At 36.6% G+C, this 69,414-nt stretch overlaps 9 protein-coding genes across 13 annotated transcripts; 3 read left to right on the top strand and 6 right to left on the bottom strand.

Moving 5' to 3' along the window:
• Positions 1-4,014: 4,014 nt before the first annotated feature.
• LOC137739593 (beta-fructofuranosidase, insoluble isoenzyme CWINV1-like) lies at positions 4,015-8,681 on the top strand. The gene is made up of 7 exons (XM_068479216.1): positions 4,015-4,229; positions 4,421-4,429; positions 5,071-5,933; positions 6,533-6,691; positions 6,864-7,102; positions 7,306-7,396; positions 8,207-8,681. Exons 1-7 carry the CDS (start codon positions 4,043-4,045, stop codon positions 8,381-8,383), a joined length of 1,725 nt encoding a protein of 574 aa, XP_068335317.1. The 5' UTR covers positions 4,015-4,042; the 3' UTR covers positions 8,384-8,681.
• Positions 8,682-16,403: 7,722 nt separating this feature from the next.
• Positions 16,404-19,719, bottom strand: LOC137740823 (nucleosome assembly protein 1;1). 2 transcript variants are annotated; one of them, XM_068480629.1, is made up of 11 exons: positions 19,450-19,719; positions 19,171-19,214; positions 18,757-18,852; positions 18,457-18,549; positions 18,197-18,284; positions 18,046-18,107; positions 17,772-17,956; positions 17,508-17,685; positions 17,385-17,428; positions 17,005-17,191; positions 16,404-16,727 (listed from the first exon to the last, which is right to left on the bottom strand). In XM_068480629.1, the coding sequence occupies exons 1-11, from the start codon at positions 19,514-19,516 to the stop codon at positions 16,659-16,661; spliced, it is 1,113 nt and encodes a 370-aa protein (XP_068336730.1). In that variant the 5' UTR covers positions 19,517-19,719; the 3' UTR covers positions 16,404-16,658. The 2 variants fall into 2 exon arrangements, with proteins under 2 accessions (XP_068336730.1, XP_068336731.1); XM_068480630.1 differs by lacking the exons at positions 19,171-19,214; positions 19,450-19,719 and adding an exon at positions 18,965-19,037.
• Positions 19,720-21,166: 1,447 nt separating this feature from the next.
• Positions 21,167-25,543, bottom strand: LOC137739877 (glyoxylate/succinic semialdehyde reductase 2, chloroplastic). Its single transcript, XM_068479607.1, has 12 exons — positions 25,200-25,543; positions 24,733-24,811; positions 23,993-24,058; positions 23,592-23,667; positions 23,457-23,512; positions 23,153-23,237; positions 22,983-23,043; positions 22,818-22,870; positions 22,667-22,737; positions 22,495-22,567; positions 21,585-21,689; positions 21,167-21,500 (listed from the first exon to the last, which is right to left on the bottom strand). The coding sequence occupies exons 1-12, from the start codon at positions 25,372-25,374 to the stop codon at positions 21,342-21,344; spliced, it is 1,059 nt and encodes a 352-aa protein (XP_068335708.1). The 5' UTR covers positions 25,375-25,543; the 3' UTR covers positions 21,167-21,341.
• A 763-nt stretch (positions 25,544-26,306) lies between these two features.
• On the bottom strand, positions 26,307-29,491 carry LOC137739663 (uncharacterized). Of its 2 annotated transcripts, XM_068479317.1 has the most exons (7): positions 29,347-29,491; positions 28,990-29,221; positions 28,827-28,867; positions 27,755-27,918; positions 27,535-27,637; positions 27,277-27,446; positions 26,307-27,185 (listed from the first exon to the last, which is right to left on the bottom strand). In XM_068479317.1, the coding sequence occupies exons 2-7, from the start codon at positions 29,181-29,183 to the stop codon at positions 26,667-26,669; spliced, it is 1,191 nt and encodes a 396-aa protein (XP_068335418.1). In that variant the 5' UTR covers positions 29,184-29,221; positions 29,347-29,491; the 3' UTR covers positions 26,307-26,666. The 2 variants fall into 2 exon arrangements, with proteins under 2 accessions (XP_068335418.1, XP_068335419.1); XM_068479318.1 differs by lacking the exon at positions 29,347-29,491 and having other exon boundaries at positions 28,990-29,340.
• A 1,159-nt stretch (positions 29,492-30,650) lies between these two features.
• On the bottom strand, positions 30,651-32,437 carry LOC137741123 (uncharacterized). Its single transcript, XM_068480925.1, has 2 exons — positions 32,006-32,437; positions 30,651-31,301 (listed from the first exon to the last, which is right to left on the bottom strand). The coding sequence occupies exons 1-2, from the start codon at positions 32,430-32,432 to the stop codon at positions 30,820-30,822; spliced, it is 909 nt and encodes a 302-aa protein (XP_068337026.1). The 5' UTR covers positions 32,433-32,437; the 3' UTR covers positions 30,651-30,819.
• An 858-nt stretch (positions 32,438-33,295) lies between these two features.
• On the top strand, positions 33,296-36,088 carry LOC137739134 (protein MAIN-LIKE 2-like). The gene is made up of 6 exons (XM_068478635.1): positions 33,296-33,566; positions 33,939-34,053; positions 34,153-34,791; positions 34,895-35,062; positions 35,150-35,563; positions 35,655-36,088. Exons 2-6 carry the CDS (start codon positions 33,964-33,966, stop codon positions 35,838-35,840), a joined length of 1,497 nt encoding a protein of 498 aa, XP_068334736.1. The 5' UTR covers positions 33,296-33,566; positions 33,939-33,963; the 3' UTR covers positions 35,841-36,088.
• Positions 36,089-36,276: 188 nt separating this feature from the next.
• LOC137739133 (serine/threonine-protein phosphatase 7-like) lies at positions 36,277-41,434 on the bottom strand. 3 transcript variants are annotated; one of them, XM_068478633.1, is made up of 11 exons: positions 41,306-41,434; positions 40,995-41,203; positions 40,714-40,878; positions 39,818-40,591; positions 39,029-39,496; positions 38,621-38,761; positions 38,324-38,428; positions 37,780-37,848; positions 37,380-37,593; positions 37,227-37,298; positions 36,277-37,152 (listed from the first exon to the last, which is right to left on the bottom strand). In XM_068478633.1, the coding sequence occupies exons 1-10, from the start codon at positions 41,316-41,318 to the stop codon at positions 37,276-37,278; spliced, it is 2,181 nt and encodes a 726-aa protein (XP_068334734.1). In that variant the 5' UTR covers positions 41,319-41,434; the 3' UTR covers positions 36,277-37,152; positions 37,227-37,275. The 3 variants fall into 3 exon arrangements, with proteins under 3 accessions (XP_068334734.1, XP_068334733.1, XP_068334735.1); XM_068478632.1 differs by having other exon boundaries at positions 37,396-37,593; XM_068478634.1 differs by lacking the exons at positions 36,277-37,152; positions 37,227-37,298; positions 37,380-37,593; positions 37,780-37,848 and adding an exon at positions 37,899-38,005.
• Positions 41,435-48,291: 6,857 nt separating this feature from the next.
• LOC137739558 (uncharacterized) lies at positions 48,292-52,737 on the top strand. The gene is made up of 10 exons (XM_068479168.1): positions 48,292-48,827; positions 49,199-49,293; positions 49,694-49,761; positions 49,851-49,894; positions 50,090-50,167; positions 50,252-50,405; positions 51,024-51,173; positions 51,297-51,404; positions 51,888-51,953; positions 52,325-52,737. Exons 1-10 carry the CDS (start codon positions 48,541-48,543, stop codon positions 52,418-52,420), a joined length of 1,146 nt encoding a protein of 381 aa, XP_068335269.1. The 5' UTR covers positions 48,292-48,540; the 3' UTR covers positions 52,421-52,737.
• A 15,912-nt stretch (positions 52,738-68,649) lies between these two features.
• LOC137740583 (auxin-responsive protein SAUR71-like) lies at positions 68,650-69,030 on the bottom strand. The gene has a single exon (XM_068480422.1). It carries the CDS (start codon positions 69,028-69,030, stop codon positions 68,650-68,652), a length of 381 nt encoding a protein of 126 aa, XP_068336523.1.
• Positions 69,031-69,414: the final 384 nt, after the last annotated feature.

Raw genomic sequence — 69,414 nt, 5'->3', positions numbered from 1 at the left:
CAAGTAAAGGGAGGGTAAGTAAACTAGAAAAGCGATAAGTTGCACAAGATGTTTTTGGCCGAAAAAAACCCACCTCTGGGTTAAAAAACCGAGGACTCTCCATTGAGTCCAATCCACTAGTGAAATCAAGATTCTTACAAAGTAACCACACAAACTCAATTCCTAGATCCTAATCTATGGAGCAGCTTGTACCTTTGTGCAACCTTGCCCTTCACGAGATAGATTCATTCGGTTTTAACGAAGTGGCAGCTTATCCTGAGCTCTTCACCTTGTGGCACCAAAATCAATTCAACTTATGCAAATGATTCTAAGCAAATCAGGATTTGATGTCTAGTCAATTTCACTTGTCGAACACTTGAAAGATGAAACTAATGTGAATTCGAAAAGTGGTCAGCTCGAAGATTAGAAACTAGAAAAGCTTGACCTAAAACAAAGATCAAAATCACAAAAACAATGCTACCTAATATGCATGGGTGTGGGTATTTAGTGCATGAGTGCAATTTTGTGGCTAGGGTTTTCAAGTAAGAACAAAAGGGCAACTCATAGCTGAAAACAACCCTTATTAGAAAATATAAATCTCTTAGCCTATTGAAAATAAAACCCTAGATGAAGCTTTTATAGTGGTCTTTGTTTTAGACAAGAAAGGGGACCGAAAAAGCCACATGTCATATGCAAAAGCAATCTGGAAAGATCTAGGGTTGAAAAAGTTGAAAAACAATTTTCAGGAAAAAGTTGTCAGATGGCCCATATGGGTTGTCTTTAAGTGTGACCAACTTGCGTGAAAGCAACGAGAAGTTTTGACGAGATAGAACCACTAGACATAATGTACTAGAAATAATAGCATGAAATACATATGTATGAACAAACCTTTGATAAAAAAAAGTTAAGCTCTTGAAGTGATATTTCCTGCAGCATGATCCCAAAAGTAGCATTTTAACCCTAAATCTAACTAGAGCTGTGTGAATTTACAACATTTGACAAGGGAGTAAAACTAGACTTCACAGTAGGCCACTGCACCAATCTTCTCTATGATTTTATATGGACCATAGAATCTTAGCTACAATTTCTGATAACTATGACAAGCCAATGACTGTAATTGATCGGGAACCAATCTCAAATCTACCATATCACCCACTTCAAAATACTTCTCAATCCTCTTCTTGTTAGCTTGCAATTTCATCCTATTTTGAGCCAATTCCAGATTGTACTTAAGAACAGCTAAAATTCCATCCATTTTGACCAAGGTTTGTTCCAAATAATCAACTCTTGCATTTCCCATTTCATACACAAGCTCAAAATTAGTGAACCTTGAGGATATGTGGTAAGAAGTACTAAAGCAGCACTCAACCCAAGGTAGCCATTGCACCCATCTCTTAGGTTGTCTTCCCACAAAGCACCTTAGGTATGTTTCCAGAAATTTTTTCATGACTTCAATTTGGCCATCATTGAGGATGGTAACCAGAGCTCATAAACACAGGGTATCTGTCACTCACAAATGAACTTGGCACTCCATGGAGTTTGAAAACCTTCTCGATAAATATTTTAGTCACATTTGCCACAATGTAAGGGTGTGAAAGAGCTATAAATGTGCGTACTTGGACAATCTATTACCACCACGATGACAGTTCTTCCTTTACAATTGGGCAGTTCTACTGTGAAGTCTATACTAATATCAGTCTATACCTTCTTAATAATTGGGCAATCCTTTATGATCTTTTGTCTCCACTATGATAATGGACTCAGTATAATCATTTTCTTATCATACAAAACCCATCATCAACTGAATACTTGGCAAGTGTAGAACTTAAACTCCCTTATTGGTACTATCATAGACTTCTTTAAGTTTTTTTTTGCAACCCACTTATTCACTTCATTGTACCTTCTCAATTCATCCATCCACCCGAAATAGGGGTAAGAAATGGTTGCACATTCCATCGTAGAACAAGAAGTTTTCACTAAGAATGAATGCCTCCTTGTATTCTAGAAAGAGCATCTGCAACTGTTTACGCTCAAAACTTGTAGGTTAAAAAATTAAGGTAATTAGCCCTTGGTGGGCTTGGGATTAAAGCTAGAATGAAATAAATTTAGGATTTAAGTGGTTCACCCCTTAAAACTGGGTTACATCTACAGTAAAGTCAATTTGACTTTAACCTTGCCACAAGTCATCTATAAAAGATGAGGGGAAGAAGGAGATGCAACATCACAATTCGGGTAAAATATTATTGTTTTTCAAATCCGATCGTTACAAGAGAGAATGAGACTTTAGAACACTAGCCAGCATTCCACATGTGTAACTACCACATGGGCACAAACAGGCAAAACACTTAAACAAACTCCTTCAATAAAAGGAAAATTATACATTGACCCTAATTTCATTACAATTTAACCCAAAACCCAATTATTTGTGATCAATGCAATCATAGTACATAACAATTCAAGCTCACATAAGACCTACTTCAACCTTGGGATAAAACTCAAATTTTAGGTTCTAAACTACCCCAACTTACTCCAACCTTTGGGCCAATATGAGTTTTAACTCAAAACTTTTTTTTTGGGGTAAATTTAGGCCAGAAATCTCCCATGGGTTAGGCTCACCATATATGTGTTTTTCTTTTTTTTTGTAAATTCATTGAATCCAATGACTCAAATCTAATATGATTAAATCCAACAGTAAAAAATGTTCAAATTTAAATCTAACGGCTAAAATAATTATAAAAAAAAAAATTATTTCATGTGTTTCATATTCTTTCATAGTGTTCTACGAGTTTCATGGTGTCAGTTTAGTGATTTTTCAATATTTATCGGAATCTAAATATTTTTATGTTAAAATGTTCATAAAATTAAATTATAATAGTCTACATAATTTTTCTTTTTTAAAATGTTATTTTAAGAGAAAAAATTATCCTAAATTCATTCTTTAATAATATCAGGCTAAAAATTTAACCCGAAAAGGTTGGAGCAAAAAAACTGTTTTCAAGTTAGAAATTTTAAGTTTTAACTCAAAGGATTGGAGATAAACAAATGAGGTAGGGAATTTTGGAACTGATTATTTTATATAAATCTGAGGAAACTCTGCCAAGCCTATGAGTTAATTACCAATTTGTTTTTAGTCAAGCACAAAGTTTTAGAGCAGCATCTGGAGTGATGTATAAGGGATAGAACAAGTTGAAGTTAGTGAATGATTATGTTATGCATGGTTGACAGTGTTTGAATATTAAGCTAGAAGCTATATAGGGGACATGAGCTCAAGGCACATGCAAAGCTGACTGGGTCGTCTCAATGTGTTAAAAAATGCGTTCTTTAGATTATCATCATACTGCACTTCTATATATTTATAAGATCTCGAATGCATGAGTACATGATTTTGATCACGTGAATTACAATTTTTTTTTATTCTGTCATTTTTTGTTTGTTTAACATTACTTTTGATTTGATTACCAAAAAGAAGAATGGTAAGTTCAAACTTGTTTATCATAGTGTCATAAATAGTAATTTACAGTATGTTTTCATGGTACATACAATTGAAAGATTCTGAAAATTATTAACAATTTGATTTTGCATATAGAGATCTCATATTTGTTTGCAACTGTTAAATTTTACGTAAAATTCGTACTACTGAATAAATTGTAGCAGAATAATTTTTGAAGATTATTAAACAAAAAATTGAACACGCAGGTAGAATTGTATGGTGTAAAGAAAACCCTTTTCTAATACCATGTAGCCAGAATGATAGAAACAAAATGCAACCCTTTACTTTTGAATTTTTTATATGAAAAGATCAACTAGGCTGCTAATTTTCTGGATCCTTGTCCTAAAGTTTACTTTTCCTCCTTCAGATCTTATGATGAGACATCACTCTGCAATGACTTTTTGTTCTTTATCTCACATCTAACCATCCACCCTTAGCGTTGACTGCTCCTCCGAACAAACAAAAAAGTCGTCGTTTTTATTTACAACTAGTACCGCATGAGTCATGACTTCTCCTATAAATACCCCGGATAACGTTCCCTTAATTTCTCACCCCCGCAGACACAAAGCCACCATGTCCATCTCCTCTCTCTTCCTCTACTGCTTTCTCTTTCTTTGGCTAGGCCATGCTGTTGTTCAGCTTGAAGCTTCCCACCATGTTTACAGAAACCTTCAAACTTCCGAGCTAACTTCCTCACATCAAGATAATGAACCCTACAGAACTGGTTATCATTTCCAACCTCCCAAGAACTGGATCAATGGTATATTTTTCTTTCACCTTTTAATTTTATGCATTAGTTTATTCTATTTTTTGTTCATATATTTTCATTCTTTTTCTATCACCTGTCATTTTTATTGTTTATAACTCTAACATTTGTTTTCTTGCTTCTTGTTTTTGGCATTGACTTGTTCTAATTGTGGAATGGACGAATCGGCTTGTTTGGTTGCACAGATCCTAATGGTTAGTTTGTTTCTCCTTTTGTTCTCTTTTCTTCAGAAAGTATTTTGTGCAATTAGTTAAAATCAACTCTTCTCTTACATTTCTGGGTTCAGTGTATGGGCTTTCAGGATCGAGCATTAGCATATGTGTCGATAATCTTACGATTAGTTCATTTTCTATGAACCTATATACATATATACACATATATACATGTATACATATATACAAATATAACTGGAAGCCAAAGTCACCTTCAAAAGAAAAACAGTCAAAGTCAAGATTGGTGGCTTTGCATTGTCAAAAATGCTGCGATGCATCAATGTATACAAATATAACTGGAAGCCAAAGTCACCTTCAAAAGAAAAACAGTCAAAGTCAAGATTGGTGGTTTTGTATTTGTCAAAAATGCTGCGATGCATCAATGTATATTGCATACATTGCTCTGTAGAGTACTTACAACCGTCAGTATAATGTTTTCATCTAAAACATTTAAATCTAGCCTGTCAGTTTAGCAATGTGTATACAATGATGCACAGTAGAAATACTCTTGTACTCTTGCTTTTTAATTTTAGCCACACTTTATTTGTTCCTTTATGGGTTTAGGCTTTTAGGCACATTCGAATTGTAAAGTGTTAAAGCCTTGTCTATTACTCTTGCTGCAGGACCATTGATTTACAAGGGAATTTACCATCTCTTCTATCAATACAACCCTAAAGGTGTAGTTTGGGGGAACATTGTGTGGGCTCATTCCACATCAACTGATCTTGTTAACTGGACCCCACATGATGCTGCCATCTTCCCATCACAGCCGTCCGATATAAACGGCTGTTGGTCGGGTTCCGCCACCATCCTCCCGAGTGGCAAACCGGTCATTTTGTACACCGGAATCAACCCCCAAAACCAGCAGGTTCAAAATTTGGCCTTCCCCAAAAACCTCTCAGACCCATTTCTTAGGGAGTGGGTCAAGGTCCCACAAAATCCCCTAATGGCACCCACCCAAGCTAACCGTATCAACGCAAGCTCATTTAGGGACCCCACAACTGCTTGGTTGGGCCCAGATAAGAGATGGAGAGTGATCATTGGAAGCAAGCGGAACCAAAGAGGATTAGCTATCCTATACAGGAGTAAAGATTTCCTTCATTGGGTTAAGGCCAAACACCCCCTTCACTCGGCCAAGAAAACTGGAATGTGGGAATGTCCAGATTTTTTCCCAGTTTCAATCCATGGCCAGAATGGTCTTGACACATCAGAAAATGGTCCTGCTGTCAAATATGTGCTCAAGGCTAGCCTGGATAACACTAAACATGAGTACTACACAATTGGGACTTATAACATTGACAAGGATATATATATTCCGGATAAGGGTTCGGTGGAGAGTGACTCAGGCTTGAGATATGATTATGGAAAGTTTTATGCTTCAAAAACTTTCTTTGACAGTTCTAAGAAACGGAGGATATTGTGGGGTTGGATTAATGAATCTTCGAGCGTCGAGGGTGATATCAAGAAGGGATGGTCTGGACTTCAGGTAATGTTCTTTTGCCAAATAAATATTTATGCTGTCAAATTATAAATCTAAATCATACCGTTATAAAAGAATTCAGATCCTCTCCGGATCACCAAAAATTAAGCCTAAGAAGCAAATGATTCGGACGGTTGAAATTTGATCCTTAAGCTTAGTTTTTAAGGATCCGAAGAGGATCCGAGTTCGTTATAAAATTCACAGCATTACAACACAATTTCTGATGTACATAATGTTTGACTAAATTAGGATTTTCCAACATTTGTAAATTGGTCACAGGCAAGCGCTGCCTACTTCTTAATTGTGTGGTCACAATCAATGCTATTTGCTAGTTGCTATTTTATTTTTATTTTTCAAAAAATAGAACAAATAATGACAAATCAAGGTTAGATTATCTTTCTGATCACAAATCTGGTTTCCACATCAACAATGGATTTCGAACCCGACACCTTCAAATTTTTTTTAAGAAAACCCGAGAAATTCGCCCTTTACCACTGATGATTCTATTTCCTATTTGCTATTTGGTATTTAAATAATCTCCAATTAGCAGCTGGCTTTTGTGAACTAAAGTAGAGTAGTGTTTGCATTGACTTTGACTCTCGCAGGCAATTCCAAGAACCGTATGGCTCGCCAAATCCGGGAAACAGTTGATGCAATGGCCGGTACAAGAAATTGAAAAGCTACGTGGAAAAACTGTCAAGTTGCCAAGCACTGTGCTGAAGGGAGGATCAGTGATTGAAGTAGTTGGTGTCACTGCAGCACAGGTGAACATTTTATAGGGATGTGCTATTCACACATTCTATTTTACTTTAAACTATGTGAAAGAAAATTCAAATACATATAGAAAGCACATCGGTTCTAGCCCTACGCCCACGTCTACTACCAACCGTTTTAATTTTGGTGTATTTTCCTTTTGTTTTGTCAACTGTTTTGCAGGCGGATGTGGAGATTACATTCGGAATAAGTGATTTTAAGAAAGCAGAAGTTCTTGACCCTAGTTGGACAGACCCCCAACTTTTGTGTAGCCAAAAGAGTGCCACAGTTAAAGGTAATTTAGGACCATTTGGGCTGTATGTTTTGGCTTCCAAGGGCTTGAAAGAATACACAGCAGTGTTCTATAGAATATTCAAAGCCAATAACAAATATGTGGTGCTCCTCTGCAGTGATCAAAGCAGGTCTCTCTCTCTCTCTCTCTCTCTCTCTCTCTCTCTCTCCGCCAAATGTCTAACCAAACTTCAAATTGTTAACTACTTGTTTTTTTGTCTAACCAAACTTCAAATTATTAACTACTTGTATATATATATATATATATATATATATATATATATATATATATTTTTTTTTTTTTTTTTTTTTTTTGGGTGTTATGGGTCGGTAGCTCTTCCTTAAATAAGGATAATGATAAGACCACTTATGGAGCTTTCGTAAAGATGGATCCTCTTCGTGAACAGCTGTCGCTAAGAAGTTTGGTAAGTTGCTTTAAACTAATCTATATATATATATATATATATATATATATATCATTTTTTATTGAAAACGTGTCTTTCTATATGATCATGGGCCTCCATACATATTGCATTCATGGAAAAGTTTATTTGAATTTAAAAGTCTTCCCCATGAGAAATTTCAATCAAGCACATTTGAGAATCTAGAATCACCTCATGGGTAACAGTTCATAAGAAAAGGTCAAATGCTACAATCAATCTTATCGTATCGCATTAGATGAAAAATTGATTCTGGTCATCGGCTTTGCAGATCTCATTATGAGAGTCATATGTATTTGCATTCATGATCAAAAATTACTCATCCGAATATATGCCAACACTCTTTCTAAAATTGGAGAGATTTTTTAATGTGACCGTGACACAGGATGGTACATCACGTGTCGCTAGATATATGGTGGGATATGTGTGTTAATAACTTAATAACTTAAAAAATAAAAAATTTCACCGCTTACATAAAAACACATAGTATACTATCCGTATTCCTATCACAACTAAAAATTTCTCCTAAAATTGGACTAGTTTACATGCAAAATGGGGATTCTAGCTACTTTGGGCTCGTATGCATGCGCCACAATCTTTGACATGCATTACTCATTCGTTGCACATTTTACACTTGTCGATATGCCACTATACCAGCTTTATCCCATATATGGTTCCTTCTTTTTGGATATGGATGCCTATACTTTTTCACTTCATCCTTTTATTTTTACCCATTTCATGATAAGAAACATTTGACCTAACGTACTTGGAATTTTTCCTCCTTTTTCTGAGCAGATTGATCACTCAATAGTGGAGAGCTTTGGTGGAGAAGGCAAGGCGTGCATAACAGCTAGGGTTTATCCCACATTGGCCATTGACGATGATGCTCACTTGTATGCCTTCAATTATGGAACAGAAGATGTAAAAATCACAGGGAGTGCATGGAGCTTGAAAACAGCAAAAATCAATTGAAATATGAAATCGTAAAGACTACGGGGGAGGAGGAGGAGGAGAAAATTAATCTTCTTCAAAGTATAAAATATTGTTGATTCTGGTGATCTTAGATCATTGATTTCGATTAACTCTTCAGATAAAATAATGGTGTCAATATATATATATATATATATAAATTGGCATCACTTCAATCATGTATTTCGATCGATTGTGTGTCTCTATAAAAGACTAATGGTGAATAAAGATAGAAATATATATTGAAGGCATTTGGTTTTTGCTTCCTACCAATACACAGTTTGGCACGTTGTGCATAAATATTTTCTTTTTGTGTTTTTAACGAGTCATTTTATATACGTGTTAGACTTGCAAGGTAAAACGATAACCATTCCTTACATGTAATGGGCTAAATATAACATATGACATGTACTCTGCTAAGTTCCCACAAAACTATGTTTCATAAGGTGTATGTACGCCTGTAGATCTTGGCACAGTACAGAAGAGTTCGCTAAAGTTTCTCTCTTAAAGATAGGTTTGGGTGCTACGTACTAAATAATTTCTCACAAATTAGGGGATGGCTAGGGTGAACTAGAGAAACAAATTCTACCTAGAATTTTTGTTGCTCTAACCGACCATTATTGCACTCCTCTCTCTACCTTGATGTGGCTTAGCCATCCTAATTTTTTGAGAAATTTTTCAATGCGTCCAGAACACGGCTTGGTATACTAAGTGTCATAATATAATTGGTTGAATTTTTTTTTTAAATTTCCAATCAATTGTAATATTGCATTTAGTATTCCAAACCGTATTCCCGACACAGTAAAAAATTCTCTCCAAACTTTTGTTGCTGGATCCGTGCATTGGGAGAGTAAGTGTTGACTTTGATTACTTTAACCTATATCCTACGTAACGTATGTGTATAATATACTTGGGGTGTACAGGTTCCATGTTCCTATGTACTTATTAATTGGATGATCTGTCATTGGTAGTTGAAAACTTCAAGTGATCTCATCACATCATGATTATAGAAATCTTCAAACCACTCAATTCACAATCTACACATCTAACCTTATGGGCTCGCTAGATGTCTAAGATTAAATTGGATTTAATAATCTATTAATGTGTAAATTATGATATGATGTGGCATTTGTAATTCTAGCTCATATTGCTAGAATAATTAGCTAAGAGTTAGTTCGGTTGTATGCTTTCTTATTTAAGTCTCATAGGTCTTAAGTAAGTAAGTTGTCATGTGACTTCATCTCATAGGGTGTAAGATGGAATACTAGGATTGCCTTGATGTAATTTCAATACTGCCAAAAGTGTATAACGGTTAGAATCAGAGTGATATTCCCTCACTTTCTCTCTAGCGAATGTCATGGTGAATGTGTGAATGAATTGATCAGAGTTAACATTCTATGTTGCTCTCTCTCTCTCTCATCATCTTCCATTGTTGTACTGGAATTTCATCTAAATTCTTTGTGAATCTGTGTAGTTATAGCTCACAGTGCATCATTATTTTCTCACTCTAACATGGCCTCAAAGTCAGATTAGGTCTGAATTTCTGGGCGTCGATTATGTGAGTGGTAGTGAGTTCATTCCGCAACATCTTGTTACAAAGAAACTAGTAAGAGAGGTGTGATCTAAGTCTAACATTGTTGGTTCTGGCGAATGGGAGCTTCGAGCTCTGATATTCAACGAAGAGAATTTTGATTTCTGGCAAATTTGAATGAAGACGATCTTTCAATCACATGAACTATAGAGTATTGTTGAGATGGGTTTTGTTTCTCCGGCGAAGGAAGAGGACGAGCTTACAGAGGTGGAGAAGAAACTGCATCGTGAAAATCTAGTCAAGGATGCAAGGGCTTTTGGAATCATTCAAGGAGTTCTATCAGATCATATTTTTCCACACATCACAAATCAAGAAACTGCAAAGGCAGCATGAGATATTTTGAAGCAAGAATTCGTTGGAGACAAATAGGTACGATCTGTGAAATTACAAGGTCTTCGTCGTGATTTTGAATATACCCGTATGAATGAGGATGAGTCTCTAGTTGCATATCTGGCTAGGTTGTTTGATTTGATCAATCAGATGAAGAGTTATGGAGAAGATCTTAGTAATCAGAGAGTTGTGCAAAAGTTATTGATCAGTTTGCCTAAAACTTATGATAGTATAGCTTATGTTATAGAGAATACTAAAGATATTGAAGTAATTGATGCTCAAGATGTGGTTGCTATATTGAACATGTATGAACTAAGGCTAACTAGACATGGAGAAAGTAGTACTGAGTGTGCATTTGCTAGTATGAATATCTCATCCAAGAATGGTAAATTTGGTAATCAAAATAACAATACTGGTGGAACAAAATTTTAGAAGAATTTCAGGTTTAAAGGAAAACAGTGGAATAATAAGTCCACTGTAGGAACAAGGAATGAACCTGGCAACACTGGAGGTGCTTGCAAATATTGTGATAGAATCCATTATGGAGACTGTTGGCTGAAAAGGAAAATTAAATGTCACAAGTGTGGCAAACTTGGTCATGTAGCCAGGAACTGTAATCTCAACAAGAATGTTCAGCAGGGAAATTTTGCAAATAAAGTGGAAGAACCTGGAAACCTATTTCTTGCCAAGCAAACAAGTAAAGTGAAAGATGTGAGTGATATCTAGTACATAGATAGTGGATGTAGTAATCATATGACATCCAGGGAGGATTTGCTTATGAATATTAACAGGAACATTAAAGCAAAGGTGCAGGTTAGCACATGAGTTCTAGTGGATACCCTGTGAAGAAATTGAGAACTGATAGAGGAGGAGAGTTCAATTCAAATAAGTTTAAGAAGTTCTGTGAATCTTTGGGGTTAGAAAGACAACTCACTATTGCATATTCTCCACAACATAATGGAGTTGCAGAGAGGAAGAACAAAACATAGTGGAGATGGCTAAATGCATGCTTCATGAGAAAGAACTTCCATACAATCTCTGGGGTAGGAAGTAGTGAACACATCTGTGTATCTGCTAAACAGATGTCCCACAAAAGTATTGGAGAATATTACATCTTTTGAGAAGTTCAATGGAAGAAAACCTGGGATTAAACATCTAAGAGTATTTGGCTCAGTGTGGTATTCTCTCATTCCAGGAAATATGAGATACAAATTAGAAGAGACAAGTGTCATTTGTATCTTTATTGGATATAGTGCTTGTGAGAAAGGATATAGAGTGCTTAATCTTGCAACTCAAAAGGTGATACTTTATAGGGATGTAATCTTTGATGAGAATGGCAAATAAGACTGGGAGAAACATAAAGTCAAGGAAGTGTGCATCCCATTATCTGCAATTGAATATCCAGAAATGAGTGAAGTTGATGAAGGTTCTAAATCCATGGAACAAGTAGTATCTGATGGTTCTCAAATTCAAATTGAAAACTCTCCAACTACTGTCACTAGTGAATCAGCAAGTATAATTGCCATATCTCAGTATGATGACACTACACTGAGGTACAGGAACTTGAGTGAGATCTATAAGAGATGTCATTTGTGCATTGTTGAGCCTGAGTACTATGATGAAGCTACACATGATGAAGCATGGAAGAAGGCAATGGAGAATGAAATGAGTATGATTGAGAAAAATCAGGCATGGAATTAGTGAGGAGACTATCTGATAAGCCTGTGATTGGAGTAAAATGGGTATATAAAACAAACCTGAATTTAGATGGCTCAATTCAAAAGAATAAAGTTAGGCTTGTTGCAAAAGGCTATGCACAAAAGTCTGGGATAGATTACAATGAAACCTTTGCACATGTGGTAAGGTTAGACACGACGAATGAATTGATCAGAGTTACATTCTCTCTCTCTCTCTCTCTCTCTCTCTCTCTCTCTCTCTCTCTCTCTCTCTCTCTCTCTCTCATCATCTTCCATTGTTGTAATGGAATTTCATCTAAATTATTTGTGAATCTGTGTAGCCATAGCTCACATTGCATCATTATTTTCTTACTCTAACATAATTCACTAAATGCGAAATGAAAAATCATTCACCTCTAGCTTCAATATATCTCAAACTACGAGTAATCCAATCCAATATGAGACATCAAGTCTCGTTTGGTTTACATGATTGGATTGGAATGGATAAGACACCATTTTCAAGGTATGTTAAAAGAAATGAAAAAATTGTAACCAACGTACAGGTATGATAAGTATTACTTAGAAAGAAAATTTATCATTCCAATAATATCCTCCTCAAAATGGGAGGATTAGATGAGTTTTTTTTTTTTTTTTTTTGTCTAATCCTTTTTTAATCTCCTCAAGATGAAATATAATCCTCATTCACATTCAACATGCATTAAACTTTATAGAGTTATCCTTTCTAATTCAATCAATTCTACCAAACAATTCTCATCAGATTTTCTTCGGTCTACGTGAGAGATTAGCAATATATTCAGGAAATGTAACAGATGATGAGATTATCAATGAGACCAGATCATAAAAACATGTTGCATTCGCTAAATTTAATAAAAACAAACAATAAAAAGGATGTGTCGTCCCAAAAAAAAAATAAATAAATAAAAAGATGTGTTCTTAGGACATAGGCAGCATTGGCCAGCCCAAAGGAAAAAGGATCCTCTCACTGTGTGGATCCTAGAGATCTCCACATCTTAACCGTTCATCGTATATCGTATGATCAGTTTTCGTCAGATACTATTTGTGTTTAATTTTAAACTTATGATACACGATGAATGAGTAAGATTTGAAGATTTCTAAGATCCCTACAATTTAGATTTGGATGGAATCCAATTCCAAACCAAAGCATCCCAACAGAAGAAATACAACCCAACGCACAAATAACAAAGACTATCTTAAACTCGAGAATAATTTCTCACGAATCAGGGGATGGCTAGGGTGAACCGGAGAAACAAATTCTACCTAAAAATTTTGTTGCTCTAACCGACCATTATTGCAGTCCTTTCTCCGACTTGATGTGGGTTAGTCATCCTAATTTTTTGAAAAATTTTTCAATGTGTCTGGAACATGGTTCGGTATATTAAATGTAATAATACAATTTGTTGGAATATTTTTTGAAATTTTCAATCATCGTATTATTACATTTAGTATTTGAAACCATGTTCTCGACATACTAATATATCTCTCCAAATTTCGTTGCTAGATCCGTTCATTGGGAGAGTAAGTGTTGACAATTTAATCAGCATATAAAAACTGTTCGATTACTTTAATCGATATCCTACGTAACGTATGTATATAATATACATCGGGTGTACATGTTCCATGTCCCTATATACTTATTAATTGGATGATATGCTGTTGATAGTTGAACTTCAAGTGATATCATCACACCATGATTATATAAATCTACAAACCGCTCAATTCTTAATCTGCACATCAACTTTATGTGCTGGCTTGTTATCTAAGATTAAATTGGATTTAATAATTCACTAGATTCAAGAGGAAAAATGAAATTTTTGTTCAATTGAAGGTAAAAGAAAAATGAATTACTAATTAAGCAAACTTATATTTTTAAATGGTAGGATTTGAAAGGTTGACTAACTTTTTTGTCTATGATAGGAGCATATTTATGCTACTTAGTTATGTTGTTTCCTTGCATTTAGTGAGTTAATTACTATTTGTTTTAGTCTTTTAAGCTATTTTCGTATGTTTTTAGGTCCTAATGGCAAAATGAGCAAGAAAGAGCATTTTGAAGCTAATTGGAGCATTTTTTGGCATGGATTGGATAGCTTAACCATGGAGTAAAGAAGATGGACGAAATTGAAGTCAAGAAGGGCTAGGAAAGGCCACAAATCGGGTGGATGAAGTCCTAATGCAAAGAAGATAAGGAAATAGCAAGAAATAAGGAACCTTATCCAACCTTATCTTATCCTATCCTAACCAACCTTATCCTTTCCTAACTCTAACATTATCCCACATTATCCTATCCAAATCAGGTTAGGACTTAAATCTAGCTAATTAGAGGGGATTAATTACACATTTAAACACCTATTTCAGTTTCTAGAAGCTTATCCATTTGTTTGCCGCATAAACACCTTTCCTTGTAGGTTTAGGGGTTACAATCCTTCCTCTACACCTATATCATATCTCCTCATCCCTTTAGGACCAAAAATCTGTTCTAAAACATACTTTCTAGAAACCTTATCTCATCCCTACAAAGGTGCCGCACCTACCCTTCTAGAATCCCCTAAATCCTAGTCGTGCACTACCTAGTCCATTCCTCCTTTGGTTTCTGCCTTGAATTAACCATTTTTCTATAGGATTGTGCAATCCTTTTCCTTCACCAATTGAGCATAATCAGCCTATATAAACAGCCCTATGCCGTACCATTCAACCATCCATTCACTCATTCATTCATTCATACTTTCAGCCATCAAACACCACAATTCACCCTACACCACCCTAGTGCTGCAAGCAAGGAAGGAAGGAGAAGAAGACTTGTGCAATCTGCCATCCAAGGAGGGTTTGAAATCTGCCATTGGAGTGTGGAGCATTTATAGGTGTATTCTATCCTTAGTTTTAGTTCAATGTTTATATTAATTTGGTTTTCAATTATAATGAACATGTGGAACTAATTTGTTTTTAGTTAGAGGTGAATTCGAAGCCATGATTATATGTTTTATATGAATTGATTACGTCCGGTTATTATTTCTTAAGGCATGAATGTGATTTGTTTATCTAAATTATTAAAACTGGTTTATGTATGTGGGTTGGGGGTTAACACTTAATTTGCATGCATGAATTTGATGCTAGAGTATAAGGGGGTTTCACGTAATAGTTATTCACTTATATTCACAAGTAGTGGAGGTTGCTAGTCACAATCGCGTTAAGTAAATCCTTGGTATGAGTCTCATGCGTTTCATAGTGATGAATGCCTTATCAATGCTTATAGTTTTCACAAAACTTAATGACTTTTGATATGTATCTTTGTTATGCATCTCATATAAAGAACTTGAAAAAGATAATTTGGTTGTAATGCGTTTTCATTCAATTCAATGAAATAAGGAAAACTTGAGGGTTAGTTGTGTGATGCAACTAATTTGGGGCATTGTCATTCATAGTCTAAAGGAATAATAACTAGAAATTGGTTCATATGCATATATCATGTGTGGAGAATGACCCTCTAACTAGCCTTTCACCCATTTATTTCATCTAAATTCGTTTTTCAAAAGTGTTTTCTACAAAGTTTCTGTTTTAAGTTTAAAATTCGTCAAAAACAATCCCCATTTCACTTAGTCTTCATATTTGAGTCAAAACTTGTTTTCCTTGAGTCTTTTGAGTCAAGTCAAGTCATATTTTCGTCCAAAACACTTATTGAGTCTAAAATTGAGTCTTTTTGGTTGTTGGTTGCTGTTTTAAGTGTTTAAAGTTAGTTTTAAGTCTATAGAGTCTAGTTTAGTGTTTTTGAGTCTTATTTATATAGATTAGCATCCCTAGTTAATCCCCGGTCTAGAACGATCCCTACTTACATATCTACTACAATTGTCACAAATAGGGTTTAATTTGTGTGTCAAGTTAATTTTCACATCAGTCTAATCCCCGCGAAATGAAAAATCATTCACTTCTACTGTCAGCATATCTTAAACTTCGAGTAATCCAATCCAATCTAACCCATCAAGTCTCGTTTTGTATACATGATTGGATTGGATTTGATAAGACATCATTTTCAATGTATGTTAAAAAAAATGAAAAGAATTGTAACTAACTTATAGGTACGAGACTTATTACTCAATAAGAAAACTTAATACTTTGCAATCATATCCTCCTCAAAATGGGAGGATTAGATGAGTTCAGCTTATTTTTGTCCAATCCTCTTTTAATACCCTCTAGATGAAAAATAATCCTCATCCACATTCAATAAGCGTTGAATTTACAAAGATATCCTTTCTAATCCAATCATTTCTACCAAACGATTCTCACGAGATTTTCTTCGGTCTACATGAGAGATGTGATGTCATTAGCAATACATTCAGAAAATGTAAGAGATGATGAGACTATAAATGTGATAAGATCATAAAAACATGTTGCATTCGCTATATTTAATAAAAACAAACAATCAAAAAGATGTGTCGTCCCGAAAAAAAAGAAAAGAAAGAACAAAAAAAAGATGTGTTCATAGGACAAAGACAGCATTGGCCAACCCAAAGCATCCCAACAGAAGAAATAAAACCCAACGCACCCCTGCGGATAATGATCTTCCCCAAACAATAACAAAGACTATCCTAAACTCGACTCTCAAGCACCACAAGCCACCAGCACAAGCCCGTCTATGCAAACTTTGTTACTATTGCTGCTTGCACTCCACAGGGCGCTCGCCTTGCTGACCTTCTGCACGTTGCACATTACCCCTTTTCTGCATTTGGCCAACGTAATTCAAACAATAACTTACTAATCCCGTGTGAAGCTTGCTTGAAAAATCTTAAAATTAAAACGAAAACAAGGGAACTAGAATGGTTAAATCATCGTGCTTTAGATGCAGCAGATGGCTGCAAAAATCCAGTTGAATTTTGAAAACATATATTAGCAGGCCGGACAGCTTAAAATTGTATAAAATTCTAGCAAACATATTGAAAGATACTGCAGATTCAAAATATTATATCCTAATTAAAAAGATTTATATCTACATATACCTTTTTCGTGCCCTTGTCCTCCTCTTCCTCGTCATCATCCTCATCCTCTTCGTCTTCATCATCATCATCATCATATAACTCATCGTCTTCGTCGTCATCATCTGAATCGTCAAACCCATCCCCATGAACAGCCTCTCCAGTGAACCATGATGTTGCATGAGGAATGATTTTGTCTCGAATTGTTGAACTACACAAGGCACCAATATTAACATGTCATTCCAATAACAATAGATACAAGATACCAACTCACCAAATTCTCAACACACCCAATCCGTAATACAATTTTATTGTTTCGCCGTAGTGTACTGCCTTTCAAAAGGTCTCAAAAAATACACTGTATGTGCATTAGAGAATCGAAGCACAAGAAATCATTAACGTACCCAATGTCATAATCCTGTTCCATCTGAGCTTGGAGTTCTTCCGCCTGCCACCGTAAACATCCAAGAAAGTAAGAAACTTGCTTATAGAATCATCAAACATGTCACGAAAGAAGTCAAACTTACAGACTCTTCATCAAGATCCTCGTCCTCCTTAGGGACCTCAGGAGGGCTAAAGAAGTTAAAGAAGCTTGCACAATCTTCAGTTTTGGTCACGGGTTTCGCATTCTTCGATCCCTTTCTTGGCTTCTTCTTCAAAAGCTTCTGTGTCAAGCTTTTACCAGGATACCATTCGATCTCAGTCCTGCACGGCACTCCAACTTAAGAACACGAGGACAAAGGGGAAAAATCAGTAAAACAGGCGTGATGTATTATTGTCATGAGAATTACCCAATAGCCTTCTCCAAAATAGGTTCGTTCTCGTCGACCATGTGATATGTTTTTGTCAGGATGGAATTTTTGAAATATGGATTAGTATCAAAGAAGAACTCCAGCTTGAATCCTTTTGGATCATCCATCCTAGACCACTTGATATCTTTGAGATACTTGAGTGCCCCTTCATCGCGCTCGGTAATCTATTCCAGCAAACAGCTGATCATATTGACATATTTCCAAACTTAATTAAAAAAATGAGCATAGAAAAATGGCTTATGGAATCACCCACCTCCTCAGAAAGTACGTCATTAGTCTTCATTGCAGTAAGCCAAAAGTCAGGCACTCCTTTGTCTACATCAAAAGACATAATCCAACATCAAACTCAAATGTAGTGCATGAAAGTCAAGAAAGCCATTAAAGATTTGACATCTGATAGGTACCTTCGACGTCCTCGTCTCCTTCTTGGTCCATTGCAGCTTCATTTGTCACTCCTTCAACTTCAGTTATACCATTAACAATCTCATATCTCTGCAATCAACCGTCACATTAACCAGAAAGACATTACATCATCCTTGCATATAACAGCACATTTAAAGCCAATTCAGAAACCTCGATTAAGGCTAAATTTCAAATACAAGGATCTCTTAACTATAAGACATCATACTCAAAGTAATTAGAGATGCCTTTTGAAATTTTTTACCTTAGTGTAGAGAGGTCCATAAAGCTTCTGGTATTTTGCTTCCAATGCAGCTTTCTCCTCAAAAAATTTTGTTTCAATCTCATCATGTTGGCTCTGGAAAATATGGATGTGTTAGGGATACTACGGAGCTCCGTAATAATTGAGCACAAAATCACTTCAACTGATTCTCTAGTTTGTTCTCAAAGAAATTGTATGTCACTTATCTGAATCTTAGGTTATACTTATCCATCAAGTTGTAAGGATTGGTACAGAAATTTCAGAATAATACTTATGGAAGGTGAAATTTAAGGGCAGACCAACCTGTATCTCCCTCAGAACCTGAACACGCTTCCTGACGATGGGTGACAAAGTTTCCAAGACGTCGGTCTGCTGTCCAGCCATGCTCTGAATCTTATCCTGCACATGACACCAAAAATAAGTAAACTGAACAAAATATAGCAGCCGAAGTACAAAAGGCATACCACAGTAAAAAGTGAATAGAACTTTTAAAGACACCCAGGAAAAACACCATCTGTTCAAATATTTTCGGTTTCAAGAGCTTAAGTTCAATTCATTCACAATCCAAACCAAATGAAGCCTTTATAAGAACTTGTGTTTATTTTCGCTACCGAAACTTGAACTTTATTAATATGATCATCAATTCATCATCATCAGAACAACAAAAAGAGATTCTATTGAGAAAAAAAAAATGTAAAACTTGCATAGGATACTTGCCTTGAGAGCATTCACAAGGCCATCACGATCCTCTGCACTCGGAGCTGCAGAAGAAAATCAAACAAACTGTTCAAATTCAAGGTAAACATTCACAATTTCACCACAAAACTCAATTCAAATGCTTTCAATTAGTTCCCAAATCACATTCCAATTTCCCAATGGGATTACAAAATCGAATAAAGCATTAGGGTTTTAGCTTCACCAAACAGAATTCAAAATTCAAGCAAACAATTTCCCAGTACATAGAAAATAGGGTTTAACAGTGAGATAAAGGATTACCGCCGGCGGCGGCGGGGAGGGAGGAGTCGAGCTCGGCCATGTCAAAGTTATCCTCGTTGCTGCTCATTGTTTGAAAGAGGTGTTTGGGAGCCGAGAAAATGCAAAACCCTAGAGAAAAAGAGAGGGAAAGTGGACGGGAAAAAGGGAGGGAGATGGCGAAGGTGAGGCGCGTGAGGGTAACGGACCAATGGGGTAGAGGCGTCAGTTGGTTTGAAAAAGCCACGACAAAACTCAAACACAGAAACTAAACCGAAGCCAAATCACTGTGATTATCTGCTAATCAGTGATTAGTGAGGAGGAAGAAGGAAGGGTTAGGCCTAATTTATAGTGGTGGGGAGATAAGATTTGCATCAATCTAAATTGGTAAATGATAATGGGGATAATTGGTATGGTAATTACCAATTGAAGTCGAAATGCATCGAACATGAATTTTGAATTACAGTTAAACAAAATAGCGCGGTAAATATACGTGCGGTGAAGTTATTTGGAATTGTCCAATGTCTAAAACGACAATTTGAAATTATTGTTTTGTATTGAGAAACATTTTGTTTTAAAAAATACGCGTCTTTACTATTACGTAACGGTAACATCACGTGACATGCCGTTATTATGTTTCAGTAAATGAAAATTATAAGACGTAAAATTATTAATATTCAACTTCAAATTTAGAATTTTAAGGAATTTAGAACACCACGTGGAATGCCAACGGGATTTTGCTTGTCAAACAAAATAACATATTTCATTTATGCATAGGATTATAAAAGAAAAATGAGGTGTTACTGTCCAAAAAAGTCATTTCTCGCCTAAAGTTGGAATTTTATCATAAATGATGGATTCATTAGATTGTATTTTACAAAAGTAATAACATATTTCGTACTTAGTATTACGGTTTAGTAGTATTTTTCTTCACTTATAAGTGAGGTTTTAGATTCGATTCTCATCAAAGACGAATTTGAACCACATTATTACTAATTTATTGTGAGGCTTAGTCCACTCCTCCCCCTTTAATGTCGATGATATTATTTGTTCAAAAAAACAAAAGTAATAACATATTCCATCTATGCATGGGATTTTTTATCTAATCTGTGCAGATGATTTTAAGAGAAAATGAGTTGTTTTTCTAAAAAAAGTCAATTCCTTAGCCTAAAGTTAGAAAATATTTTCTCACACATGATAAATTATATTTCTCAGAATAATATGGTAATCTTCGTTTATTAGGTATGCTAGTGAATACCTAAATACCAGTTAAAGTCTATTTTTTTTATTGATGTGATTGAGAATTGGAAATTTACATGTTAAAAAGATTATTTGGTGCTCTCATATCTCAAAAGTTGATGCTTTAAACTTTTTAGATAATTTAGATTGACGTAACTTTAATTTGACATGCTGTTTTAGGTCTACAATACATAGATTCGAAGAGAACAAGAAGATTTACAGAACATTCTCTTGTTCTCAAAAGGGCATGCTTTCACCGTTTACGGAACCTTAACATCCCGCGACATGTCAGTGTTGTGTTTCAAACACACCAAAGTATCATGTGTAGAATGATTAATATCAACTGTAGTCGAACACATTTAAAAAAATTTGGTGAACTCAAAATACCAGGTGAAATGCCAATGCAATTTGTCTGTCAAATATAATACTTCATCATGTATGAAAAATGCTTGAGAGACCAAGGAGTCCAATCATCAACCGCCTCATCCTGTGGTCTGCAAAAGATAGTCTCGCTGCACGCCCTTAATCATTGAAAACAAAATAAAGATGAACAAACCAGTTGCCAAATGTGTAAGATACGATTTCTCTTCAGCAAAAATAGAACGACAAAACGGTTCGGTTCAAATTACACACATCGCTAATTACTTCTCTAAAAGTGACTATATCAAGTACTGTGCCTAGTGCTTCAATTTCGGTTTCAATGCTTCAATGACCGCTGAAAAGTCCTCGTCGCTGAGGCCGTGTGATTTTGCGACCTTGTATAGTTCATTTGCAGCTGCTGCAATCGGCGTAGATTGGGAAACAGATTCTGCTAATCCCAGAGCAAGCCTCATGTCCTGAAACCATTCGGGAACTTGTACGATCAGGTCAAGGTGTTATATAGTTCAACTGTGTAGGGCAATAAAGGCGTCTTAACAAACCTTCTGTTGATGCTTCAAGGGAAATGCGGTAGGATAGACGGATTGAATCATTGATGGGCCTTTCATTGAGTACATTGGTGCACTAATGGCTCCCTGTGAGACGACCTGCAATACCAAAGGAATGCAAAGATTTCAGATTTCTTTGGGACTTTTTTTCCCCTTTCTGGGACTTACAAACAAGTTTAGCACTGAGAAAAGGATGAAGAACAAACAGCTTCCAAGGGCTCTACTCAAAGAAACCTAAATGAAAACATAACTAAAAGAAAAAACATAGAGAAAGAACAGCATCTGTCATAAAGCTTCTCCAATCAATCCTCCATTCTAGGCAAGAAATCTGCATCTCAAATTCTCGATCACAAATCACTATGCATTGAAGAACCGAAATCATTTTTGTCTTGACTAAATTTCTCGTCCCAACTGAGATTCATTGAGATAATGTCAGTGTCAATCATTAAGAACATGAAATGTTTTTGCTTAAACGCTGTCACCATTAGTCCATTCCCAGATAGAAGAATCATACACCACACAAGTCATAGCCATATACTGTAGAAACTGGTATGTTGTGTGGTTCATCGAATGCCTTAATAACCTCGGTTCCTTTCCCAACAGAATTTGAGCTTTTGAACCCAGTTATTTCAATACAAGGCACAGAAATGAATAGGTGAAATTGGAATAAATGTTTGTGTCCTCCCAAGTTTGTGGGTAGAATACTAGAATTTGTTAACCATAACATCACCTAAACTAACAAAGAAAGCAAAAATCTTGAAGACATTAAAAAAAAAACCTTGTATCGCAGAAACTACAAAACCCATTATTTGAATGAAATAAAAGCTATGGGACGGAGATGTAAATACAGAGATATTTATATGATTAAAATCTGGTTTAAGATAGGGCTTATTGTGGAGAATACCTCAACTAATACTTTCGGGTCCAGCCCTATTTTCTCAGTGAGAAGCAAGCCCTCAGAAAAGGATGCCATCATACTGAAAATTGTAGAAACTATTAAAGAACACATAATCTGGATAGCAATCAATAACAAGCACAAACTAAAAGGAATTAACTGGAATGAAACGCTGCATGACCTTCCCATAATCATGTTGACAACAAGTTTCATAGCAGCACCATTTCCGACCTCCCCAAGGTAAAATCTTGACTGGATGGAAGTGTAACGTAAGCATAGAATAGAGACAAGTAACTGGATGGCTATATGACTAGGTTGAGAAGAGCCAATACCTTCCCCATGATATCCAAAAGGGATGCTACTGTTTCATACAGAGATTTGTCACCTGAAAGATCAGCTTTTTCAGTTTCTCAGAGGTTCCCTTCGTATGTCACAAAATGGGAACAAGCATAAATGGTACCGAGAAATGCATTAATGAAAACAAGAAGATTGCATGCCTGCAGTAAGAAATATTAATTGCCCATCTTCAGCTGGCTTTTTTGAACCTGAAACTGGTGCCTACAGGAAAAGAGCCAATATTGGATTAAACATGCTTGAAATGAAATAAAGAAATTGTATAGATGCCTTGCATATATATATAAGAAATTAACTAACAAAAGCAGCTTGCCTCTAAAAACGATGCCCCAGTAGCTTTGATATTTCCGCCAATCAATTTAGAAGTTGCAACATCAACAGTTGAAACATCCACATACCTGCAGATGACCGTATAAAGTTACATAAACGCAGTTGACCAGCTTTGGAATAACATATTTGAAAAACCAAAGGTATTTTGTGAAAGGTGAACTGAGAACTTGTGAATGCCTAAATAAAAAATTTTAAATCATAGAACATGTATATTGTTCATTGTGCCAAAAGCAGCAAATTTGCAATTGTGAAAATGCTTAAGTTAAAGGGATGCAGTTAAATATTACCCTTTTCCTGAACTCATTCCATTGGCAGCTCCATGCTTCCCCAAAGCAACAGCAACCTGTGTTAAAACAGTGATAAGTTCCTCCAGCTGCGGTAGCAGAGTAAGCAAGAACAAGCATAAATGAAAACATACGCACAGCACTTTCGGGGTCGGCAAGCATGGCAAATGTGACATCACAAGATGCAGCCACTTCCTCAGGAGAGGGTTTATATCTGCATAACCTTTCTGGTTAACGAGATGCTCTGAACTGACCACTAGTGGCCTTTGACAGGTTTACATAAATAAAATAATGAAAACTACGAACACACAGCTAATGTAAATAAAATCTGAAAGAGAAACGCAATTTTGTTGTGGGTGAATTCTACACAACTAGTGAAGACAATAATGCATTGAATGAGATGGTGTGAAGCTGAAGATCTCAACAATGCCATTCAAATATTTTCAAGGTTTAAATTTAATCCCTCAATACTCAAGGGTATTCGAAAAGATGTTAGCACAAAGCAATACTTATCCCATATCCAGTAATTAGGTACTTACTTTGCACCTAAGCTGATAAGCGGATCACATTTGCTTTTGGTCCTATTCCAAACAGTCACATCACACCTACAAAATGCCAAACAGTTAATACGGGATTGGACTCGAGGGGATAAAGTTCGAATCCAACATATCACAAATTAATAGTTAAATGTTTTGTGCACAAGAATTCTAGTACACAAAACTTTTTTTCCAGAATATAGTTAAAAATGAGTGTAGCATCAACACATGCAAAAATGAGTGTAGCGGAAAGTTGGGAGGTCAAGCATCAACACGTGCCAAAAAAACGAGTGTAGCAGAGATGAGAATGCTTCGTTGGTGTGGGCACACGAGAAAGGGCAGGATTAAGAACGAGGCCCGAGGTAAGGTAGGAGTGGTCACAATTGAAGATAAGATGAAAGAAAATCGGTTAAGGTGGTTTGGACATGTGAAACGAAGACCTATAGATGTTCCAGTTAGAAAATGCAATTATGAGACAGAAGTTCGGGGTAGGGTAGAAGAAGACCTAGGAAGACTTGGACAAAGACTTTTAAGAAAAGATGGAGTACTTGGAACTAATGGAAGACTTGGTGCAAAACTAAGAGCAGAGGCATTCTAGGATTCATTTAGCCGACACTACTTAGTAAGATAAGGCTTTGTTGTTGTTGTATAGTTAAATGATGAATCACACAATCTTAAAGAAGACTGTATCTTAACCATCCAAGCATGAGTGAATGAGCATCATGAATGTTGAAAATCCATACCCAGATTTTATGAGGTTCTGTGCCATTGGAGAACCCATAATTCCGAGGCCTAGGAACCCCACGCGTGCTGGCAACTCATCTGCTTTAATTATTAATAAAAATACAAATAGTACTAATACATCAGAGATTCTGCAAAATTCAGTGTGATTATAAATAGTGAACACCATATCTCCCACTCCCACAACCCCATTTGCACGTTCAATATAACTGCAGATTTACAATTATTAATGAAGAAAATTTAGTTACTGCAATATTTTGTCTAACCCTCAGTGTGATTATAAATCAACTGTGAAAAAATCAATCTTTGCAGCTCTGAAAGTTAGAAACACAAAATCTCCCACAACCCATTTGCATCCTCAGTTTAATTGTTAATTTACGCTTCTTAATTTAACAAAAAAAGCAGTAATTATTGGGAAAATTTTGAGGATTACCCAGTAAAAAGATATAAAAACAGATGAACAAATTACCTTTGGATGAAGCATTGGATGCTTGAGAAGAGAAAGCCTTGAAAGAGAGAGAGTGTGGCTTTGCAGGGAATGATTTTGTAAGGCGGGTTGGAATGTGAAGGCAAAAGCTCGAGCACACTGCCATGGCGGTTGAAGATAAACGGGAACAGTTGGTGGTCTTTACCAACAAGGACATGGCCCCAACAGCTAATTTATATACTATGGTCTGTCAGTTTGTGGGAAAAAGCTCGCATTTCTATGCTCAGTATCTCCTGCCGCCTGGTTGTTTGGATAAACAGAGAGACGCAGGCACACACTGAATTTTCTCTCTCTCTCGTTAATACGGTACTGAATTTGATTTGTATGCATCAGTTAATTGTATATATTCTCCTAAGTAGTATAATTTGCGCACATTCTTCTTGCCATTATGCACACATCTGTTTATTTTTATTCATTGGTTATCATGACTTATTCAATCTAAAGATCGAAAATAAATAAGAATCTGCATTAAGGAAAAGAAAAAAAAACGGAAATCAATTCTTTGTGTTTTAGTTTTTATCAAAGGACATGACATTTACAAAGATATTTTCACAATGAGTCATAGCACACCTAATATCAAACTCATAGCAAATATATATCACCCTTGAATCAAAGTAATCGTTCAAAAATAAGATCTCTGAGAAAATGATGACAACTATCGTTGAGCAAAAGACTAGTTGGTCAATTTCTTATTCTTTAGGCTAGATAGGAGATATAAACTTACAATTACGAGATAATAAAAACCGAAAAACTGTTATTGGCACTTCATAAAAGTTATCTCATACAAAGCTGATCACATGACAAGTGACCATTTGCCACAGTAGTGTAAAGGATATGAACCATTGCATGACGACGTGGGTTCAAATTTCATCGATGGCTAATCTAACACCTAATCAAAATCTTTTTTCTGACAAAAACAAAAAAACTAATCACATGACTAGCAAATAAAATAAAAGGTTGAAAACTAAATGTGACTTTCAACAGAGAGCCTAAATCTTGAACATGTTAGTTCTTGTGTACACTTGACATTCTCCCAACCCTAGGCTCAAGAAAAGGGAAACCACACATAACACAGACCAACACCATATATTTCTATTGTACAAAGATCCCTTAAAACTACAAACTGGTAAGACATTTCAATCAAAATCAACCCTGGAATTAAACAGTCAGACGTAAATAAACTCTAGCATTTCTATTTGACTCGCAAAAACTCCATCTGCACACTAATTTTCTTTACAGAGTGTGCAACCATTTATAAAACCTCCTACCGGAGACCCGTTAATGCTGCCTAAGTTGTCATTTGCTTCCTCTTCGAAATGAATCATTCTCGTAGGTACGACAGTTCTAACAAATACTGAAATACGTGAATTTTTCACAGTTACAGCCAATTGTGACGTTCCAATAGTCGGTGGACGCGGATTACAAAAGTGTGAAGTTCGTAAAAATTCCTCACTTTTGATATGGATGATATCTTCCAGTTGAAGAACCACCACTCTTATCATTTCCATCACTCCTATCATATCCTCCACTAGAACCATAACTGCCACCGCCCCTACTACCACCACGGCCACCACGACCAGCAGCACCACTTCCATACCCCTTACTACCTGCATAGGCAGTATTGCCACCATAACCAGCAGGCATGCCATAACCACTGGCTGGATATCCAGCATTGCCATACATGGGCCCACCGTACCCAAATCCATATCCATATCCACCATAATTTCCACCATAGCCCCCATAGAAACCTGCATAGCCTCCAGCATAATTTCCACCGTAATTGTTGTAGGCACCATAAGGGCCATACCCACCCCCACCAAATCCCCTGCCCATTTTTCCGTTGTGCCGACTTCCAGAATTATATGCACCATAACCAGCTGCAGCACCACTTAAGCTACCATATGACCTGGCAGAGCTGCCACTGAAATCGCCACCACCCCTTTTAGGTTCAGCCTTCTTAATCTCTACCTACATTGAACATTAAGGTGAAGAGATCAGAAAGTCTCATCCGAAATCCGTACATGAAAAAATAAACAAATCATTTTTTTTTCAGTTGTACCTGTTTGCCTCCAAGTTCATGTACTTTTCCATCAGAAAATATCTTGTCAAGAGCATCTTCATTCTCAAAAGTGACAAACCCAAATCCTCTAGACCTTCCGGTTTTATGATCTAGCATAATCTGGTGCTCAACAATGGTGCCATATGCAGAGAAATATTCCCCCAACTCATCTGCAATGTTTACCATAATGTCAAAAATGAAAACAATAAACAATTTCATTACAATCATAATAAACATATATAGTAGTCTCGACTATACCATCGGTCAAAGACGTTGGTATTCCACCAACAAAAATCTTCTTTCTTTTCGATGCCCCCTTAAACCCTATATCCTCCCTGGGGACTGTCCTCTTCACCTCTACCTGGTACAAGAATATTTTTTCACCAATCGAGGAGCTGAGTTAGACAAAACTATCCAACAATCCATTTCAATTTTCGGGAAAACGATGGCATTATACTATTAGGCACTAGATATTTACCACTCTGCCATCTATGACATGTTCTACTTCCAATACTGAATCAATAACCATTGGATCAGAAAATGTCACAAAACCAAATCCCCTTGGCTTCCCAGTATGTTTGTCGATCATTATAACAGAATCAACTATTTCTCCATACTTGCTGAAGTAATTAGAAAAGTTCTCTGAAAGGAAAATCATCAAACGCTGAGTTAAACTAGTCATGAAGGAACAACCATGTCTCTCCTTTATCTAGTAATGGTGAGGATACATGGGGAACTGATACTATTGATAAAAGAAAGAGATGTTTAACAAGGACATCGAAATGGCATCAGGACCATAAAATTAGTAAAATAGTCTTATCATTTACCTGACGTGCAACATGTTCTATGATGTACTTTAGCAAAAAGCCAGACGTACGTGAGTAAGTAACAAACACATACTAATGGAAATCATAGCAGACAACGACACTTCCCAATAGCATTTAATAGAAACTTATGAAACGAAAACTATTTCATATGTTCTAATCCAGGAGAAATTTCAGAAAACTCCAGCAATGAAGTTTTGGGAAGTTCAAATCCTTCTTGCTTGGGCGCCCAGTCTTTCCACCACCCCCTAAAAAACAAACCCAAAATTCCTCCCTCCTCCATCACAACCCCAACATTTAGCCACTGAAGTAAGCTGTCCAAAGTCCCAACAGGACTCATAGCATGGATAGTTTTACCCAACCGCCACCTTAATTTCTAACAGTGCATACAGAATTACACCAGCCAGCCATACTCAATAAAGAAAAACAACTAATCTAGTGGAAATTATGCACAGAAGAGCGCCGACATCTAAAATATAAGATGAAAAGTTACGCAACATTGCCCAGCCATGTGAGGGTTCCAAATTCTTCGATATCTCAAACTCAAAAATTCAATTTCACTTTAAATAGCAAAAGCTTACACAAAAAATGGCCCGATCACCAATCGGATTACAAGAAAGATGTACAATCCATGACCTCAACATGACCCAAGATGTAAAACTATGTTCTTTTCAAATTTCAAGTAAATTCAATGCACCACTAAAATTGAAAGCTTAACCAAAATACCTTCAGTAGTCTCCCAAGAAACGCCTCCTACAAATAGTTTTCTACCACATAACAAAACAAACCCAAATGTTACTATCTTATTCTAATCTCAATCATATCCACAAAAGTCAAAATTTCTGAGAAAGATCAAATCTTTAACTTGAAAGCTCAAAACCTAACTAACCCCGCAGCTGAATCGCGATGACTGAACGAATCCCTAAACTCATTGCCTTCATTATCTAAGTTATGGTTCGATTGTTGCTCCCGCTGCTGCTCAAATTCTTCAAATTCCTGCTCTGGCGGTTGCTCAAATTCTTCGTTTCCATTGTACGCGATTTGGTCGTCGTCGAAACGACTGCGTTCGGGGTAATCTTCCATTGGGTCTGAGGCCCTAATTTCTTCTCCGCCAATTTGACCTGCAAAGGAATCAGTTTGAGGGCGACTAAACCCTAGCTTAGCTTGCAATTACGCCATTGTGGAAGCTCAAATTCTGAGAGAAATAGTTGATGAAACCCTAAAATTAGGGATTTCAGTTAATTACCTTAATAGCTAGGGTTTGTGAGAGCGAGAATTGGATTTTTGTGGTTGCAGAGAACCCTAGCGCGAAAAACGGCGCCGTGGAAGAGAACCGGGCGTCAATTTTAAATTTCAATTTTGCACTTTCACGTACTTGTATTGAAAGCCTTGGCGACACAATGTGGGCGGCGCACCGCGCAACACAAAAGGTTCAGTACCTCCTGCTACGACGTCGTTGGCATGTTTTTTTTATTTTAACAAAAACTAGCACAGATGAAATTTATCTTTAACGAAAATCATACATAATACATTTTACTTACAACATCGTTGACAGGCCTTTTTTTTTTTTTCTTTATCTCAACTAAACTATCAAAATGATCTTTTCTCAAGTAATTAATATTTTGGGGGTGGTCATTGTGATATTTTGGATACGTTGTGTCCCTCAAATTGCAACCAAACTAGTTATGATTAAGCAGTGTGGTTTGGTTCAGTTTAACTTTAAACTAAAATTATTGTGGAAAGCAACCACAACCGAACAATTTATGAGATTCGACTTGAGCTCAATGCTTCTTTCTATTAACTTAGCCCATTTGTAGTAAAAAATCACATCATTAGGGCTAGGTTCAGTTCAGTTTGGTTTGGTTTTTTTCAGTTTTCGATTTTTTAAACCCACCCCTACATATTATGTTCTACGGTACAAACTCATATCATTCTCATGTTCTGTAGTGACCTAAAAAATATACAAAATTTTCAAAAAAAATTTCCCCTATTGTTCAATGTGACTGGAAAGGTAGTGTGGCGCAATGAAGTTAAGTTGTAATATGTCATACTAAAGAAATTTAGGTGGCAATATGTTACAAAATAGTTATCACAAGACATGTGTGGCTTTTTGCAACGAAATTTCTAAACGCTTTTGACAATAAATGATTGTCACAAAAATTTACTTTAAGTGATAACATCATGAAGACAAAAGTTTTAAGTGGTTAAATTGTCATATGGTTACTTTAAGAAACCAGAATCATTTTGGAAATTATTTTAAGGGTTTTCCATTGGTTTCATATTTTGCCACATGACGCTCACCAAGGTTCACTTTCTTTATCTAAAACTAGGATGATGATGTCACGCCCTCAGATTGAGTGACGAGCTTCCACTTAGTACTACAGTATAATGATATTTCTCGTTATATTTGTAAGTGAGAGATCTTAGGTTGCTTCTTGCCAAAGGTAAATTTGAACCACATTATTGCTAGCCCATCTTGAAGCTTAACCTAACCTCCTCCCCTTTAGTGTAAATAATATCGTTTGTATAAAAAATAAAAAAAAAACTGGGTTTGATTTTAAATTTGCAAAATTCAACCATAAAAGGAACATTAACTCCAGCCAATATGAGGAAAAGATAGACAAAACATTCCGTATATCATGGTACATATGCTACATTTGGAAACTGTAAAACCAACTACCCATCTTTCTCACATTCAAAACTTGCTTGTGTCAATCATCTACTCTTCTTCATCATCATCTTCGACAAATTCCTCCTCGTCTTCTGTTTCCTCTAGCTCGTCTTCTTTCATGTCCTCCTCACCAACAATGAAGCCTCCGAGCGTTTCATCATCTTCATCTTCCATTCCCTCTTCATCCGCACCAGGAGTCTTCTTGTGCGCAGAACATTTACCCCTCTTTGCATCCTTCTGAGGTTTGCTACGCGCCTTTGATCTTGTAGAATATTTTGGTGTATTTACCTTTCTTAGTTTTGCAACAGCCTCTTCATCAGCTTCACTCTCCCCTGTCCACTCGTCATCCTCATTTTCTTTGTCTTTTCCCCTCTTTCTCCGCGCACCCCTCCTCTCCGTCCTCTCAAATCCATCATCATCGTCACCTTCTTTTCCAGGTTCCTCGAGGAACCAGTTCCACTTCTTTACATCACGGATCATTTGCTTTGGATAGTGATCAAACTCGTGCCCCATTACAACAAAACCAAACTCTGCAATCACAAAACAGTGTGACATCATCATAACAAAGCATAATTGGCATTTCGGCCTACCATACGCATAGAGACGAAAAAACGACAAGAAATGTGCACTATCATATATACTGCCGCAAATCTCTGCCTTCGCTTCTATGAAACAAATAAAGTTAGACGAATGTACTCAATCTGGTCTGCAGCATGTAATGTATTAAAGAATTGCGACCTTTTCGTGCTAACATCAATAACCTTTGTACAACAGATTGGCAACCTTGAGTTCACGCTTTCTGTTCATAGCAATTCTTGTATTCTTAAATTCCAAACCCACCACGGTAATCTCTCAAACATTCAATGGCCTAGGAAGTATAAGTAGCATCAAATTCTGCACAACTTTGTGACCTCAAATTTTTCATTACCGTTCTGTGCCTTGCAGCTAATCAAACCCAAAACACCAACCACAACCCTTTTCATAATTTCTACAAATTGTGTATTTTACACCAAGCATTCTCAAAACAATACCAATTCAGAAGATTCAAATTTCATTTTCCTCTAATTTCTCAGCAAACAACAGTAAATTCAGTCATACAATCGCTCTCACAACAAAAATTAAGGATAACTAGCAAGTAAAAACCACCCTAAACATTCAAGACATCATTTTTTTTCCCTTCAATTCATCAATTTTCTCAGCAAACAAACAAGATTTAAGCTACAGAAAGCCAAACCTTTAACAGGATCAATGCCGGAAACATCGAGACTCTCCAATTCAGACCCACTTCCCGAACCCTCAGCCAACTCAAGCTCACTCTCCAAAACCCTATTCTCTCTCTCATCTACCCCAACCTTTCCCACTCTAAACCAAACGGGTTTCTTCCCAGACACACAGAACCAATCACCGGCCGCCACGTCACCCTTCTCCGACCTCCTGAAAACCCTAACTTCTCCATCTTTTTCGCTCCGGATCCATATGGGATTCTTTCCCAGAACCTCAAACGAAACGCAGGGCTTTGTCTGGTTATTCTCAGAAACGAAAGAGACGTGACGGCGAGACACCGTTCGGTCGTCGGTGGTGTACGCATTTCCTCGTCCAAACACAGCCTTCTGACCCTTCTCTAGTATAACTGATGTACGGTCTCCGACTACGATTTCCATGGCCATGGACAACCAAACGTCCTACTTCCAACTTCGCTTTGGCTTTGTCTAGTAGTTCGTCTACACGTGCTATGCACGTGGGTATTAAAGTTTTTTTTTTTTTTTTTTGGGGTCGAATCATGGGTATCATTAAAGCTAATTATTAAGTCTTGATCCAGGAAAAAAAAAAAAAAAATCTAATTATTGAGTAATTTAGTCTTAATTTCTAAACTAAAATTTTCAATGCAAATGATGTGAATGTTGATGATTGAATTATTACTTAAATATTGATAATGTGCATATGCATGGGTAAAAAGAAATTATGTACTTGGGAGCCATGCATAAATATCTTTTGGGTGGAATTTTTACATTACGTACCTATTTGGGGTTAGTTTTTATGAATTTTGAGATATGAGAATTATGTTGTACTCTGATTCAGGTTGAAGTTTTTGTAAACCGCCCGTAATTCAAGTTCAAACTACAAATGTTTTTTTTTTTTTTTTTTTTTTTTTTGTGTTCACAGGTAGTTTATGTGACTATGCTCACTTAACTTCAGTCTATATAATAGGTAGCTATGTACAGTCCAAGTACAAAAAATTAAAAAGGCAAAACAACGTGGGCATAGTTGATGAGTTAAAATTAAAGAGAAATTATCTTTTTAAGATTAAGAGTAACACTGGAATGAAAAGAATGACACCGTCATTGGATTTAATTAACAAATAATTAAATTGAACTAGTCCCAAAACTGGGACATAAAATTGAACTCATATCAATTTTCAAAAAAAAAGAAAAAGAAAAATGAATTAGGGTGAGATGGCATATCAACTTGGTACAAGTCAATCCATCTACATTACAATTTGCAATTTGCAATTTGCAAATTGCAGAGTATTGGTATTTGGGCTTTTCTTCTGCTTTGTTATATCCGTACGTCGACGTTTATAAGACGAAACGGAAATGATAATTGTCGTTTATTATAACGCAACCACACGACTCTGCAATCTTCGCCGTTGGATGGTCTTCGGCAGCGTACGACGCCATCTCCAGTGAAGTTTTCACGAACTTAGACGACACCGCCAGCCTCGTCGTTTTCTGGTTCTCGTCGTCTTCGCCCAAGTGCTCCATGATTTCTGATCGTTTCAGCAAACCCTAGCTTCGGTACACAACTAATTTGTGATTAATCTGTTTTGTTGCTTCCATTTACGTCTCTAATTTTCTTGGGTTTCTGTTTGTTTCCTGAGAAAATATGCGAAACAAATTAGAAATTGAAGTTCATAACAATCTGAGCAGCTGTTAATTGTGGTTTAGATGTTCATTTTTCCATTTTTTTTTTTTTTTCCAAAGAGTTACGAATTTTATCACATTCGGTGTATTCATTGATTATTTTTACTTTCCAAAAAAAGGGCTTTAATTTAAATACCCTTATAATTTCAATTATATTGTATGCATTCATCACAGAATTTTTTTGATTATATATGTATATATTGGCATAATTTATGAGGCAAAAATTTAATATTGTCATGAATTTAGGATAATTCATGTTACTATAAGTTTAATGGAGTCGCACATAGATCCTGGACCAGTTGATAAGTCTGTACTTTATGATCAAGAAAATCATATCTCTTCAGCGATTTGGGATGGACAGGTTAGACATGAACTTTTCGCATTAATCCTTTTCAAAATTCGGGTTTCCCTCAGTATTACGAATTGTTATGAGTGCTGATAACTCGATTGGAATTTATAGGAGCGTGGCGTGCTTAGATGTCACGAACACACTTCGATGCTTGAGCAATGGAGACTCATACCTCAACAAGTTGAGTTGGTTGAGAAGGCCGGTTTTAAACACTTCAGATCAATACCGACAATTGTTCTTGACAATTCACTAATATCGGCACTTGTTGAGAGGTGGAGGAGAGAAACAAATACATTTCATTTGCCTGTTGGAGAAATGACTATAACGCTTGAGGATGTTGCGCTTATACTTGGGCTACCAATCGATGGAAAACCTGTTATTGGTGTACCGGTGAAGACACCCAACTCGGTATGTGAAGACTTGCTTGGGAAATCACCAAAGGACCTGAATGGGGGAATGATGAAGCTAAATTGGTTGAGAGAGTGTTTTTCTAGATGTCCTGAAGATGCACCGATTGAAGAGATTGAGCGCCACACTCGTGCTTACCTCCTATATATTGTTGGTTGTACAATATTTTCCACAACCACTGGAAATAAAGTCTCTGTTACATTTCTTCCGCTGTTTGAAAAGTTTGAAGAAGCTGGAAAATATGCATGGGGTGCAGCAGCATTGGCATTCCTCTATAGAGCTCTTGGTAATGCCTCCCTTAAATCTCAAGGCACGATCAGTGGCTCTTTGACGCTACTGCAGGTAACATTGAGCTTCCGTTTTCTTTTCGGTTTCGTGACATCTCTCCCTGCCTCAGTGGCTTGCTGATAAAGGATTGACTTTTGTTCGTTATTATTCTTTGTAGTGCTGGAGTTACTATCACCTGAATGTTGGCCAACCGAAGTTCAATGAAGAGTCGAGCGATGGTTTTTTTCCATTTGCTCTTAGGTGGAAAGGGAGGTCAACTGGATCAAGATCGAAAACCAACATAGTTGCCTACCGCAAGGCCTTGGATTCGCTTCAACCTTTTGGTGTAAGTCCAACTACACGTTTCTCAGTTTATATGATATTCTTTTTCTTGGATGGTGATGAGAACAATTGGTATGGTGTTGATATTCAGGTTAAGTGGTTTCCATACAAAGATTTGGATCACACAATTATACCGGAAGATATAAAAAACAATCTGATTTTACGGACTTCAAAAACGATCCTGATATGCTTTGGCAAGGCAGAAAGACACCTCCCTGATCGCTGCCTCAGGCAGTTTGGCATGCTTCAACATATACCAGAGGATGTCCAGAAATGGGAGAGGAAGATTCCTGCAGTTGATCAGGGGGTAGACTTGTCAACGGATGTAGAGTTGGGGGGCAAAGGAAAAATGCGCTCAGAGATCAAGGAATGGTTAGAGCGTCGAGTCCATATTTTGGAAGGTAACGATGGTGTTGATGAAAACACGTACATGGATTGGTACGAGAGAATTACCCGCAAATATGTGGGGAGACCTGAATCTTTAGAATCTGAGTTTCAGAGAATAGTAAGTTTATATTTCTTTTTCCTACAAGTCAATGATGTTTAATAATCATTAAAATCATTCTGAGCTATGTATTCACTTCTCCGTCTTACAGGCTGCTTCTATGAGAGATATTGCAAGCATTGCTGATACATTGCCAAGAGACCAGATGAACCCCCAAGATGGGGAGTTACTTGATGAAATCAAGAAGACGGTGCATGTATGCTTGACGGATGTCGTTGGGAATTCTAAAAATGGCAGGGCTAAGAATGCCGTGAAACGTAAGAGAGAGGGAGGATAATCCAGTTAGCAAGGATGGGTGAAGTAAGCGATCCAGCGAGTTACCGAGGATTTCCGAGCATGCTGAAAGGGCTTTGTTTCGTGAGATGCAGTCTCTTGGTGCAGCAGCTTAGAGGTATCCTGATGAGATATGCACTTCCAGTATCACTGTGGCTAATGCATTTAGCTACAAAGAAGTGCTTTTTGGTGTACGATGGACAACTTATTTTTATTAACAGAACCACCAATCCTAGGTTTCGATGATTGCTCGATTTACAAATTGCGATTGTTAAAATTTCGATTGAATAGATGGTTATTATGTTGCATGTTTGAAATGGTAGTGCTAAATGTTTGAAAGAACAGAACAGAAAATCTCGACGTTGGATCTGGCCATGAGGTACAACTGTTCACAATGAGATGAATCAAGACACTAGCGAAAGGAACTGCAGTAGGATGCGTCGTAAAACACGAGTTTATGCGGCTTTGAAACGCCGTGAGTACGCATCGTTTGTACAATTGTGCATAGAGGACAGGCAGTCCACTGTATCATTTACAACCAAGGAGGAAAATGGACTTAAGAGCAATGACTAATCTCTAACACTACAAGATAAATTTTTTGACGTTTCAAAGCCATCAAGCCACCCGTTCAATTGTGTTTCAACATCCTCCATGACAAACCAAATCGTCTTAGATTTGTAGTCGCTCTTCAAAACAAGTTCGTTGTTGCAGGAGACTTCAATAGGCGTTGTCCCAATAGCATGAAATTCCACGAGTTCTTACTCGATCTTTCCAGCTCTTCATAAAGGGCGATATCAGAGCAACTGCTTGCATACCGTAGAACACTAGTGGTTGCTGGCTGGCTCACTGCTTGGATCAGTAAAAGGCAAAACTCCAAATGTACCCACCTTTCACAACCTGCCGTAGCTTCTTGATTAAGCAACTTCTTCCTGCCGTGGTCCATTCGGCTATTAAGAGACGGTATCGTGAACCAGCTTGGGTTGCTTGAGTTCAGCAACGTAATGGGTGTCTAGTAATTGTGATGGATAGCCAGGACCTGTCCAGGGAACCTCATTTCAGAAGTGTTGCCAAGTTGCCAATCAATCATACTTGTGAATCTGCATCTTGCACCTATGCATTTCTCTTTCGAAAAGGAATCAGATGAATACCAGCTATTCTCCCAGCCACCCAGACATCATCAAAGCCGGCTGTTCTCTCTAGTAATTCATAACATGTTGTGTCTACTCCTCAGGTTTCAAGTTGACCTCTTGTGGCGTCTCTATTTGATGCCAAGCTCTCTTTTGCATGGTTGGCTCATTCGTCCCACTCTGAACTTCCTGCTTGACAGTTGACACAACATATTATTTTTATGTGAACGAAGGACCAAGGAACATATATGAAGCCTACTCACCCTTGTTGAAATCATATGCTTCAGACCAGCAATTAGCTCCAAGAAATACTTATAAGCAGCTTTGTGCGGCTCCTGCACAAAAACCATAAGTTTAGACCTCTACTAATAAAGAAAGAATTTTTGATAAGATATTACTAAAGAAAGAATTGCAACCTGAAAGGTCTAGCACCTGTAAGTCAGAAGGCAGAGGCAATCCTTCCACCACAGGAGCCTTTGGAACTTGGACAAGTTGGGTGCCACCTGCATCATCTGGCACCATAACACTGCAAGAAGGGGGATTAGAAATACCCAACGCCTCAAAGTTAACCTCAGAGCTACTACCAGGTGGAACAGATGTTTGAGACAAAGAGGTGGAACCAGTTGCAGACTGCAGATACAATATACAACAGAGAGTCAATTGGTTAGACTTGATCTTGAGAAAAGGAATATTCCATCTTGATATCAAAATCCCACTCAAGCACCAGAACATAGCATGTTTGAAGTCCATGAACATGCATTGATCAAAATTGTTAATGAGGAAAAGAATGGAAAATGAAATGAAGAACTAACTTACCACTGATGCCAAGGCTGGTTCACCAACAACGACCAAATCTTTGTCACCATTATCAACATAAGCATCTACCTGTTAACAAATTGCATCAAGTAAATTAAATATAATTAGCTATTTTAATGAGGAAAAGAATGGAAAATGAAATGACGAACTAACTTACCACTGATGCCAAGGCTGGTTCACCAACAACGACCAAATCTTTGTCACCATTATCAACATAAGCATCTACCTGTTAACAAATTGCATCAAGTAAATTAAATATAATTAGTTATATTAATGTATAAGTACACAAAATTAGGGGACTTTTTGGCTTTTGCAAACTTCTCTTGGTCATCACTCAAATTTATGCGTATTGCACATGTTCTAAGCAAGAAAAGCGGTCCAAAGTTGCAAAAGGGCCTCGTCAAGCCTCTTAATTCTCTAATAAAATCATATGTTGTCCTATTGTTCTCTAATATTAATCTCTTTTCCATAACTTTTCCTTTTCTCCCTCACAAAAATAGAAAACCATCCAGGAATAATATGTTAAGAATAGTCTGGTCTGTACCTTTGGCCTCCCTGCAGCCATGAATGAGTGGAAGGAAGGAGATTGAAAATTAGGAGGCTCCAAAAGAGCATAGACCCCTTCATTGCTATACCTCTTCTTATCGAGCTGCATTTTAGACAAACCAATGATTTAGGTCTACCACTCCATCAGTTTACTCGAAAATAAAAAATATTGCTAAGTTACTTTCCAGAGAAATAAAAAAGAAATTAGATTTAATCAGTAAACTAAAACATAATTGAAAGTTGATGTTGGAATGAAGGTGTGAAAATAAAATAAGATAGACCGAGGAACCCTAACCTGTGAATAATTTGCAGCACTAAACAGTGTGTACAGTTTCCCCGAGTCTCCAGCATGATCCAAACTGTACCCACTTAGCATGTCACCTAATTCATCTTGATCTGCCCTTACATCTGGGCCTTCATGTGATCGAATGATCAACTATAGCAACAAAGGCAAAATAAAAAATCTTAGAATGATGAAAGGAACAAGTGATCTTTTCCCAAACCGAGGGAAAGCTTTGATATGCCATTAAATTCTGTCTCAATGTTAGAGGGTGTCATTTTGTAACAAAAATTGGTTCTCCAGTCTGTAATTACGATTCTAACTCTCAATTGTGACATCCAGTACGAGAAATACCAATTACAGACAGACAAGTTTATTCTAAATATGTCAACTCGAGTAAAGGGCTATGTTTATAAATATTACCTTTAACTTGGATTGTTTTAGAAAAGCCTCTGTACAATCAGGACCCCACCAAAGACCCCGTTCTCGAAATGTTTTTTCAACTAAACCATCTTCCTTTGATGGATCAGACCATAGCACATCAGTCAGTAATATATTTGGTCCTTCATCTGGAGCATCTATAAGAGATCTTTCAACTTTAGATAAATCTTCTAAACAACCTAGTTCCAGCTTTTCTTCCCTCTTTCTTTTGGATCTTCTCGAAGGGGTAGTACACATGCTCCGAAAAAGACCTCCATGGGTGGTATATACACAATTGGCTATGATCGAAGCCAAAGGGAGCTCTTTAAAGCAGTCAAGACATTTATTATAGACATATTCACCTTGATCACCTAGTTTAGCCTTAACCTCTGCCTCAAAACCCCAAATAGATGTGCAATATTTAGACTCCTGGTTCCCACGAAGTAGATATACTCTAGAAGGCATCAAGACCTAAAAATAATAAAACAAAACAAAACAAAAATAATTAAAAATCATTTAAAAATCCCCAAAGCGTACTAAGATGCTTCAAAATCCAAATGAACATCACAATGCAACTTGCTTAGGCCACATAATCAAAAACATCAAAATAAATGAAAAGTGTTAGCATGCCACTTGGCCGGTGGAGCTGGTGCATGAACATATACAACATAAAAGGCTATAATAATTGTTATGAAATTTCCTTACCGGGTCAATTCACAGATAAAAATACACCAACAGGTCAAAGATTGAAAAAAGAATCAGTTAATACAATTACCACTATCTTCACGTTACCTTCCAAGCCAACAACACCATAAACACATCTAAGCCCGATGCTCCTCTATTAACATAATTTCCATTGAAAACATAAAATTGGTTGTCAGAGGGAAACCCAGCATGTTCAAAGAGATGGAGTAAATCACGAAACTGTCCATTAATGTCACCAACTACAACAACTCTTGAATCCTCTTTATGACAATCAACTTCCACACAGTTCGGCTCCTTGCAAAGGATACTTGAAGCAGTATCAATCAATTTGTCCACCAAAGAAACTGACAACACTGATTGAAAATTCTCTGGTGACTGCTCAAGAGCAGACATCATGCCGCAAACCCACTCTAAGTTTATCCTGTCATCTGAAGGCCACAAAAATGGGTGCTGAAGGGTTGACTGTGACAAAGAATTCTGCACCCCAACTTGACAATCTTCACTCCCAAACTCATCAGCTACCACCACGAGGCAATCATCTTCGAACATCAACCCTTCAACCCTGCCAAAGTGCTCCTCATGGCCAGTATTCATCATCGCGTCCGCAACACTTCCTCCCATCACTGTCCAACCGTCTTCATCTTTGGAAACTGCTTCCACTGCTGCATACATATCTTCACCAATCGTCCTCTCAGACTCTAGTCCTCCCAACTGGGAATTCCCATTGGACGCGTGTGCTACCCCATAAACCGGGCTTTCCCCCAACTCACTTGGGGTCCCATCCTCATTTCTAAACTCGCTTTCTATCCCTCCACTCCACACATTCTTTTCACTTATATCATAATCTTCAGCTCCATCACCCTGCGTAACAATCATCAAGTAAGCCAACCACACGATCAAGAACCAAGTCAAAAACAACAAAGTAGACTAACAAATCACAAACTTTAAAAAAACCACAGGGTAGCTCACAAACATATACATACCAGTTCACCAGGCTCACAACCCAGCATGGTTACAACTCTGGGTCGTTTGCTCACAATCCCCATTGCAATCTCCTTCATCCTTGTCACCTTTTTGACATCCTCCGTACCCAACCCATCACACGAAATCCCACCCAAAATGTTCGCCACCTCCCTACAAGAATCCACCTACAACCCACCACACACCCACGCCCACACCCAAAACAATCAATCAAACGAGAAAACCACATACCCAGAAAAATGAAACAAAACCCAGAAAAGTAAACACAAAACCCATCACTCACCATCTTCTCAATGCTCGAAGACAAGGCCTTTTTGACGTCGCTGGAGGTTACCTTCTCGACCCGATTGGTCAAAACTCCGCGCGCGATTTCCCGCATCAGCACCAGCGAGTGCACCTGCTCGTCGTTCAGGTTCTCGAAACACATTGCGTTGATGCTCTCCATGATCTTCCTGCAGTCGTTTTTCATCCTCTCCTTTAGACGGTCCCCGTCTGCAACCCAAAAGCACACAGAAACGATTAGTTTCGTGGTCAGATTATCAAATCATGCGGTGATTTTCCTCCGGTAAATTGGGTATGAGGGAAGCTGCTGACCTTCTCCGTGCATGTTCGGGTTCGAAATTCGGGGACTTTGAGATGGGATTTTGGTGGGAAAAAGGCAGTGTGCTGCGGAGACAGAGAGCGCAGAGGGAGTTCGTGTTTCAGTGGAATCGAAATTGCAGGAATCAGACGACTCTACCCTAAGTCGTTTTGACAAGACTAGTTTCTTCAGGCAAGGATGCATACGACACGATTTGTCTGTCGTATTGTGAGGGCGCAAGACCTGCTCACATCCCACTTCCACCCAAGGCCCCACAACGACGCAGATTTCTCGGCGATGGGTGAGGCGCAATTGGTAATGTTAGGAAACCTTTACTTAAAATAATATATGACATAGTTTTTTATGATTAAATTACTACTTAAGTATTGATTAACATGTTTTTTTTTTCTATACATAACACATTACATGATTTACAAATATGGTTTAAAAAATTGGTCTAAAAAATTAGTCTGCCTAGCATTATTCAGTGTTATTATTTGTTTATGAATTACAAACTATTTTTTTGGCAAAATGAAGTACAACTTGCAAATAGGCCTTTTGTGATGGAGTTCACATGTCAAAGGTGATTTCAAAGTAGTCATGGACATTTTAATATTTCATTTAGTTTAAACTTGCTATCTTAAAGTCAGAATCTATATTTGTTTTGATTAAATCCCTCCCTCCCCACAAAACTCCGCCACCCCATCCCAATCTAGTGGGCTCTAGGGGAGCCTAGTTGCTCACTCAAACTAAAATCGACTAGCCTAGTTCTTAGGTCGTGACACAAGGTTGACGTCAGTTACAATTAAAAAATCATAAAATTTAATTAAAAATACAAAGAATTTTTTTATATAAATACCTAACCATGTTCCTCCACCTTACACCACATCTCAATATTTTCAAATACTTTCAACCAATCTTTTATTATCATCCGAAATTAAAAATAAAATTATCTTTTATTATTTTATAAAAAAAATTAATAATATTTTAATACGAATTACTTGAGCTATTCAGTTTACGGGTGGATATGCACTTGAGCAGTTATTGTTCACTAAAGGTAATTACTATTCACTTAGGAGGAATTGAATTACCTATTACCCGAGAAGCTTTTTAAGGGTCGAAATGCTTTGATGGATACCTAGGCTAAATTAGGTCACTCCATATTCAAGCAAAGCCTCCACAGGTGGTCCATTAGTCTTTAGAACCCAGAAATTTTCCAATTTGTATGGACCGTGCAAAAGATCATTATGAGGCCTATTTATTAGATTAGGGGGACTTCTCAAGTTTCTCTGTCAATTCATTCCTAATTCCTACTAGCCACTTGGATTTATTCAACATTTATCACTGAAAATATCTCAACAAACATGAAGGTGAACTTAGGGGCACGTTTTCCTTGAACCATTTATGCGGTCCTCTTTCATTTTCTATATATTTTCTTCATTTCTGCAATTCTCGGTTTTAATGGGGCACTCTTTTGGAGTAGATTAGTCTCGTCTCTAATGCGGATTGGTATCACCCAAGGTCGAAAAGGTGCTTCAACGTATGGGAAGACAAACGAAAGACTGAAGGAAGATAGTAACCTATCATTCTACAAAACCCCTACTGGTTGCATTGGTTAGTAAATCCCCGCATGATGGCTCGGGATCATATCATATTAAAGTACGGCTTTTAGCCACGCGGGCTGGATGAGTGATATCACAAATACGACTTACAGAAAGATTAAAGAAGTTTACCTTTTTGAAGGGCAATGGGAGTCTATGGTCCATTTATTTAATCCGCTTACTATCAATAAACGATGTGTTAGATTCTTGTTTCGGGAGATCGTGGAGCAGAAAAAGCAAATTGGTTGTTCTGATGACTCTACAAAATTTAAATGTTGAACTCACTAATTAAAAAAAGAAAAGAAAAAGAGAAGTCCTCTAGCATGAACTGTCAGTTCAAAAATATACACTTTAATTACAGAAAAATAAAGAAAAAAATACCTTCCAAGTACGAAGTACCGAAGAAAAATTTAAACACTTTTTATTAAAGCTTCTTTAACAATGTTCGACTTTCTTACAGAACCAACATCGAACAATTATAGTCAATTTCTCGCAAACTTGTGAGAATTACTGTAAAATCTTTGTTACTCAACAATTGACAGTCTCTCACATACGTGGGTGATAAGGTAGACCCATACAAGCAAGGGAGAGGTCACCCTTCGTCCTGAAGTTGTCGTGGTCCCTTAAAGCTCACGCCAAATGGTAGTGAATGTGACCATGCATATCCTTGAAGCTATATATGCTTGGCTCAGAATCATATAGGATGAATGAGACTGTTTTCGTGGTAGAGTGCAACCCAACTGCTTAAGAACGTGACATGCACACACTTTAGCCTCTAACTACGAACTTAGGGTCCACACGTACCTAAATTAATCATGCATGTCTAATGGAATCTATGCATTGTTGGACGAACTAATTAAAATCCCATCGATTATCTTTTTCCAAATCAGAATGGTGATGTTACATTCCATTTGGCATTAGATGCGATATTACAAGTTGTGTCTAAGATTAATTTCTGGATTAGGGAATGGATTATGGATGATTTTGCTCCTTAAAGTCAAGACGTGCACAGCTGGATTTTGTGCTCAAATATATTCCATGGTTGTGTAAAGTTGTTGATCTAATATATAAAGATTGACCCATACACTCAACACTTGCACGTTAATAAACAAAGGAATAAGAATAGCAACAAGCAATCTCATGGAATACAATACCTCTCCCTATTATTGAGTTGTGTTGAAAATGTTAACATAAAGATAGTTTTATGGTGACGCCGGAGAGAATGTACTTTTATATAAATATAGCAAAGAGCTGAACAACCGTTCACCTCCTCCCCATGTTCTCTTCAAGCGCAAACGCTTCAGTTTATTCAAACTATAAAAAATAACATCAGGATTTCACTTACCTGTATAAAAAATGATGGTAGGATAATTTCTCTTAATAAGTGCATATTTTTATCTTATGTAAATATTTTGATACAAAATTACTATTTTACCCTCCTTATGTAAATATTATGTATCAAAAGTGAGGGCAAAATAAGAGAAAAGGGGATATGATTGTCATTTTGTCAAAATGTACAAAATTACTATTTTGCCCTCCTCATCTCAATATTGTGTATTCAAAAGTGAGGGGCAAAGTTGAAAAAAGCGGGCAAAAAGGTTGACAAAGTGTGTTCTCTTAATATATGGTATAGATAAACACATAAAGGCCTCATGATCATTGGTAGGGTGTGTTTGAGTGAAAAACTTGAAGATGAAATATGAGATTTTAAGATTCAAGCGCCTGTGACTTAACCTTGAGAATGCGGTGCCCTTTTTCAACCTGGAGACCCAAGCTCTCAGGACTCAGGCCTATGAGCGAACCTCAAGACTCGGCCTGAGGGTTCAACACTTCTTTTCGAGATGCACCGATCTCCATTTTTAGGTTTTGCATACTCATGTGAAAGTTCATGTCATCTGCAAGTGCACTACATATATGGAAGAAGAATCGCGTATTCATTCCAAATGCCATAATTAATTAGGGTGAGCGTAAGTGAAAGAGGAGTTCAAATCTTATGCCTCCAAGTGTAGTCTCCTCTTTATTTCTAATCTAATGTTTACTTGGCATCTAATCGAACAAGTAAAACCAAAAAAGCTAAAGATTAGAAAACAAAGCTAGTTGTAACAACCCCACTCCAAAATGTTTTTACGTTTCATTAATTTATTAATTAAACTCTCCCATGCACGTCACTCCATCCAAAACCATTTTCTTGTCCCCCACCCCAAAAAAAAAAAAAAAAAAAAAAAACAAATCCAAAACCATTTTACTTTTCATTTTTTCACACCCTTCTCCTCTTCTCCATTTTCTTCTCCTTTCTCCCATTGCCCTGTATCATACATTATTTGGTGTTCCGAAGTATCAGATATTTCGAACTTTTTAACCAATTTTAGATAGTAATTTTTATATGTTTAATAAAAAATTTAACAGTAAAAACATTAAAAATATTCTGTATTTTAAAATATTATAAAAAATCTTACATATAATTTATTGGGAAACAAAAACCTGTTGAAGAGCACAGGATAATATTCAATTAGGATCAGTGAAGTTTGACAACATCGATACAGCTACGATCTGGGCTGCAGTCCACCTTCCTCCCCTTGGAATATATAAGATATTCGTTTCAATCTTCTTTCAGTTCTTTGTCGTTTTAACTATTTGTTCATTTCACGATCCAAAGTTCAAAACATATAATCAAATATATTTTATTTTTCACATTTTCCATTGATTTGCTGTTCGAATTAGTTCACCTTCAAATCAACTTTGGAGTTGGTTAAATAAGTGTTCTTTTCATTTGTCCACCAACATAATATATAAAATATAAAAATTTACTTGGGTAAAGTACAAAAAACTACCTTAACTATTGGGGTCACGACAGTTTCATACCTCATCTTTTAAAATTGACAATGTCATACCGTATCTTACGAATTTATGACAATGTCATACCTCCGTCAATTTTTCTGTTAAATGATGACGTGGCAAGAGACGGGGACCACTTTCTATTAAAAAATTATTAAAAACTAAAAAAAATATTTAATATTTTTTAAATATTAAAATAATAAATAAAAGTAAAATTAAAAAAAAAAAAGACAATGTCATACCTCATCTTTTAAAATTGATGAGGTATGACATTGTCACGACAGTTTTATACCTCATTTTTTAATAGAAAATAGGTCCCAAATAAAGGCACATCAGCACTTAACAGAAAAACTAACAGAAAAATTGACAGAGGTATGACATTGTCACAAATTCGGACATTGTCAATTTTAAAAGATGAGGTATAAAACTGTCGTGACCCCAATAGTTGAGGTAGTTTTTTGTACTTTACCTTTTTTTTTTTAATTTTACTTTTATTTATTATTTTAATATTTAAAAAATATTAAATATTTTTTTTAGTTTTTAATAATATTTTATTAATTTTTTAATAGAAAGTTGTCTCCGTCTCTTGCCACGTCATCATTTAACAGAAAAACTAACAGAAAATTTGACGGAGGTATGACATTGTCACAAATTCATAAGATGCGGTATGACATTGTCAATTTTAAAAGATGAGGTATGAAATTGTCACGACCCCAATAGTTAAGATAGTTTTTTGTACTTTACCTTTTTTTTTAATTTTACTTTTATTTATTATTTTAATATTTGAAAAATATTTAATTTTTTTTTAGTTTTTAATAATATTTTATTAATTTTTTAATAGAAAGTGGTCCCCGTCTCTTGCCACGTCAGCATTTAACAGAAAAACTAACAGAAAAATTGACGGAGGTATGACATTGTTACAAATTCGTAAGATGCGGTATGACATTGTCAATTTTAAAATATGAGGTATGAAACTGTCGTGATCCCAATAATTAAGGTAATTTTTTGTACTTTATCCAATTTACTTTAATACTATAAAGTCGTCAATATCTACAACCAGCCTTCTATTTCTAATTTAAGAGTGCTTCTGGATAAACAGCTTGTTGACACGTTAACTATAAATGTTTCTTATTGTATTTAGCAAAAATATTAGAACTACTTATGAGTCATAGAAGTACTTTATAAAGAAGTACTTGATACATGCTTCTTAATTTAGGGAATCACATAAGATTTTTATGAAAATGTACTTTATGTACTTGATACATGTTTCTTTAGGAATCATAGAAACACCTTATGAAGAAGTACTTGATACATAAATTTTAATAAAAAATTCAAAGTAGTTATAATAGTACCATTTATGATAGAAATGCTTATGAGTAGAGTGATAAGGTCAGTGAGTTAATAGTTAGATGTTAGAAGCGCTTATGAGTAAGTGATTTCTAAAAACATAATTCCAATTGAGCACTAATTAAGGTTCATATGTTGCATTTGGTGTGTAAATCTAAACGGTGGATTTAGAATGGTATTGGTACTACTACTAATTGTGAGGAGAAATGTTAAGAAAACCCTTTCAAAGTCAGACTTTTTATAGATTTTTCGTCATCTTTTTTTTTTTGGCACATTTATATGTTGGCACGGAAATTGTGCTAAAAAAATGAGACGACGAAGAATCTATAGAGAGTTTCACTTTTAAAATAGTTTCTTTAACATTTATCAATTGTGAGAGAGACTTCTCTTTACTCGTAATGTTTTTGTAAAAAAAAAAAAGAAAAAGAAACAAAGAGTATTTTAAAATGAACTCAGAAAAATATGAGTACTTTTGAGAGTATGATTATTTCTCCTTCTATTCTCATCCTTTCTCTTCCCTCCTCTTATATATTGTTTTTTGTCTTATTGTTTCTATAAAAAAATCAATATAAAATGTTGAATTGACTTAACCGTAACCGTTCAAGTAAGATGAGAGAAAATGAGAGAGATTAGGAGAGAATAAAATCATTCTCATGTATTAAATATTCATAGTCCTTGGATAGAATTCAAGCCATTCATTAATTAACATCGTCTTCTTATTACAAATTTACCCATACATCTACCATGTAATTTGGTGACCTTTGTCCCACACAAAGGGATCATCTTCGGATCCATTCCTCTTAATTCATTAAATCAGGAGATCTGTGTTGTTGAAATTTGATCCAACAGTTACAAACAGGGTTCTACTTTAAAAGTTATAATAACTTCAACCGTTGGATCAAATTTTAACATATAGATCTCCTGATTTGATGAATTAAGCGAAATGAATCTGGAGAGAATCATTTTCCTTGTCTCGTCTCCCCTTCTTAGATTCTCACCCCAATTTATTTTTTTGAAAAAACTTTATCTACAAATCAAAACTCACCCTTTAATCTTGCCAGATTACAAGCAAAAGTTCATTTGATTGATGATTTCTCAAAAATAATAAAACAAAAGAAGTTGGAAGGAACTTTGAAAACTTGTAGCTAACTGTTCATTTACATCACTCACTGTTCTTCTTCCCAATCTCTTAATTGTATAGCAATTTAAGACAAAGTAAGCAAAAGTTCCTTAAACCACCCTTCTTCTCTTACCTCTCTCTCTCTCTCTCTCTCTCTCTCCCTCTAAAAATAACTCCGTTTGAACCGGTCCATCTACATCACCCATCCCCTTTTCAATCTCAGCTCTTTATTACCATCCTCCCCTTTCTCCCCCTTTCTCTCTCTAGGGTTTTGATTTTGATTTCTGTAAACAGACCCAGAACCCAAATCATCAATCTTTCTACCAATCCACCTCTCCCAAGTGTTATGACTTCCACATCTGTGAAACCCAATTTGTTGCCTCCGGGCTTGGTCTCCAATCTGCAAGATGTATTGAGCAAAAGGGCTGGTGGGGAAGGAGAGAAAGCTGCTAAATCCACTGAGCCCCCTACTTCTGAATCTGCTACCACTGCGGAGGAGGACCCCAATGACAGCTCCAAGCCTATTGTTTTGGTCACCAATGGCGATGGGATTGAGTCCCCTGGCCTCACTTTCCTCGTTGAAGCTCTGGTCCGCGAAGGCCTTTACAATGTCCATGTCTGCGCTCCTCAGTTGTGGGTTTTCTCTGAATTTTGATTCTTTTCTTTGTTTCTTTCTGTTTTGTGCTATTTTTATGATATGGGTTCTCTGTAAAATTTGATTCTTTTCTTGTTTCTCTGTGTTTTGTGCTAGTTTAATGATATGGGTTCTCTGTGATTCTTTTCTTTGTTTCTAAAATTTTACTTATTGATTGTTTGGTGCTTTTTGGTGTTTTCCTCCACTTAGTTTTCTCAAATGAGTAGGTTGGTTCTCTTTGATTATCAAATGTTTTTGCTGTGCTTATTTTTCTTAGTTTTCTCATCTGGGTCTGTGGGATTCCTCCATTCTTTGAATTGGTAATGTATTATCAGTTTCTTTAATTTGCGAAATTGGTTCCTTGCTTTAGGGACAAATCAGTGTCAGGTCATTCTGTGACCCTCCAAGAAACAGTTGCTGTGAGTTCTGCTGATATAAATGGTGCCACAGCATATGAAGTTTCAGGTATAACAATATTTCTGTGTTCGTTTACTCATTTTCTTGTCTTTGTTTCCTGAGTTGTTTCAGTTGGAATTTTCTGATTTAGGATTTGGAATAGGTGAACTTTGTTTTTCTATTTTGGCACAATTGAGGTGATCATTTGTTTCATATTCGTTCTTTTTTTTTATTAGAGCTTGTAAAGTTTAGTACTTGCAATGTGATTCCGATCATTCTGTAGTTTCAGTTTGCAAGAAATGATTGTGCCCGTGACAAAATTCTGCAATTCTATTCATTTCTTGTATTTAATGTTACTCTATGTGACATGCTACAAATCTGCAGGGATTTATTTATTTTTCTTTTCTGCCTTTTCATTTCGGTTGTGGTCGCTGACAGTAATAGGTTTTGTTACAATTCTTTTACCCAGGGACTCCCGTGGATTGTGTTTCATTAGCGTTATCTGGGGCACTGTTTTCTTGGTCAAAGCCTTTGCTGGTTAGCATTAACATGATGTCATTTTGAGATCATATATAGGTTCTGCTGTTCGGCATTTTACTGAGTTTTCAAGTACAAAATGGTTTCAGGTAATTAGTGGAATCAACCGGGGGTCAAGCTGTGGTCATCATATGTGAGTTGTAGTTTATATGGCTATATCATTTCTAATGTCTCTGGTTCTGGTATTCAATATATTAAGTTTCTTTTAATACATTCTCTGCTGAAGTGATATAATTTATTTTTCAGACTTTTTATCTTGTTTCCCTGCTAACAACGTGTACCCTGTAATTTGAAGCTAATGTTTTCTGCCAATATTTATTTTTATCAGATTGTACTCTGGTGCTGTTGCTGGAGCTAGGGAAGCATTGATAAGTGAAGTACCATCTTTATCAATATCACTAAATTGGTGAGTTTACAAGCCCTTCAATTTATGCTCAGTTTCTGTTTGCATCTAATGTTGATAAGTTAATCTTTACTGTTGTAATTGTAGGAGGAAGGATGAAAGTCAAGAAAATGATTTCAAAGATGCTGTTTCTGTATGTTTACCTCTGATAAATGCAGCTATAAGGGATATTGACAAGGGAGTTTTCCCCAAAAGTTGCTTCCTGAATATAGAGATTCCATCATCTCCTTTGTCAAATAAGGTTTGTGTTTTTGAACCATTGTTTTACATTTGTTTTGGAAAATGGTCTGCGATAGTCTCAAGCCTTGAAGATTTTGATATTTTCTCGTTGGCTTTAGGATTTCCACTAAGTAATACCTCATTTGATTTTTTACCTTAGCTTGTAACTCTGCATCTTGTTGAGTAGTTAACTGAGAAGTAGGATCTGTGTTGTGTCATGGACTCCATAAATGTCCACTACTAAGACCACCATGCACCGATATTGTCCCCACTTAACCACATAGGCCCAATCCCTTAGGTGGTATCAAGCCCAATGGACCTCAGGTGTGGGGTTTTATCTCAATAGGCCTCGGTGTTGTTTTGGATAGTAGTTACAATCTGGTTTTCAACTCTTAATTGAACGATAAAACTAATCAGAAAATCAGCAACCTTAAAGAGAAGAGTTATTGTCCCAAGTTATCTTGACCTTGCTTCAAATGAGAGGCCATTAGCTCCCACACTTCTGTTGCTCAAAGTACTTTAGTTTTAATTCTATAACCACTTATTTGACCTTTAATATGAATTCGTGATTTCAACATCTTTTGGAAGTCCTATATTCCTTGTCGCGTACTTATGTATGGTACTTTCTTTCACTTGATAGGGTTTTAAAATAACCAAGCAAAGCAAGTTGAGATCTAGTCCTTGCTGGCAAGCTGTTTCAGCTAGTCGTTATCCTGCTGGACATTTTATGAACAGTCAACAAAGCCTTGGTATTCAGCTTGCACAGCTTGGTCGTGATGCTTCTGCTGCTGTAAGTACCTACCTCTCATTAAGTTGACGGATTTTTTGTTTTTCTGTTAAATTTTTCTGATTAAACAGACAGCAGTGCATTTGGTTTTCACTTCTGGATTTATATCCCTGTTCTTTTTCTTAGGGTGCAGCTCGCCGCGTGACAAAACAGAGGATGAATGTGGAGATTGAATCAACTGGAGCTGCGGGAAAATCTGATTTTGAACGGGTGAAAAAATACTTCCGATTAGAGGTACGCAAATTTCTGGCATATAAGGTTACATTTGGAGGCAACCGTATTGAAGGGTTTTATTTGTTCTAACGATGATATGTGAGAGATATTAGGGGTTGTGATCCTTCATTCTCAGGCTTTCTTATAATCGGCAACCATGGAAGTGATCTTTTCCCATCTGTCGACTTCTCTGTGGGGCAGAAGGTCGCACTTGCTTTGGAAACCTAAAAAACTAAAGTCCCCCTTGGAATAGTTAAACCATGAGAACCTATAAAAAAATATAAAGGATGGGCTAGGATAGCATAAATTTTTCTACAAGGTTCTTCTTGTACTTATAATTATAACTTTACTGTTCAGTATAGATAAAAATTTTAACTTCTGCTTTCCATTTGTACGATATAGGTTGCTCTTAATTTGTGCTCTTTTCTGTTCCATGAACTGATATTTTTAGTACTTCCATGTATAAACTAACTAATCCATGTGGATTCATATTTGTCTATGCAGTTTGTGGAGAAGGAGCAGGAAGATACGGATGAGGATCTGGATTTCAGAGCACTTGAAAGCGGATTTGTAAGTGGAAAGCGTCATTGCCTCTCTCTAAGTCTAATCTTTCATTCTGATAATTTCTGCTCCTCTATTGACCACATGAGATATTTGAGATGCTCCTGTCGTAAAATGTGCTTGCATCTATTATTTATGATAGCTTAAGAAATAATAGATAGTAAAATAGGAGGGCTTCGTGCATAGGTCGCAATTCTGAACTAATTTAAAATCTTAAAGGTCAGTTTAGCTCGTGGAAGCTGTAGCTATATATGATTGAGTGCTCATTAAATTTTTTTGTTAGTTGTAGCCACGCTACCTATTGTTTAAGGGTAGCTATATACATCGAACCTTTTTGGACGATATGTTATGTCTGACTCTCTCCTAATTTGGAGCGACAGGTTTCGGTGACCCCTCTCTCCCTTTCACCAGATCTTGAATCAGAAACTCAAACAGCTGCCTCCAAGTGGATCTCTTCTGCACTTCAAGAGCAATAAGTTTTTCTCAGTCCAAGTGATTTTGTGTACATCTGGCATTCCGATACTTCCGCGGTTCTGATATTTATTACCTATTTAACAGTTGGTCGTGATTTCTGTTGTCCTGCGTTAATGTTTAATTTCTGTAGCTTCCACAGCCGTCCACATTAGTAGTTTCGGCTTGTTACGTCTTGGAGCAAATGCTTCTTGTAATCTTATGGCATGTTTTTGGAATGCCAGTTTGTCATCTTTTTTTTTTTTTTTCCTTTGCACCAGCTTAAACACTGTAAGTTGTATTGTAACTGAATGTGGTTATATTTGATGATTCCATTTGAAAACCAGTAAAATGTTCGGTTAAAGAAGCGACAAGTTCTTCTGTTCTTATAAGACGATGTTCCAAATTTATTCTTGGATGCAAAAAGCGAGCACATTGCCCCGCCAACTGGCCTAACCACACCAAATTTACCATACGCCAATTTGCAAAATATTTCTACGTTGATTACCATCCCTGGTCATGGCTTTTGGTAGCTTCAGTTTGCTAAACAACTCGGTGCCGGCTTACATATAGGACTCTTCAAGTTCAAGTGCCAATCTGAGATACAAATTAAACCATTACTTGAACCATGTATCTGGAAATGGTTTTTGGTAAGTGGTGGGTGTCCAATTTCCAAGCATTCCTCAAATGTATCATAAGAGAAAAGGGACAGGCGTTTGAGTTCACCTTTATTTAGCTTCATGAATGGCAATTAGCAAAATTACGGGCATGGTTTGTAGCATTGCCATCAAGGTGTGTGCCAATAAAACCCAAGCTTCCGATCAAATTATTCCATGGGCTTACGCACACAAACCGAATTAGAAGGGACTTTGCATGCAGTCTTGCAAGGATGTCCATCGAAATTTCTTCAGACACGCAACGTTTAGCCTTCCAGCTGATGATGGTCGATACCCAATTTAGCCACCTGAGGGAAACGGGTATGGAGTTTTACAAAAAGGCTCGGCAATCATGTGTGTAGTACCATTCCTTATAAACCAATAGATGCTCATCTCACTAGCCGATGGGGGCTCCATTTTTGGCTCATAGCAATTGGTAGCTTCAGTTTTCTAAATACCTCAATGCCGGTACCGAAAGACACACGACAGTAAGGTTCAGTTACACGTCCATGTCCCCTAATCCAATATGCGACTCCATCGAACATTTCATATCCAAAATATCTATCCATGTCATTGATCCAACCAGGACTTGCACCAATACTCTTCCAAGAGTTTGTGCTTAAACCATAATTCCATGTTTTTGGATTTATCCTTGAGAAGCGACATCATCATCACTACCCTGTAGTCATTAAGCCGTGGGTTGAACCCAAATGCAAGATCATCACTACCATCATCATCTCCAAGTTCAAGTTCCAATCTGACATACTTCTTAATTGATGGGTTACATATGCATATACGACTCTTCAAGTTCAAGCTCCAATCTGACATACAAACTAAACCATTACATGAACCACGTATCTTAAAATCTTGTGTTCCACAGAGGATGTCCAATTTCCAAGAACTCCTCAAATGTTCCATTACAGAAAACGGAGTTGTGCCGGCGTTCGGATTTACCCCTACAATCGATAAGTAACCAATCAACACATTCATAAGCAAAATAAGTAACCAAACTCATAGTCAAAGTCGGTTCATCTGCTTACATATTGGTTTGAAAAACGAAACACAGTTAGGAGACACAATTCCTGTTCTGTATTGAGTAATAAGTAATGAATAGTGTTATTCACACAACTAATTTTACTTCCTACACCCTTGTTAATATTTTCTTTCCATCGATCTTCTTCAATTTATTATATCTAACGGCTAGTCAGAAGTAAAAATGAGTGCGTGAATAGCACTATCGTAAAGAAATAACTAAACTCCTGCTGCAAAGCTCCTTGTATTAACTGCACGTTCACAAGGATTTTTAGGCTTCTTACATTGAAGTTTATGGTGGATTGCCTCGTTGATAGGGTTTTCCTTTTCAGCCTACAACGTCTTGAATTCACTCTCTCATGCTCTTTAATATAGCTGAGAGTAAGAAAAAAATAAGAAAAACTTCCCACCGTTGGATGAGTTTTACGGGTTGGAACTTGGAACGAAAATTTATTTGTCTCAATCAAGTTAATTGATTAGCTACGATTAATTGCCAAAATTTAGCTCCTCAATTCACCGCATCTTGAGTGAATCTTTTTCTTTGAGCCTCCAGTTCTAATATTTATTCACCCATTTTTCCAGTGTCTTTTTTCCATATGATTACTTGGTCGGTTTTGTGTTTTGACTGATAGTTTTATCCCTTCTGTTGTCCCGTCTGCGAATTTTGAAAAAATGACTTGAAAGTTCCTATAAGAGCAACTCCAGCGTTGCTGGGTGCTCGGGGGACAGGCCAGAGAAAAGGGGCCCGAGGTCCTGTGGACCGGCTCTAGCGTGAAGGAGCCCGAGTAGAGGTGGAGGCTCGAGCTTCGGGCCCGTGAGGAATTGCCAGCCCGAGTGGATGTGACGTCAGCCTGGCGTCAGACATTTTTATATTTTTTTTCTATCAGGCGCGTGCACCCCACTCGCGCATGGGGGCGCGTCGCAGACACAAAATCAGAAAAACAGTCACTTTTTCAGTTACCGTTGGGAAGCCACGTGGTTTCCCACGGTCCGTTCGATCTCAACGGCTCTTTAACATGGATCGTTCGATCTCAACGGTAAAAAAAAATAAAAAAAATCATATTTAATATCCACCGTTCGATCTGAGATCAACGGTGAATATTAATATGCTTTATAAAAAAAAAAAAAAATAGTTTTAAAATTAAGAAGAGTTACCGTTGTGACACGTGGCACAATCTGGAGTGTTGGAATTCAAATTTTTTTTATATCTAACGGCAGAGATTAATTAGTTGAATAAAAATTAAAAAAAAAAATTGTAAAAAATTCGAAAAAAAATCTGAATTTTTTTTAAAAAAAATTGTTTTTACTTTTCTATAAATACCTTCTCATTATCATCTACCTTACACTACAATTTCATATTTTCTCAACTACTTTCAATCACATTCCTTTCTTTCTCTCAAAGTTTCAATCCATTTTTTTTCAACAAAATGACTATTGATGCAGGTACAAATTGGTCGCTTCTTAAAGATGTTGCGTTGTGTACTAGCTGGGTTGAAGTTACTCATAGTTCGGATAAAATTATGACAAGTGGCGCAACGAGAACGATTAAAAATCTTATCCGAAATTACAATTAAAATTATTTTGTATTATTTTATAAATAAAAAAAATACTAATATTTTATTGCCTATTGTCAGGACTATTGAAGTGGAACGGTGAAGATGCAAAAGGCGATTACTGTTCGTTAAGGGCAGTTACTGTTCATCAGGTGGATTGAATAGTGGTTGTTGTTGCTCTAACTAGCCTGGGGGAAGGGATCCAATGTTGGAGTTGCTCTAACTAGACTCAAATGGTTCAAGAAGACCAACTTGTTTTTGTCTAGTGGTTGTTGTCTTCATTTTGTTAGAGAAGCCTTACATTTAACTCACATAGATGGCGAGAATAACATTTAGTTGTGATGAATTCATACCTAAGTGATGTGGCATACCTTTGTAGTGGGTGTGCTTCCCAGTTGTAAAAATCATTCTAAATATCTTTTTGTTTGTCAAAAGTAAAAGAGAAAAAAAATCGAAGGCAATGTGAAAGGATCCTCTGAATATTAATCCCCAAGCTAACATTAGTTAGCAATGAAAGTATATTACTAATAGATAAAGCCATTTATCTAAGTCATTACATCGAATAATTTTGCTACTGACAAATTAACGCATGACAAGTTAAACTGGTTCAACCTTGTAAATCCTTGCTTTGACCTCTTGATCATCCAATACTCCTCAAAATCCTGGGCTCTATATGGAATTCTCAAAACACTGTCATTGCAAAAACCATACGATCTTCAGCTGATTTATGCAGCAGCTTCAAGAATTCTGTATGGCGAAGCAACGTGGTATGAACCATGAAATGCTTCGTATCACCATCCACGCCAACACAAACAGGCACATACCTTTTGAGTGATAGTTTGATCCTTTCTGTTATTCCGTCTGTGAACTTTGAGAAATGACTTGAAAGTTCCTGTAAAGTAGGCTCAAATGGTTCAAGAAAGTTAACTTGCTTTTGGTCTAGTGTTGTCTTCATTTTGTTAGAAGAGCCCTTACATTTGACTCATATAGATGGCGAGGATAACATATAATTCCTATGAATTCATACCTAAATGACATGGCATGCCTTTGTAGTGGGAGTGTTTCCCAGTTGTAAAGATCTTTGTAAAAATCATTTTGCTTTTCAAAAGGAAAAGAGAAAAAAAATGCAATGCGGAAGGATCCCTTGAATATTTATCTCCAAGCTAATTTTCATTTCACAAACCAGAACACTGTCAATTGACACATGAATATTAATCCCCAATCTAACATTAACTAGCAATGAAAATATATTACTAATAGATAAACCATTTATCTAAGTCATTACATCAAACAAACAAATTAACCAATGACAAGTTAAACTGGTTCAACCTTGTAAATCCTTGCTTTTGACCTCTTGATCATCCAATACTCCTCAAAATCCTGCGCTTCATATGGAATTCTCAAAACACTGTCATTGCAAAAACCATACTCTTCAGCTGATTTATGCAGCAGCTCCAAGAATTCTGCATGGCGAAGCAACGTGGTATGAACCATGAAACGCTTCGTATCACCATCCACACCAACACAAACAGGCACATACCCTTTTGGTGTTAAAGGAGGAGGGCTTATCAGTCTCTTCACTGCTCGAGCTCCGATTAACTGGCTCAACCTGCGGCTTCTCACCCCCATTAGCAAATAGCAAAGTACTCTCTTCATACCTGGAATTCTGAATTAATGACTACTTCACCTTTTTTTTCCCTTGCTTTATTTTTTGGTCGTGATTAGTTCTCCATTTAACTTCAAATTTATAAGATGGTACTTATTGATTCCTAATCCTAGCAGTACAAATTTAAGGCCGTGCGTACTCTGCGTCCTTGCTATGCTATCATAGTACTATTTACGTCCCTATTAGACGTTGATTAACGATATTTTTAGGGTAATTAACTTGATGATTGCGACATGAATATAATATAGTATTAAACAAATTGGGGACCGTTGAAGTACATTGTGCCGTGAATACAAAGTTAAAAATTGATTTAGATATATTTTTTTCTTGAATCTGCCACATTAGAATATCTTATTTATTTGGCATCATGGGTTTTACCCGTAACTTGTGAATAATTCAGTAATTAAGATTACTAATTAATTCAACCTTGCCGACCCTCGATCTTGATATTTCGAAAGCTCGCCTAATAATATTTCTAGGTGTCCAATCATGTGTATAACCATAAGCTGGCATATAAAACAAACATTTGAGTCTGTTTCCTTTAATTTGTTCTTCACATTCCCCAAGGACATGCAAGAAGGAACATTATTATTTGTAGTGAATGAAAATCTGCATTGGACAAACCATTTATAAAACTTCAACTGTACCTCAAAGTTGTTCACAAGACTCAAATCTCACCATGACTGCAATAAACAATAATCCAAAACGGCAACATGAAAGCGTGACAAAATTCACACAGAAATAACTTCAATTGTATGCTTAGGCATCATAAGGTTTGAAAAATATTGGGATGAGAACAAAAATGGCATCTTGATATCATAAGACTGGCAGGCATAACAACATGGATCGATGTACAAGAGTTCTTGTTTTAACTGGAAAACACATCAAGCAGTACAAAGGAAACGATACTCAGAGTGGGATATATACTCTTCCACTATTAAAAAAACATAAAAAAAAAGGCTTGTCAGATGAAAAACATTCATCTCCTAAAGCAGGAGTTCGTCGCCTAAGATTTTGGGCAACGGATATCCGTCGACAAAATCTATCATTGAACATTTTACCCAACAAACATTATCCATCGGGCAACTACACATTTCCCGATGAACTTGTCGATGAAATTTCGTTGGCCAAGCCAGCGTTGACCAAAGAGAATGGACGAAAAATTATTGCCTGACGAAATATTGTTCCTCGGGCAAATTTAAATTAAAAAAAAAACCTTAATTTTTGTCAACGGACAATTCCTCGGGCAATCCTTGTTTACAAAAAAAAAAAAATTAAAAAAAAAAAAAAAAACCCTTAACCCGACGATTTATATTGTGGACAAGGTTTTTAAAAATATATATTAAAATATTACTAAATTTATTATTTTATTTTTATTAAGAAAATTTTAGTACATACGACATTTTCTAAACTAAAGGGTGGAAAGTGAGTTAAGCCTCATAATGGATTAACTATAATAATTTGGTTCGAATTTGCTTTTGGAGAAAATCGAAACTAAAAGAAAAGAAGAATATTACTAAACCGTAGTACTACATGACAAATTTATTATATTAATAACATAGTATTAAACAAATAAATTTCATTAATAAAACCACAATGTATTGAAATTGAAAAACAAATTTATTCTCGATGGGAAACTGCTTCACTCGTCCAATTGCTTTACCCTAGAAGACGTCTAATTCCAAAATTTATAAATTTTGAAAATAACGGCAGAGCAGTGCCACTTGTCCATCCTATGCTCAAATGCAAGGGTGGATGGGTTAGAGCTTCTTCATGACTTTCAAAAGTCCTGTAGTGGTTGCGCATCACGTACTTCTCCCCGAATTGATTATTCCACAACCTGGTTATGTAGTCCGACGTTCCCGACTCTTGCACGTCAATCTCGAAGGTGATCTGAAATAGACAAAAAACAAATGTTAGGTATAAAACATTAATTGATTAAGTATATGGCAACAGAGAAGGGATTTATGGAGCGTTCTTCACTTTGAGGGAGATATTCCTCCATCTATCGGTAGTCATGGGGCACCTATTACGGATGAGTGCTCTTATCAAGTCATATGGCAACAGATTTATGGAGCGTTGGTTGCATTGGACTTTTTTGGACCCGATTAGCTTCACGGACTAAGCTTGAATTGAATTAGAATAGACTAAGTTGGACTAACTTAGAATAGACTAAACTGAAATGACTTAATGAAGCGTTTGACATAGTATCAGACTAAAAAACAGGATAATGAAAATTTTCAAAAATTTACATAATCAACAGAATAAACCAAAGCTAATTATGTAAGATTAATTTCGATGAATGTAAGATTTGAGTCACTTTGGCAGCTGGTTCAATCACCCAAAAAAAAATCCCCTTACCATTTTGAGTTTTTGTTTGAAATCCAATTGGTTCATCACCCAAAAAACCAAACCAATTGAGAGAATTATTCATCATCTGAATCAGATTTACACAACAATGGTGCGTACCCAGCATCTGAATCTCTCTCAAATTAGCAAGTATTTCAGCATAAAAATATACATAAATGAATAAAAAAAATCATATAAAAAAAATCTATTAATACAATTTCTAGTTTTCCAGGATACTAACAAGATAAAGCATCAGAATTTAATCCAACCCAACAAAAAAGAAATGGGATTTTAATAAAAAATAAAAAAAAACGCAAATTACGAGCTGCTTAAGAAGCTAAACTGACAAAACTCGAAAAAAAGGTAACGACAAAAATTGGCGGCGATCGATTGCTTGGGAATACGATTTATCTGAGAATTATGTATGGCGGCGATCGATTGCTTGGCGAAACGAGGAGGAGTGATGCGGTCTTATACAGTTCGCTCTACTTCGAGGGGTCACGCGAAGAATGGCTAGCGAAGTGTTTAGTTGCAGTAGTTGAGAATCAATCCCAAATTGATGGGAAGAGGGACTTGCATGACTTATAAGTAAGTTTAGTTACTCATCATATTGCCAATTGGTTTTATTGTGAAGCTCTAACTTTTTTCAGCAGTGAGTCCTGGCTAGTCTCATTAAACTTATCTCTGCCCCTAACAAACAAGGGATTATGGTGGTTTAGGGCATTAGGATTTTTAGGCTCTCTACCCATTAGACCTGACAATTTCTTACACGACCCGCTAACACGATTAATAAAAGACACAAAAATAACAGGTTTCGGATCAACCCGATAACTAATCAAGTCATTATCAGGTCACGATAAGAACCCGTTAATAACGGATCCTTAATAAGTTTATACGAAGGTGACACATGGGTACGCGTTTTAACACGTTAAGAAGAAAATTATTTTGATGATTTGAATTTTTTAAATTACTAAAAGAAACTTACTATAAGATACAATAGTCATAATGTATATGTATATAGTGTATTATTGTATTATTATTCTATATTAATTTAAAAATTTAAGTTTATTTATTTATTTATTTTTATAGTATACAATTGTGACAACCCCTTCCTATCTTTATAATTTTATTAATTTTGAAAGCATGAATTGACGAAAATACCCTTAGAGGCGAGACTGTTGACTTTCGTTAACCAGCGTATTGTGAGACATATGAAACATTTTTTTAGCGTATCGTAGTGCTCGTCACTACGAATGCGTGGACGCAATCAAAATCAAAGTTACGATGAAAATTTTACGAAACTACGAAATAAAAGGGTATTATAATGAATTCATTATTTCAGTTTCACTTTTATTATTTTATTTTATTTTTTTCTGATGGGATGTCTGCATCTGTGGGACCCACTCATATGGGTCTCCTTTCCTCAATGCCCTCGTGTCCTCAGCCTCCTACTATTCCAGACATCTCTCTCATTTTTTCTTATTTTATTTTAGATTAAAGTACAAAAAACTACCTCAACTATTGGTGTCACGACACTTTCATACCTCATCTTTTAAAATTGACAATGTCATACCTCATCTTACGAATTTGTGCCAATGTTATACATTCAGTTAAATGCTGACGTGGCTTGATCTAAACCCCATTTTCTATTAAAAAATAAAAAAAAAACAAAAAAAAAAATCATTTAATATTTTTAAATATTAAAATAATAAAAAAAAGTTAAAAAACAAAAAAAAACAAAACATTCCGTCCTTTCCACCCCCGCCTTCCCCCTTCTCTCTTTCCCCATCTTCATCTTCTTCCCTACTTAATCTTCAACCAAAAAAAAAAAAAAAAATTTGGAAACCCATCCCCCAACCCCTCCCGAAGAAGAAGATGAAGAAGAAGGAGAAAAAGGTGGAAGAAGAAGAAGAAGAAAAAGGAAGGAAGGAAAGAAGGAGGAGGAGAAGAAGAAGAAGAAGAAGAAGAAGAAAAAAAAACCCAGATCCCATTCGCCAAGCCGATTCCGCTGGGGTTGGGTGCGGAGGGTGGATTTGAGGGGAAGATGAATTGGGATTTTTTTTTTCTTTTTTTTTTTTTGGGTTGCAGGTAGGGGCTTGGGTGGGGGAGAAGAGGGGGTGGGGGGGGGGGATGGGGGGAAAAAGAGAAGGACGCTGGGGGAGGGGGGGAAGGTATGAAGTTTTGTTTTGTTTTTTTTTTTTTTCCTTTTTTTTTTCTGGGTTGCAGCAGGTAGATGAGGGAGGGAAAGAGGGAGGAAAGGGAAGAAAGCTTTTGTTTTGTTTTATTTTTTTAGTTTTTTATATTTTATTTTATACTTTTCTTTATTATTTTAATATTTAAAAAATATTAAATGATTTTTTTTTAATTTTTAATAGAAAGTGGGTCCTGGATCAAGCCACGTCAGCATTTAACTGAGAAATTCATGCCAAGCTAACAGAAGGTATAAAATTGGCACAAATTCGTAAGATGATTTATGACATTGTCAATTTTAAAAGATGAGGTATTAAAGTGTCGTGACACCAATAGTTGAGGTATTTTTTGTACTTTACCCTTTATTTTATTTCAAACTCTCTCTCTCTCTCTCTCCATGACTCTCTCCCCTATAACTCTTTTGTCACTCTTTCTTTCTCTCAGCTCTCTCTTTCTTTCTGCAAACGCAGAGACCACACTACACCCATCTCGTCGGAACGGCGAGCATTACCATCTGGACTAATCTGGACCACCGTCGACTGCCATGATTCTTTCTCTCTCATCCCTTACCTATCTCTCTCTCTGGGTCCTCTCTTCCTCTCAAACTCTCTCTTCTCAGTAAACTAGCAAACCTTCCATCTCTAAGTTCTATGCACTGCACAGAAGGTGTAGCAATACTGGTCCATAATTACCAGCATCACCTCAGCGATTTCTCAGGCCACCATCATTGCCCTGTCTCTCTCTCCCTCGCATGTTTTCTCTTTTCATCGTCGCTGCAAAAAGGAAATATGAACGTCACCGCTGATGCCTTGTTTCCCGGCAAGTTTCTCGAATTTTGACCAAGGTAAGCCTCGGGATTCTATAAATCACCTTCCTTTTTGTTGTTAGGGCTGATGGTGACCTTGAATACCTGTTTTGGTGAAGCTTAGCATGAATTTGACTAGGAGAAGAATTTTCCCAGAATTCTGGAAAGTAACCGTGGCCTTCAGGCCACTTTCAGTCCATTTTTCCGGCCAGAATCGACCATAACTCTGCTCCACTTTGATATGGTTTTGTTCCTTATATTCCTAACTTTAAATGGGTGCTTGAATCACTGAATTTGGTTAAGAAATGAGCTCTGGAAGTCAACGGTTCAACCTGCAAAACAAAGGCCTTCGTGAGGAAGGCGAGTACGGTCGTACTCGCAGCCGCGTGGGCGCGCATGTATGTGTGAGGGAGGTCGGTGTGTGTGGCGGCGCTAGGAGGAATTCAAGGTTGCTCCTTAGGTTTCTCGACGTGCTGGACCCGAATCCGCTCTTCATTTTTCGAAATTCGATTGTTTTAAGATAGTTTCTTTATTAGCCTTACTTTGTACGAAAACACGTTTATATATTAGTACGTTACGTATTTACATAAATGGTTTCGTTTCTAGGCGAACTGCATCGTAAGGACTCTCGATGCTACAAGTCGGGTTCGACTAGGCGACGTGATTTGTGAGTGGGTCTTTTTTTTTTATTTTTTATTTTATTTTATTTTTAAATATAGTATATACATATTTGTTAGTTTCCATTCATACATTTGAAAAAGAATTTACTACGTATGCCTAGCTTAGACTAATGTTTACAAAATTATTTTGAATCCTGCAGGATGCACATGTATGCGTATGATGCTTTAATTATATTTACAGCCATGAATAATATATGCTGATTAGAATTATCGAATCACTGTGGCATGACTATATTTATGTAATTTGCTCATTGTTGCTGCACCGATGTTAGTCCTCGCTCAGGGCCAGGGCCAGTCTTTCACGTGTGTGTTCACATCCGCATCGCACGCTCACCTTGGATCCAAGTAGGTGCCAGTCCTGTTGAACAGGTTGTAATAGGCAATTCTGACTCGTATGTGACTGTGAATAACGCTAGCTTTCATGTGATTGTAGCACTATATCGTATATCATTGTTGCACCTAGTCCAGTTCATGTTAGAATACCTCTGCATAAACTCGTGTGTTAGCATGTGTCGATGAGCATTCATTATGATATGATTGCTATTGCGAGATTACACAATTTATGGACATCATGCACTTATTTATGAAATATTGTGCCGTATTGAATTTTTGAGATTCTGCAGGCTACGGTAGATATTTTATTACTATACGTAGTACGTATATTTTGGAAACTATACTTGTTTTACGGTGATGTGTTATAAAGTTTTTAGAAAGGTTTTTATAAACTTTATTTTCAAGCCCACTCACCCTTGTTTTTCACCCCTCCAGGTTTTAGTGGCTGAGCTTTCGTGTCGACGAGGATTTATGGCAAACTGTTGTAATGGAAATACTACTGATGGTATAATTCCTCTATTACTCATATTGTACTTTACTTATGCTTTGACATCACGTGTGAAACGGGTTAATTCTCGCTCACATGCGCACTCTTACATTTAGGCACTTTTAGGTTTAAATTTCCTCACAATTTCCACATGACTATACTTCATGGCTTCGTCACCTTCTAGGTGTCGGCCATCACAGCTCAAATCGGAGTCCTAATGGACATTCCAGGTCTAGGTGCGTCAACAATAAGCAAAGAATGAAATTAAAAAATTAAAACACATGATAAATAAAAATATCAAGTAATTTAAAAATACCACACATTTTAAAAAAATTATAATATTTAATTTACAAGTACGAAAAATGTGAAAAAAATGTGAACGTTCGTGATCGCATCCTGACACACCCCGACCGAGATCAGGGCATGCTGGCCGTCACGTGGAAGTGACGTAACCATGTGCACAGTGCGGAAACTAAGAAATAATAATAAAAGTACGAATAAAAACAAACCTAGCTATACACAAAGTAAATAACATACATGTGCAAGCGTAAGTGTGAAAAACAAAGTTCAGAGCACGGAAGACCTAGTGCAGTCCGGGAGAAACAACACTAAATAAACACACCCAAAGGTGGTCCTACACTGGTGATAATCTGTCAGATAAGCCGAGAAAATCCTCTGGGGAGCCACCAAAAGCGCTAGCCAAACTAGAACCTGGAGGGGCGCAAAACAGAAAACGTGAGTGGGCAAAAACAAAGCTTTTCAAAAACCATTTCATAAACAAAGTTCTAACCCCTCGCCGTAAAACCTGTATACTTCCCAGAAAATATAATATATACATATACATAAATCATGCTCAGAAATATGCCATGCTAAATGCCTCTAAATAAGATGCAAGTACTCAGGTAATGCCAATCCATGCCATATAATCTGTCAACTGGAGTCACCTAATGTGACCTGTACGGCTGAATCTAGAGCTTAAATCTCCAATCACTAACTACACTTGCGCACGAATCGGAACCACCTAAAGTGGTCTGTACGACAGGACTGGGTGTAAATAAGTACGCTCAAGTGCTACGATCACGTGAAGACTGGGTGAATAATCGCGGGTCACCTACGAGTCGGAACCACCTAAAGTGGTATGTACGACAGGACTGTGCACCTAACTTGGATCCAAGATGAGCGTGTGGTGCGGGAGGTGAACATCACGTGAAGGACTGTGCCCAACTCTGGGCGGGAGCACTAACACCGGGGGTGCAAGTTATGAACTCTCTATGCATCTCAAGTCACTACTAAACATAAACATAAACCAAAACTTACCTGGCACTTACCTGTGTGTCTGCAGCACCAAACATATATATATATATGCACTAATAATGCATAATTAAACGGGCAAACATAATGCATGGCATATAAACATATAAACGTTTCATTTCACTTTCTGGGAAAAACACAAGTATATAGGTATATACGGAAAACCAAAATGAAGCTTACAACCAGAGGAACAAATCCATACCACTTTCAAGCACTAAAACCACCGGAAACTCGCTGGGAAAACACCACCAACTCCGGCCAAACCTGCAACTCACAATCCCGATGTCCAAAACCTTCAAACGAACCACCCCGAGCCTCCTAAGGACCCCACTAAGCTTCCTACAAGCTTGAAATTCCCAAAAACACAAGAATTAACGTGTGCATGAACAGTGACCAAATCGGGGATCTCGAGTTCGACGTCAAAACGAAGGTATCCTTACCTGAAATGGGTATGGTTGAACTTCTAAGGACCTCACGAGCACAAATATGTAGTTTGTTTCCACGATCCGTGATGATTTCCACTTGTTTTGGTGTTGTCCGTACGTATGGAGACATGAAAGGGGGAGAGAGAGAGAGGGACAGGGAAGGGATGAGGGTGAGTGTGGGGGTGTGTGTGTGTGGTCCAAAATCAACCAACCAAAACCCCATAGTGACCACACAACGAAACAAACATACTAGGGCAAAACCGTCATTTCACCCCTACGGTACAAAAAGTTCGGGACGGGATGTCACACATCCTCTATCCTTTGAGGATGAGTAAATCGTCGTTTCAATTTTTAAAACAATACAAACCCTCATGAATAATATTTTTAAGGGAGTTCAAAATAAATAAAATTCAAAATCATTAATGTACAAGTTTGAAAAATGTAAAAAAAATATATGAATGCTCGTGATTTTAGGCAATAGTTACATGGTCGTTTAGATTTTTAAAACCATCCAAATCTCATGAATAGTGTTTTTTATTTGAGTACAAAATTAATAATAATTATTGTAGGAGTGTGAAAAATGTAAAATAAATATACAACCATTCGAAATGAATCAAACACCATAATCCATAAACCTTAGATTTAAATTTAACCTCTGAATGTCATTTACGCTTTATTCTACTTACCGAATTTTATTTTTTAAGATTTTTCATTATTTATTGATTTAAAATATATTTTCTTTAACGGGTAACGGGTTGAGTTATATTACCTGATAATATTAACGATTCAATTTCGGGTCGACCATATTACCTGTTTACTTTAACGGGTGTTACACGACACAAACACAAACACGAAAAACATGACACAAATGCCAGATCTACTACACATGAGCCATTGGTGGATTAGAGCTTTCCTTTTCAGCTCACCACGTCTTGAATTCTCTTTCTCTCTCTCTCTCTCTATTTTTTAGTATCTACACCAAAGGGATGGGAGAGTGGGCTAAGCCTACCAATGAACTAGCCATAATAATGTGGTTCGACACTAAAGGGGTGGGAGAGTGGGCTAAACCTAACAATGAACTAGCCATAATAATGTACAAATTTTCCTTTGACGAGAATTGAACTTCAGATCTCTCACTTACAAATGAAAATGAATACGACTAGACCGTGATACTAGCTTGAATTCACTCTCTTATCTTCTTTAACATATCTCAAAGTAGTAAAGAGTTGCTTTCCTATAAGGTCTTCATTTTGAGGACCTATGAGGTCTTTTTTATATGAGATATTAGATTAATCTTACAGTAAATTAAGCTATTAACTTAAATAATTTTTGTTATACGGAAACTAAATTCTTATTGATAAAACAAAAAAAAAAAAAAAAAAAAAAAAAAAACCAAAAAGGAGGAGAAGATTTTACAACATGTCGAATCTCTTCCATCTGCGAAACCTAGTCTCCTCATTGAATATCTAAGCCCATCAAATCTAGTTGCACAAAACCCTAATAACTTTACACATCAAATTTCATCCAATCTTTTATCAATAATATTCAAACCCAATTAGTTACCAAGCACCCAAAAATTTGAGATTATGTGGTTTTAGAGAATGGGATCCCCTTCTTCTTGAACACGTAAACCATTTCTTGATATGAAATTTTCTAACGACGGTGAAAAAATTGAAACAAGTCCCTCTCCGTTTTTCATACGCAAAAAAGAAAAAAGAAAAAAAACTCAAAGGAGAGATGGGATGTGAACAATCGAGAGAGAGATGGAGAAAGGAACGTGAGTGGAGGAGAGAGGCGGTAGGGGGAAGAAGACTAAAAGTTTTCACAGAGAATTGCTTTTTAATTTAATCACTTTGCAGAAATATTGTGTTCCACTGTAGTATGAATTATTTAAGTTGATAACTTAATTTACCATAAGATTAATTTGAGGGCTCATATGAAAAAGGTAACTTCCTACCATTGGATGAGTTTTACGGGTTGGAATGAAAAGTTATTTATCTAAGAGCAATGCTAGGAAGACTAAATTTGTAAACTAAATTTGCAAATTAAATGATGTGTCACTAATACGAAATAAGCGCGTTTATCAATGTTTAATTAATAATCCAATCATCAACTTCTATGTCATTTAATTTACAAAATTTAGTCTACAAATTTAAGCTCTCAATTCACCACATCTTTTTAGTGAATTTTGTTTAGCCTCCAGTTCTAATATATATTCACCCAATTTTCCAGAGTCCCGTTTCTTTGATTACTCGGTCGTGTGTTTGGAGTGATAGTTGTATCCTTTCTGTTGTTCCGTCTGCCAACTTTGAGAAATGACTTTCCTGTATAACTAGGCTCAAATGGTTCAAGAAAATCAACTTACTTTTGGTCTAGTGGTGTCTTCATTTTGTTAGATCGGAGCCCTTACATTTGACTCACATTGATGACGAGGATAACATATTGTTGTGATGAATTCATAACTAAATGATGTGGCATACCTTTGTAGTGGGTGTGTTTCCCTGTTGTAAAAATCTTTGTAAACATCATTTTGCTTGTCAAAAGGTAAAGAGAAAAAAAAGGCCATCCGAAAGAATCCTCTGAATATTTATCCCTAAGCTAATTTTCATTTCTTTATTTCACAAACCAGAACAGTAAATTGACACATGAATATTAATCCCCAAGCTAACATTAATTAGCAATGAACATAGATTACTAATAGATAAAACCATTTATCCAAGTTAATAACATCAAACAGTTTTGCTACTGACAAATTAACCCATGACAAGTTAAACTGGTTCAACCTTGTAAATCCTTGTTTTTGACCTCTTGATCATCCAATACTCCTCAAAATCCTGCGCTTCATATGGAATTCTCAAAACACTGTCATTGCAAAAACCATACTCTTCAACTGATTTATGCAGCAGCTCCAAGAATTCTGCATGGCGAAGCAACGTGGTATGAACCATGAAACGCTTCGTATCACCATCCACACCAACACAAACAGGCACATACCCTTTTGGTGTTAAAGGAGAAAGGCTTATCAGTATTTTTGCTGCTCGAGCTCCGATTAACTGGCTGTACCTGCTGCTTCTCACCCCCTTTAGCAAATGGCAAAGTACTCTCTTCATACCTGGAATTCTGAACGACAACTTCACCTTTTTTTCCATTGGTTTTTTTGGTCGTGATTGCCACTCCATTTAACTTCAAATATAATATGGTTCTTGCTACTTCCTAATCCTAGCAGTACAAATTTAAGGCCGTGCGTACTCTGCGTCCTTGCTATCCTATCCTAGTACTATTTACGTCCCCATTAGACGTTGATTAACGATATTTTTGGGGTAATTAACTTGATGATTGCTACATGAATAAGATTTAATTAGTATCAAACAAATTGGTAACTGTTGAAGTACATTGTTCCGTGACTACAAAGTTGAAAATTGATTTAGATATATTTTTATCTTGAATCTGCCAGATTAAAATATCTTATTTATTTGGCATCATGAATTTTACCCACAACTTGTGAATAAGTCAATAAGATGACTAATTAATTC

Source organism: Pyrus communis, chromosome 7 (assembly GCF_963583255.1).
Source record: "Pyrus communis chromosome 7, drPyrComm1.1, whole genome shotgun sequence".
NCBI lineage: Eukaryota > Viridiplantae > Streptophyta > Magnoliopsida > Rosales > Rosaceae > Pyrus > Pyrus communis.
This window is presented reverse-complemented; position numbering and strand designations above follow the sequence as displayed.

Coding starts and splice junctions, on each gene's coding strand:
- LOC137739593 (XM_068479216.1), top strand. CDS start 4,043: ATGTCCATCTCCTCTCTCTTCCTCTACTGCTTTCTCTTTCTTTGGCTA. Junction 5,934..6,532: donor AGGGATGGTCTGGACTTCAG/GTAATGTTCTTT, acceptor TGACTCTCGCAG/GCAATTCCAAGAACCGTATG. Junction 6,692..6,863: donor TTGGTGTCACTGCAGCACAG/GTGAACATTTTA, acceptor ACTGTTTTGCAG/GCGGATGTGGAGATTACATT.
- LOC137740823 (XM_068480629.1), bottom strand. CDS start 19,516: ATGAGCAGCAACGAGGATAACTTTGACATGGCCGAGCTCGACTCCTCC. Junction 17,957..18,045: donor ATGACGTACTTTCTGAGGAG/GTGGGTGATTCC, acceptor TTGCTGGAATAG/ATTACCGAGCGCGATGAAGG. Junction 16,728..17,004: donor AGGACAAGGGCACGAAAAAG/GTATATGTAGAT, acceptor GGCCAAATGCAG/AAAAGGGGTAATGTGCAACG.
- LOC137739877 (XM_068479607.1), bottom strand. CDS start 25,374: ATGTCCTTGTTGGTAAAGACCACCAACTGTTCCCGTTTATCTTCAACC. Junction 24,812..25,199: donor ATCCAATGCTTCATCCAAAG/GTAATTTGTTCA, acceptor TAATTAAAGCAG/ATGAGTTGCCAGCACGCGTG. Junction 22,738..22,817: donor TTTTGGATATCATGGGGAAG/GTATTGGCTCTT, acceptor ACTTCCATCCAG/TCAAGATTTTACCTTGGGGA.
- LOC137739663 (XM_068479317.1), bottom strand. CDS start 29,183: ATGGAAGATTACCCCGAACGCAGTCGTTTCGACGACGACCAAATCGCG. Junction 27,638..27,754: donor ATGTCATAGATGGCAGAGTG/GTAAATATCTAG, acceptor TTCTTGTACCAG/GTAGAGGTGAAGAGGACAGT. Junction 27,186..27,276: donor ATGAACTTGGAGGCAAACAG/GTACAACTGAAA, acceptor TGTTCAATGTAG/GTAGAGATTAAGAAGGCTGA.
- LOC137741123 (XM_068480925.1), bottom strand. CDS start 32,432: ATGGAAATCGTAGTCGGAGACCGTACATCAGTTATACTAGAGAAGGGT. Junction 31,302..32,005: donor CGGCATTGATCCTGTTAAAG/GTTTGGCTTTCT, acceptor TTGTGATTGCAG/AGTTTGGTTTTGTTGTAATG.
- LOC137739134 (XM_068478635.1), top strand. CDS start 33,964: ATGGAGTCGCACATAGATCCTGGACCAGTTGATAAGTCTGTACTTTAT. Junction 34,054..34,152: donor CAGCGATTTGGGATGGACAG/GTTAGACATGAA, acceptor TGGAATTTATAG/GAGCGTGGCGTGCTTAGATG. Junction 35,063..35,149: donor ATTCGCTTCAACCTTTTGGT/GTAAGTCCAACT, acceptor GTTGATATTCAG/GTTAAGTGGTTTCCATACAA.
- LOC137739133 (XM_068478632.1), bottom strand. Junction 40,592..40,713: donor GTTGTGAGCCTGGTGAACTG/GTATGTATATGT, acceptor ATTGTTACGCAG/GGTGATGGAGCTGAAGATTA. Junction 37,849..38,323: donor TGGCTGCAGGGAGGCCAAAG/GTACAGACCAGA, acceptor ATTTGTTAACAG/GTAGATGCTTATGTTGATAA.
- LOC137739558 (XM_068479168.1), top strand. CDS start 48,541: ATGACTTCCACATCTGTGAAACCCAATTTGTTGCCTCCGGGCTTGGTC. Junction 49,294..49,693: donor CACAGCATATGAAGTTTCAG/GTATAACAATAT, acceptor TCTTTTACCCAG/GGACTCCCGTGGATTGTGTT. Junction 50,168..50,251: donor TTATCAATATCACTAAATTG/GTGAGTTTACAA, acceptor TTGTAATTGTAG/GAGGAAGGATGAAAGTCAAG.
- LOC137740583 (XM_068480422.1), bottom strand. CDS start 69,030: ATGGAAAAAAAGGTGAAGTTGTCGTTCAGAATTCCAGGTATGAAGAGA.